General features: G+C 30.6%; 3 protein-coding genes across 5 annotated transcripts in view; 1 reads left to right on the forward strand and 2 right to left on the reverse strand.

Moving 5' to 3' along the window:
- Positions 1 to 2,416: 2,416 nt before the first annotated feature.
- On the reverse strand, positions 2,417 to 35,743 carry LOC134687679 (sperm flagellar protein 2-like). 3 transcript variants are annotated; one of them, XM_063548147.1, is made up of 41 exons: positions 35,542 to 35,743; positions 33,732 to 33,834; positions 32,657 to 32,909; positions 31,421 to 31,638; positions 30,824 to 30,917; positions 30,109 to 30,176; positions 29,191 to 29,398; positions 28,547 to 28,735; positions 28,064 to 28,251; positions 27,675 to 27,840; positions 27,062 to 27,178; positions 25,361 to 25,463; positions 24,169 to 24,251; positions 23,489 to 23,525; positions 21,879 to 22,021; positions 21,470 to 21,487; positions 18,473 to 18,576; positions 17,987 to 18,240; positions 17,616 to 17,751; positions 16,401 to 16,542; positions 15,728 to 15,799; positions 15,306 to 15,378; positions 14,862 to 15,005; positions 14,209 to 14,354; positions 13,554 to 13,681; positions 13,240 to 13,306; positions 12,664 to 12,990; positions 11,642 to 11,904; positions 11,148 to 11,349; positions 10,713 to 10,908; positions 10,194 to 10,283; positions 8,641 to 8,779; positions 7,310 to 7,409; positions 6,783 to 6,890; positions 6,319 to 6,447; positions 5,737 to 5,919; positions 5,325 to 5,453; positions 4,760 to 4,884; positions 4,196 to 4,376; positions 3,469 to 3,594; positions 2,417 to 2,746 (listed from the first exon to the last, which is right to left on the reverse strand). In XM_063548147.1, exons 1-41 carry the CDS (start codon positions 35,597 to 35,599, stop codon positions 2,678 to 2,680), a joined length of 5,679 nt encoding a protein of 1,892 aa, XP_063404217.1. In that variant the 5' UTR covers positions 35,600 to 35,743; the 3' UTR covers positions 2,417 to 2,677. The 3 variants fall into 3 exon arrangements, with proteins under 3 accessions (XP_063404217.1, XP_063404210.1, XP_063404225.1); XM_063548140.1 differs by having other exon boundaries at positions 21,470 to 21,490; XM_063548155.1 differs by lacking the exon at positions 21,470 to 21,487.
- A 58-nt stretch (positions 35,744 to 35,801) lies between these two features.
- Positions 35,802 to 58,447, forward strand: LOC134687704 (eukaryotic translation initiation factor 2D-like). The gene is made up of 14 exons (XM_063548164.1): positions 35,802 to 36,013; positions 44,750 to 45,024; positions 45,570 to 45,672; positions 46,861 to 46,968; positions 47,397 to 47,716; positions 48,030 to 48,147; positions 48,636 to 48,681; positions 51,110 to 51,207; positions 51,602 to 51,748; positions 52,670 to 52,759; positions 54,427 to 54,519; positions 55,406 to 55,526; positions 56,445 to 56,619; positions 58,161 to 58,447. The coding sequence occupies exons 1-14, from the start codon at positions 35,958 to 35,960 to the stop codon at positions 58,220 to 58,222; spliced, it is 1,812 nt and encodes a 603-aa protein (XP_063404234.1). The 5' UTR covers positions 35,802 to 35,957; the 3' UTR covers positions 58,223 to 58,447.
- A 2,257-nt stretch (positions 58,448 to 60,704) lies between these two features.
- Positions 60,705 to 72,089, reverse strand: part of LOC134687714 (zinc transporter 7-like) — a 16,515-nt gene continuing 5,130 nt past the window's right edge. The window contains exons 2-11 of the mRNA XM_063548174.1: positions 72,071 to 72,089; positions 71,582 to 71,695; positions 71,195 to 71,282; positions 70,054 to 70,186; positions 69,586 to 69,630; positions 69,080 to 69,202; positions 68,411 to 68,546; positions 65,238 to 65,328; positions 64,441 to 64,590; positions 60,705 to 64,157 (exon numbers count right to left, since the gene is read on the reverse strand). The exon at positions 72,071 to 72,089 is cut by the window's right edge and continues 83 nt beyond it. Of these exons, the coding sequence (XP_063404244.1) occupies positions 64,110 to 64,157; positions 64,441 to 64,590; positions 65,238 to 65,328; positions 68,411 to 68,546; positions 69,080 to 69,202; positions 69,586 to 69,630; positions 70,054 to 70,186; positions 71,195 to 71,282; positions 71,582 to 71,695; positions 72,071 to 72,089 (947 nt within the window). The 3' untranslated portion in view covers positions 60,705 to 64,109. The remainder of the gene's footprint in view (positions 64,158 to 64,440; positions 64,591 to 65,237; positions 65,329 to 68,410; positions 68,547 to 69,079; positions 69,203 to 69,585; positions 69,631 to 70,053; positions 70,187 to 71,194; positions 71,283 to 71,581; positions 71,696 to 72,070) is intronic.

The raw sequence follows: 72,089 nt of genomic DNA on the forward strand, positions 1-72,089 counted from the left end.
CTATCCACAAAAGACCAAAATGACACAGATAATTCCTTTTCTCTACGTGTGATGGATCGAAAAGTCTACGAAAAGTACTAAGGTGTTGTTAAGTTGCATGACTGTAAAAATCTTGTTCCATGTTGATTTTTCAATGACTCCATGATTGGTTGAAGAGTGTTAGTTCCAAGATGAAATGTTATCTGAGTGTTAAAGTTGCTCTCCGGCATCACTAAAAGTAAGCATGAATAAGTGTTGTTCTGATCTGGTAGTGTAAGTTCGTTTCTATATCTCCTGTATATGTTTCCAACAATTGTTTTCCATCTGCACATGCAATATCAAGTAGCTCGTTGATGTGTAGTAAAGGTATATCTGTTAGATTGCTTTGGTAATATGTATGACTGATAGTAGACACTGTTGATCCTGTGTCAAGTAAAGTTTTCAATGTTTTTCATTAAGTACAACTTCAGTTTCTGTTGGCTTTCCATACAATCCCGGTGGTAAACTATTAGGACTGGTTCTGTTCTTGATGTACATAAGTCTTTTGATGGTTCTGCTTCATAGACTTCTTGACGTTTAAAGGTTTTCCGGCTCTCAATACATCCCAACTTTAAGTGACCTGGTTTTCCACCTCTAAAACATCTTCGTTCATCCTGAGTGGCTGATGAAGATTGTGGTTTATATCGGTCTTGCCATCTTTGTTGTTGTCTGTTATATCTAGACTGTTGGTATTCTGACCTCTAAAGTTATTATAGCCTCTGCCTCGTCGTCTATAATCGGTCTTCATTCTATCAAACCTTGGGGTGAGTTGTTGAATAAGTCCTTTAACTTCTTCTTCTTCATCAAATCATCATATGCTTAGGCTAGGAACATTAGATCCACGACCTCCCAGTGTTTCAGAAAGGTAATGTTATATATTTTGCAATAAAAGATGTGTAATGTGTATTTCCAATAAAACAACTTTGTAGAAAAATAATAATCTAATCTAACTAACATCATGAATTTAAGCAATAAGAAGAAATGGAGGTTTTCTAAACTTGATGTTGATTTCCAGTTTTATTCAATACCTAGTTTTATATGAATAATTTCATAAAATAGAAGAGTTTAAAGTTGGGCTTTTAACTGTAATATAGGGTACATGTATTTTATATATATAAAAAAAAAGCATGTTTCAGAATTTCATTTTTTCATTTATGGTGGATTTTTTTTTCTGAAGTAATACTCTTTTTTTTCATGTATTAAAATTCTTAAACAGTTTTTTCAGAATAGCACAAAAAAAAACAAGTTTTGCTGCAACACTCAACTTTCCTGAATGAAATCAATATGGTAGTGGAGGAGCTGCCATAAGAGAGAAAGAAGGGTTGTTTCCTAAATCAGCAAGTTAGTTTTAGCCATGTCATAACTACTGGGTCCATTTTTTATTACTGTATTATCAAGTAGAAGTTTTACATGCAGCAACTTGAATATAATTGAGCTAAAATGATTTTTTGTATCTTATTTCTTTGTGTGAATCCTTCTTTCAACATAAAATTATTCCACTGGATCAAGATTAAAATGTGATGGATCAAACAAACTAGTTCGACCATGCCACATCTTAATATATTTTTAGGCCAATACTTGTCTGTTCTCAGCTTTTATAACTTTTTTTACAACTTCTGATTTTGGTCGTGGAGGCAGATAATTATAACCTGTTGAAATCTTTTTATTTACTTCTATTCTAGACTGGGGGAATGCAGCACTTAAAGAAATGATGACGATGTATTGTATCGGTTTTTAATATCCTATGGCAAATGAAAAATGCATTTCAGGAAGATAGCATGTTACTGTGAGATGAATATGAATCCTACTTTGTACTAGTTTAACACCCTGATTCAGATGATTTTTAAATGTTTAATCCTGCAGGGAGACATGTCACCATACCTTGACACATTATTCTGACCCAGGAGCAAAAATCAATGACTGGCCAGATATAAGTGCACCTTGCTTAGTGCAGAAATGCAAATAATAATTTCAAGTTTTTGGTTTGACCCAGCAATAGATTAAACTAACTAGCTCCGATATTCAGGGAAAGCATACCACAACACCATTGAGACAGCTGTTATGGAAATGATATCTTCACTTTAAGATAATACGTTGAATTCTAGACAAATGCTAGATGTCTTTTTTAATAATATTATATTATTTGGCAACTGTTTCATTGATACATTTCCCACATTTCGTATATTTATTTTTACAATAATTTAAGATAATTAATTTACACCACTTTTGGATATATCTGGGCAGACATGTGCTCTTACATTTCAATAATTGTCAAATTGTCTGTGTTCTAGTTTAAGACCAGACTCTCTTGGTCAATATTAAAATGCCTCTTATAAATAACATGCCATGTAAACTGTTAATGATTCTGTTTTACTTTGGGTTAAATAATATAAAACAATCAGTTCCAAATAATTTAATTAAAACATAAAATAAATATTCCGTAAAAAACAAATTGCTTTGATAAAAATTATAATATATTGTATAAAAGTCCACAGCATATTCTTTTGATACTTATACAGATAGTTTGGTAAAAAATATCATAGGACGGAATGTTTACAAAATAATGTTAACACAAAAATATCACAGTTATTTTTTTAAAGGAATTATTGAAATCAGATCTGTAAATGCAGTTGTGTCCATTTAAGAATCTATTTATAAATTAGTCAAGTGTCTTTGTACTGTGTAAATCCATTTCTGCATTTGGACTGTTCAATATTGCTTTCACATCCTGCAAACAGAAAAAAACACCATATATAAATAATTAAAATATTGAATGTTCAATATATTGATATTAATTGTAAACTTTTTAAGATCAAATTCAGGGAACCAAAAAATGTGTTTATTTTCAAGTTTTTAACAGTTAAAAGTCACATTATTTTGAAACAACAATCAACAAATTATCAAAATTGAAATTGTTCTGGTCTTTTTTTAATAAAACATTGCATAATAAAGGGAGAATGTGTTCATGGTACACAGATAATGCTGCACTTGCATATAACGTTAAAAAGGACATAACTCAAGAACAGTGAAACGCCACTCAAAGTTCAATCCATATATTATGGAATAAGCATTGTGTATAAGTTTCATAACATTTGGTTAATAATCTGATGAAAAAAGCAAACTATGGATAAAAAAAAATGTGTTCTGAAGGTCATACTTTGTTCACATCTTTTTCCTATAGTCTAAACAGATAGCTGTCTCATTGGCAACCATGTAACATCTCCTTTTTTCTATATTGGATAGATGAATGAAACATTGAACAATGGTATACCATAATATGACTGTGTATGAAATGTATACCTTCTTTTCAAATTGAAAACATCTAATATACACATATGTTATGTGAAAAAGGATTATACAAAATAGCATTACGAGTAAATGACTTGATCATCAGAAAGTTTACTTCTGTGCTAATAGAATTCATACTTATCAAAAATGCATGTTACTTACAACTGATTTAAATGTATGGCATGCTTGTACAATATCCTGAATCAATGGATGTTCTACTAGTATTTTCCAAGGAAGTGATTCTGTTTCTTCACTACCAAGTTCTTGATATACTCCTGCGAGTTTCTCCTAAAATAGTACAAAGTTGTATTACAAATGTATTGGAAGCACACATTACAAGTTTTTTTTATTACAAAATGTATGTTTTTCTTTGTGTAAATCTGTTTCATTGACTGACAATAATGAGACTGACTAACAAATGGAATGTTCTTAAAAAAGATACTTGAGAGTAAAAATCCTATTTCAATAATATTGATGGATTGTACACTTTTTATTTAATCAAACAAAATTAACTATACCAATCTGGAAAAAAATAGACCTCACTCACCTTTTGATGTTAAAATGAGCAATATGAGGAGATAGCCAGGTCATAGATTAATCTAATACAATTTTAGTGAATATTTACACAATAAATCATTGTTGAAAACAGAGAACATCCAAGTAAACATTTATATCTGGGAATGGTAGATACTCTTATCAACCCTGTAAATGTTTTTTTCAGGTAAGCAGAAGCTTCTTTCTTTTTCTTATATTATGTATACTCCTGTTTTATGAATTGATTTCCTTTTCCATCATTTTATCAAACATCATGTGCAATAACATGACAATGTACTTTTTGGTAAAGGGAGATAATCGTATTTTTGTAATTTTGTAACAAATATTTATCTACCCTTGATGTAGCATCTTCTGGATCTGCAGACACACTAAATCTATGACTGTCTCCCTTAGCACTTTCGCCATGATGTAGAACTCTGTACAGGGAATCCAGTGGAACCTGGGCATCAACTGCATCTACTGGTATGTCGTCTGCTGCTGGAGGTGGTGAGGGGTCATCTAAACTGTCTAAATTACTGTAAACAAATAGGTAAAAACATTTTTATATGAATTATATCTCATAAGTAGATTAAGTAACACCAAGTTACTGAAACTGAGGGTTAGGGAGGATAACAAAAATATTATTCTTTTAAATGATTCATCTATTTTAAAATACTAACACTGATTAACTATAAGAGTACACAATACGATAAACAGGAGATAATATGATTATAACAAAAGAATTACTTTTTTTTTAAATGTTATTCATTACCTTATATTTAAAAATATATTTATTGCAAGGAATTTCCTGATAATCCACTTTATAAATGAATATAAGGCATTTAATGAGAACGTTACAATTTTTAGATCTACTTGGATTTTATTTCAAAATTGTATAAAAAATATTATACAACATTACCTTTCTGAAACACTGGGAGGTCTTGGATCTAATTTTCCAAGCCTAGGCATATGGTGACCACAGGATACTGACAAAGCTCTTAAGAAACCTTCATGTGAATATGAATGTGCACTAAAGTACATCAGCTGAAAAAAAATGGGAAAATGCAATTAACTATATAAGAAACATTAACTATGATTGGTTTGAAAATATCTATAATTAACATAAGTTTTCTTTCTTTTGATCACAAGTTTTCCTATATCTATGGATAAGAAAAGATTTTAAGCCACTTATGACAGTACATTATATTATTGTTATATGAATAGCTGACATGCAAAAAACATAGGTATTAATATACAGTAAAACCTGTATAAAGCGACCGGCTACCGGACTATGAAAAAGGGCCCGTTTGGACAGTGAGCCTATTTATTCAGGTTTATAAAGAAAAAAGATCAGCTTTCTATCCTTTTCAGCTAACTATGTTATTCAAAAGTGATTTCGACCAAATATTGTATACATATTTCAATCAGAATCAGAATCAATATTAAAATCTAAATCATCTACTGTAGTCAAAAGCTTTACTTACCATACTAATGTAATCCATAACAACTGGAGTTTTGGTATGGTCAGCAAAGAAATCAAATAATTCAGCTTTCAAATGAACCAGTCTATTAAATCCTGTTCCATCAGCCATAGAGCCAAACCAAAGATCCATCTATTCAAAATAAATATACATTGTACCAAAATAAGGAAAAATCAGGGATTCACAAAAATTATCTCCCTTAAATAATTTAGTACAAGGGGAAAGATATACCTTTGCACTAATTTTTACGTATTTTCATTTTTACTTGAAATTACAAAATTATAATATTATTCAGCAAAATAGGCAGTAGACAACTATCTTAAATAACAATTAAAATGTTCTAAGAAGCATTATTGAGCATAGACTTGATGGCAGCACAACAGCCCTTGAATAATGATATTATTTTAAAACTTACCCTATCATACTGTTCCCTGGTAACAAATCCTGTAGACTTTTGGTCCATTTCTTTAAATTTCTGTAGAGTAGCCAGTAAATCAGATTGTGTAGGTATTGGTATTGGAAGTGAGATAGATAACAAACATCTTCTCCAATCTACATACTCTCCATCTGATGATAAAGCATTGGCCAATTCTTGTACCTGTAATTAGACAATAATATTAAAATACACGATTGATTGCTTGTTGGTGTTTAATTCCACTTTCAGCACTCTTTCTTATATCACAGCTGGCGTGTTTTTTTAAATTTCCATTGCAGATTACAAAAACACTATGAAAGTATATTCTCGAAAATCACTATCAGCTAAGTCAGATAACTTTCATTTTAAATGTATAAGGTTACTGAAAATATAAATAAGATTTATTTAGTATCAGGGTAAGCACATGCAGGTTTTAATTTTTTCAAAATCTATCCACTCTATTTTTAGTCATAATGAAAACAATGAATTAATTTTAACATTAACAGTACTTGATTATGTATTTGCAAACAGTGCAATTACAGGTATACAATAATATTTATATTGCATTACTGCATTTCTTACCTGTACTGGATTTATATTCATCCAATGATCAGGAAGTTGTTCCATTCCAAAGGCCACACCCACCATGGTCTCAAATGTTTCAATAAATGACTGTTTAGATAACACTCCAGTTGGGGCTGTTTCTTGGAACTGAAAACATAATTGAAAAGAACTGAACATTTATATTTCATACCAAAGGTGAAGGGTCAATATTTTAATAAGTGTAAAAAATAAGGGTGACCCTTATACCTCAGCATGTATATTAGTGTGAAGGTATTTCAATTCAAATTTCTGTATTTTATCTTTAAATACAATTAATCTCTCAATTTTTTTATACTGAGTACAATCTAATGAGTTCTATGTCATGTTAAAGTTACCATCAAGTTTATGAAATACCTTTTTTTTAAAGCTGATTGATGATGGGTGTTTTTACTTGTTGAAAATTAACTTAAAAAATTCATTTAAGTTAATCCTTTCTGATTTACCTGCTTAAATAGTTGATAAAGTTGTTTGACTGTAAACATGTCAGCTTTTGGTTCCTCCTCAAGTGGGGGCGGAGTTGCTGGACATGGGGTCTTCAAAACCTTCAAATCCTAAAAATCAGAGTGGAAAAAATGTTAGTAATGTGTTAATATTTTATAAAAATTGTTTAAAGAAAATTTAAGATATAGGCAAACAGACAGACAGACACTGGTATACCACAATACATCCTGTACAAGAATATCAAAACTTGAAAAAGACTTGAAATTTATAGCCTAATTTTCAGTTTCTTTTAATATGAAAAGTAGTATTGGGAATCTAAACAAACCACAGAAAAGTTGAATATGAATGATTGCATTCCTGTAACAAAAATAGAATACAAAAATGCAACATTAACGTAAAAAATCATATTATGAAAATATAATCAAGGTATAATTTAAATTTTGAAAGGGAGACAACCATGAATTAATAAATCATCTGAAAAGGTATGAAGTTTATCATTAGTGTTTATTATTTATAAAATGTTACTTACATCATTAAGTAAGAAGTCTTCTTGTTTTATCACTAATTCTTGTTTCAATGGTTTCTTTTCTTCAACAGCATTCCTCATAACTTCTGACATATGGTCAACACTGTTAAAATTAGAACAAGTTTAATATAAAATATCATTGAAATTGATATGTTAGTCTATTTCTTTTTTAAATACTTACTATATGTGCCTTATAATTAGATGTATCATTTGTAATCTTCAAATGAATCAGAAATGTAAATTCATTGTAACTGGATTGTAAGTCATTCGATAAAAAAGTATAAATTTAATACCATTAAACTATAACAGTCTCTCTTGCACTTCACTGGAAAAAAAATGTCAACAGTTTGCTAGTTTGAAGACTTAAAACTAAATATCATTTCCACATAAAAATGATATAGGAACAGAAACACTATTGAATAGATTAAGAAATAAAAAAGTATTTGAATCAAACTATTTGGTGAGACAACATAGGCGCATTTATACTTTTTAATACATATAGTGTTGTATTTAACAAGTCCATGGTGTATTGAGGTGACTAAAGTATACATTTACAAAACGTGAATGTAGAACCAACATTTGTGATTAACATACCATGCTTAACACAATATATATCAATTCTCATTCTATTAATGAGTATACACAATAATAAACTTACGGTCTTTGTGAAAAAATAAAAACATAAGGTATATGGTTAAAGAAATCTTGCGCTAGACTTAAGGATAGAAAAGGTAGATCATATAATCCTATATCATTTAATAAACAAATTTTGGTTTTCAGTAAATAAATATTTCATAAGGTATCAGATACTCTTTGATTTGTTTACTCTGCTTTACATAATTCTACAGTAAACAAAAAATTGAAAATGTTGTCGTTCTCATCTTTTCATTATTTAAAATATTGACACAGGTAATCGGTGTCTGATAGATCTGAAAAAGAGCTCACACATTGCAAGTCATAACTATCAATATGCTGACTAAGTATGGAGTCATTCTGTTCAGTAACATGAGTAATGCTGGACAAATATATGACAAATATTATCTAAAAGTACCTTTTTACATAACTAAACAGGAAATAGGAGTCCAACAGTCCTCAAAGGATATAAACATTAATATTAAGCAACTGACCAAATATGAAGTCATTATTTTCAGTAGTACCCAAGGAAAGTGTGATGAAAATATCAATTGGGCTACAAAACGATGACAGACAAGGTAAAAGCAGTATGAGTCCTCTACTAGAGTGGTGATATAATTTGTCAGTAACTTTCCATGAAATGTATTTAATTTGTACCGGTACTCATGTTATCTGATGTGGAATCCCTAACAAGATCTTACCTTTCATTTTCTTTAAGGAATCTAGCACCTAACCAATCATTCATATCTTTATAAGCATTGTCTGCTTTGTTCTTTAAGTCTTGTAATACACCACAGGCATGAAGTTTAATCAACTCTAGTCTTGTCTTACAGGCAGTTTCTAATAAAATAAACATTTATAAGTATAAATAAAAGTATTAAAGCAGGTTTTTTTTTAAAACAACTTTAGTTATTGGCTGGCACCACAATGTTTATCAACAGGACTGATAAGTGGTTATATAAGGTTACATCTGACTAATGTCAGTCTGTGAAAATGCAATGTAGGGCCCTTTTAGTTAATTGAGAGTTTTAAAACTAAGGGAGTTAATACACTTGTCTGTATTAAATCATCTGGATACTGTTAAGCAACTGATTAAATGATAAAAAAGTTGTGCCTTAGATGAAAATGATTAATATCTTTAAGGTTCATGTGGACCCTATGGCTAAAATGTCCGTACTTTCACCTCAAAATTTACTCAGAGTACAGACAAACCTGCGCATCTGTTCAAAATTTCAGGTATAGCATGCCCTAGATTAATAAATTTTAAATATGTTTTATGATTTAGAAAAATAAAAACTTACCAGGATTTTGCAGTGCACTTTTTTTCATTCTTTCAGAAGGTGCCAAAATAAATTAAGTTGGGAAACAGGTTTGAGAACTTCCCCACAGGTAATAATTGAAGTGAGCGATTTTGATTGACATGGACAATAGATGGACAATAAATACCTGACAATAATTGGTGTACCTGAGTGGACCAAATCAAGAGAAACTCAAACTGTTTGTAAATTTTATCATCTTCTGCAGGAACGAAAAAAAGTGCACAGCAAGATCCAGTTAAGTTATGAACTTTCTAAATCATACAATGCATTTGAAATCTATTTATCTAGGGCATGCTATGGCATAAAACATTTCCAGATGCACAAGTTTGTCTGTACTCAGAGTAAATTTTGAGGTGAAAATACGTCCATTTTAGCTGTAGGGTCCACATGAACCTTAATATGAGAGTGAAAATTTATCCGCTTGTATTTGCAGAAGATTTTTTTTTTTAAATGGCTGCACAAAAAAGTCCGAGCAAATTTGAAAACCTGTTATTTACTGCCATTTTCATATACTGTAAATTCAGAAATTATAGCGATGTTTTAATTATTGTGATATTAAAATGCGACAGGGTCATAATGGCAAAAATTTAAACACGCAATTTGAAATTTTGTATATGAATTAAACATTAGTTTTTTCAATATCGCAAAAATTAAATTTGCATTTTGTTTAAAATGACAAAAACGCAATAATAAATCCTCACAATAATTTCTAATTTTACAGTACAGCTTTTCTACAATTAAAAAAGATATACAAACAAACTGCTGTTTCCAAGAAATTTATAATTTATTTCAATATTTATCCACTCTTCCCATTACGAAACACTTTTTAAACTTTTTAAAACTGTTTGAAGAAAGTTTCAGATGACAACAATATTATTACAGGTATCACCCATTTATTATCTTTTTGGTAAAAAATACAGGAAATCTTCTATTACCTTCTTCTTGTATGGCAAAGTAATACTCTTCTTTCATTCTATTTTTCTTCTCTTTCTTTTCTCTATCTTCTTCACTTTCTGATTCTGACACTAAAAAAGAAAGATAAAATTGAGTTTGAAAACATCATTGTAATACAAACAAATAATTTTGCTTATTGAATAACTTCTTACAATGTAGACACTAAGAGGTTCAATAGAGCCTGCATCATTCACCTAGAGGTCTAAGGGCATCTTCATCAATAGACACTCTATAACATTTTAGACATTTTTATTTATGATTAAAATCTCTTTGTTGAACCTGTTCATTTGTTCTGTATATTTTCTCTCTATGGTCTATTGTAATTGCCCCAAAACACAAATAAAGAGTGTAAAAATAGAAATTTAAGGGCTTAAACTGACGACTTTAGCCATGTACATTTACTTGTACATCTTGTCTTGCTGGTCATTGTGAATTTTATATCTCTATGTTTTTATAGTTAAAAGGCAAAAATGAAAAAAAAAGATAAAATTGGCCATTACCTGGTGTTGGAGTAGCTTCCCCTTCTTTCTTCTTCTTTGGAGATGGACTTCTACTTTTCCCCTTTTTCCCCTTGTCTGCTTTACCACCTTTTTTGGTTGCTGCAGCAGTAGCTGCTGCCTTTTCTCTTTCTCTCTCTTCTTCTCTTTTTCTCTCTGCCTCTTCTTCTTGCTCTCTAGCAGCTTGCTCATTTTGTAACTGGATGTTAAAAAAAATATGAAATTATGTTTTCTTTTGAAACTCAAAGTGTAACACTATAATTAAGTTATGACATGTAACATTTCCAAAACGGGACCTGCTGGCAGATCAAAAATGGCTGATGAGATAGATAGTGATTAAAAATTCTGAATTAAAAAAAGTTTTGTCTAAAAATCAATACATATAACATCATTCCTACTGTGTTTATTTGATAGAAATGATACCCTTAATGTACTCACAATGCTACTAAGTGTGCCAGTGGCAGTCTGAAAAGCATCAAATATCAATCTCTCATCTGGATCCATTGGAGGTTGAGGACTCTCGGCTGCGCCAGCATCATCCTTCTTTCCACCTTTTTTGTCCTTTTTACTGGCAGCAGCTGCAGCACCAGCCTTAGCATCAGCATCAGGAGAGACTGGTCGACGAGGAACCAGTGGAATTCTGCAATGTATGTAAAGTATGGAATACTAAAAGAGTAATTAATAATTGAAATCTATGTATTGGAATTTCCTTTTGTTTCATCAATTTAAAAAGGGAGATAACTTGAATTAAAAAAATATTATAATTGTGCTACTAAAATTATTGTGCACTTTATAACTAGCTACCATTAGCAAAAAAGAAAAGAAAAAAAGAAAAATTGGAATTAAGCAGGGGTTGAAGAAACAATGGTTTTGTATTTCCTCAAATGCATTCATAAAAATCATTAGATAGAACAGGCTTCTTTCTTTTTTACCTTTTCTTATCTCCTTCTTCAGCTATAGGCTGTTCCTCCACAGGTTTCTTTTCTTTACTCTTATCCCTCTTTTTAGCAGATGGTGTCCTAGATTTTCTTTCTTTAGGTGACTGTGACCTCTTTTTAGCAGATGATGACCTACTTCCTTTTGGAGATTTAGGAGATTGTGACCTACTGCTTTCTCCAGATTTTGGTCTTGAGGGAGGAGCAGATCCAGTTTCACTAGCTGGTATTTCTGGTGGTGGTGGTCTTTCCACAGGAAGCTGTAATGTAAAATCTTGGTAATATAATGTCATTTATATTTGTGTAAAATACTTTAATATCATTATATGGGTATGATTACTATTGGGTGATTTTAAGTTTATTTTGTGTATAAATTGGTTACTGTAAATTCAGAAATTATTGCGAGGTTTTTATTTTTGCCAAAAATGCGACCAGATTATATATAATCGCAATAATTAAAACTCGTATTTTGAAATTTTTTGTATGAACTTTACAGGATTTTTCTGAACATCGCAAAAATTAAAATCACATTTTAGTTTATAATGACAAAATCGCAATAATAAATGCACACAAAAATTTCTGAATTTACAGTATAATGTTATGGGTACTATGCAAATATATTTTGGTGATATAACTTCTAAACATTTGAAAGACTATGAGTTTAATGAAAATATTATATTTGGGTAAAACAGCACTGAATGAACTAAAAAATATCCCAGAGCCAATGAAGTTTGGCTGCAATATTAAAATAAAAATGGTCAAATACGTTTACCAAGTTTTGAATTATCTCCCCCTGGAAGTATTATTTTGTAGACCATTTCTGCTTCACTAGTCTCCAAAAAAAAAAAAAAATTCCATATTAAAAATACAAACATCAGTTGAAAGAAAATAGTTGGCCTGAGTGAGTTTTCTCATTATTATGATATTCTATAATGCATAAATGAATGTTTGTACTATACATAAGACAGCATGCATTAAAAAAAAAAAAAGATTGAAGTTAGATGTATTTCATAATATACCTCAATTAGTGGTAATCTTGCATAAGTAGCATTAAGTTCATCAGGTATCTGACCATCCATGCCTCTGTAATAATCCTTCATTAAACGGACTGTGTCCTGGTATCTATCTACTTCAGCCTGCATTGTTGTGATATAGAAGTTACTAAGAACACCAAGTCTATCGTCTAACCAGCCATCATTGACTATATTCTGTCTTTCATTCTCTGCTTGAACTTTCCTTTCGTCTGATATACTCCACAGAGCCTCCGTTAAATCATCCACACGTTGATGTAGTTCTGCCTTTGTTTCTTCATCTTCTCTCATGTCATCTGGTATCTCATTGTACTCCTAAATGAATATTTCAATGATTAAATAGCATTTATTACAAATTTGAAATTTAATTCAGTTATTTTTGAGAGCATTTTATGAGTTTTTCAAGCAACAAAAGAAATCATTTGTAATGACATTGCTATTTTTGAAACTATTTGTTAAAACTTGATCATAACAATACTTTTTTAAAAGCTGATGTGCTTTTGAGCAAGGTATCACATTTAATATGATCATATACTTCTGAAAATTATCTAGCTAATGCCATACCTTTTGCCACTGGGATATGTAGACTTGTTTGTTATCTGGTCTTCTAAGATATGCCATGTAATCTTTCCTGAAAACATTTCAACACATGATAATTAGCATTTTCAAATCTTTAGATGATTGTAATTCATAAACTATTTTCATATCTGAATTTCAAAATATAGCTTCCGATCTTTTCTACCACTAATAAAATTAACCTGTGGAAATTTATTTTTAAAAGCTTTTTGAGGTAAAAGTTCTTTATGAACAAATGAACTGAAGACAATTCTTATATCAAAACTTTTTTTAAACAATAAAAAAATTATACAATTTCTTACCTGATTTGATAAAAGTATCTATAAATATTTTCTCTCTCATCTCGTACTTTTCTAAATACATATTTACTGTTAGTCACATATTCTTTTTCAATATCTTCCCAATACTTTGAAAGTATTTCTGCCAGTGTCTGAAAATTAAATGAATACTTACTACTGATTTGCTTCAAAGGGAGCAAACAAATGTCAAATATGGTAGATAAAACTAAAACTCATCGAACTCGCAATAGAATACACTTTGTAATAATATGATTAAATTATCTCCCCTTAAAAGGTCTAAAATAAATGAGAGGTTCATTGTGTAATAAATCACAGAATGTTATTCTTAGTTTCATATTAATAGCACTGACAACTTTTAACCATAAAATATAAGCCTTTAATAGATCAATATATTAAATTATCTCCCCTTAAAAGGTCTAAAATAAAGGAAAGGTTCATTGTGTAACGTATCACAGAATATTATTCTTAGTTTGATATTAATAGCACTGACAACTTTGAACAATAAAATATTCTTTAATAGAACGATATTTAATATCATTGATTTAAAAATCTATAATGTAAAACTTTTTAGCTGAAGTTTATTATTTTTTATTCTTCAAAAGGATTCAATTACACATATTTCAAAGGTTATTCAAAGCAGAAAAGAACTGGTACACACCTCTTGCAAAGGTAGATCAACAAAACTCCATTCTTCTGAACCTGGTTCTGGTGGAGGTGGTCCTGTGGGTTCTTGTGGTTCAGGTTCTGGCTCAGGTTCAGGAGTCTTCTTCTTACCAGATCCTTTCTTGCCTTTCGGTGAACCCACTGTAAAATACAATATGTTTCATGAACTTTTAAATTTTCATAGTTTAAATTGTAGACTGAAGTTTTGGTATCCTGAAAGAGGATTTCAAATATATACAATAGAATCAACATGATTTTTTTTTATATAATCGAGATTGGATTTTTTTACTGATAATAACGATTTCAGAGTGCAGAGTAAAATCTACACTGAATGTGATATCAATTTACTAGTCACTTTAAAATGACTCCATTCAGTATAATAGGTTGATCAAAAGCCAATGTTGGTCCTAAAATATGATATGATGAGTCAGTCTGTAGCTGTATCACATTAAGTCCTTCAAAACAGAATCTCGACCTGAGATTCATCATTATACACTAATTAAACAAAAATCACCTCAAATCGGCAGGCATTATAGAGAAAAGAGTGCAGACAAGTACAACTTAAATGATATATAAATTCTGCAGTCAAAGGGCCTAGTCTTTTCACCAGCGACAAACTAGACAAAACTTTATTATGTAAGTACTCACTCCTACTACTTTTTTTGGCACTTCCTGTATCAGATTTCTTTCCACTTCCTCGTTTAGGGGAACCAGATTTGTCTCTTTTCTTGTCCTTATCCTTTGGTGATTTACTTCGAGAGGATCCTGGCCTTGACCCTTTCTTTCCAGAACCTAATAAAAACAAGAATACATAAAAAGAAAAGATATATTGTGTGGATTCATATATCATACACATCCAAGCAATAACTTTTCTTTAATAATTTTTTTTAAATTATTCATAATTGTATTTTCTCTGAAAATCTAGAGCTTTATATCTTGAGTGACAATATGTCTATGTTTCATATGCAATGCTTATTCTATATGTACTTTTACTATGAATTTATCAATTGAAAAAAAGAAACCATTTTTGTTTGTTTGTCAATTGATAGTATCTCAATTAATGAAAGACTTGAGAAAATTTGCCATCTTTACCTTTTCTTGAACCTGATGGTGATCTCGACTTGACTTCAGGTTCTTCTTTTGGGGTTTCTGGTTCAGGTGGTGGCTAAAACAGATAAGAAGTTATAACAAATGTTTACCATTTAACTGAAGACAATTATTTGTAAAAGGAAATATCACTAGTACAGGCTATCATTTCTATTTTCAAGGCAGTTTTGTTGTGCTTTATCTTTTATCTGTTTCAGAGTGTTTAAGGTGCCGTGTTTGCAGCCATAGTTTTGCATTATAAATCATCATTGATAAAACTATCAATAGCTGTAAATATTGTTTACAATTATTGACCCATCTGAAAATTTACTGTCCTAGTTTGTAATGAATAAATATATTCCAATAACTACAACTTCCTTAAACATTTTGTTTGAATGTATAAATGTATATAAATACAAAATACTAACAACTTCTTTCTTTTCTTCCACTGGTGGAATATCAGCCGTTTCTGAAATTTCTGGTTGATTTCTACCTAGAAGCTACAAAAAAAGAAGAAAATACAGGATTTTATTTTACAAATTTATAATAAAACTGAAATAAGAAATTCACTTATGAATAAAAAAACAATAAGTTTTGAAGTGGATTTTCACATATTTTTATCATGAACTAATATTTAAGATCCTAGAACTATTGTCTTAAAGTATAAAAAAATATCATAATGTCCGGGCAAAATAATAATTTACTCATTTTTTCAAAATCTTTTGCCAAAAAATAGTGAGTAAAAAATCCAGGTAACCACTTAGGAGTTGGGATTATCAAATACTTAAGGTGGTACCCAACACTTTCACTAAAATTTATTTGGCTTGTTTAATTTTCATAAAATTTTGTCAAAGTATTTACTTTGACCCTTGAACAAAAATATAAAAATTTGAAAATTTTGAACCAACTGGTTTGTCAGAAAAATTACCCTGGTTATAAAGCAGTTTGACAAACACCAATTTTCATCATTGAGAAGCTTTATATTCATTTTTCAACCCAGTGTAATTAAAACATTAAGCTGACTTTACAGAGTTATCTCCCTGTAGTGTTAGGTATAACCTTAAAAAAGGTTAATTTCTACAAAACTAAATTATTCCTTACCTTATCAAGTGTATCCTCAAGAACTCTATCAACTTCCAGGTATACAGTCTTTTCTTCTTGTGTTGCATCAACCACTTTGAGTGTACCAAACTTAGCATACCATTTTTCTAATTTTGGCCATGCATCTAAAAATCCTGTTATTCTGAAACAAGTAATTCATTTCATGTTGAATACAAATCGATTTTGAATAAATTTGTCACATGCAAATATGCAAGTTTCAAGGCGAGGTTTTGTCGCCAATATTCTTCTCTCTATATGTGAATGACTGTGAAATGTCCTTTTTAATCGATGGATGTATTTCGCTTGAGATGCGAGATTTAAGTCTTTTTCTTCTAATGTATGCTGATGATATGGTGCTATTTTCGGAAACTGTTCAAGGTCTGCAGTCAATGCTGGATTCTTTAAAACTATATACCGTGAAAAACGATTCAACAGTTAACATTGACAAAACTAAGGTAGTTGTGTTTCAAAAAGGAGGTGTTATTAAGGATGATGAGAGATGGTTCTATAATAATGAGAGTTTAGAGACGGTCAATGACTTCTGTTACTTAGGATTTAATTTAAAATTCAATGGAAAATTTCTATTTACGCAGAAGAAGTTGGCAGAACAAGGTCGAAAATCAATGTTTGCCATGTTATCCACGTTAAGGAATGACCATTTAAATACTCAAACTATACTGTCTCTATTTGATGTGTACGTAGGTAGTGTAATTTCTTATGCATGCGAATTCTGGGGATTTTATAAAGGTGATGATGTCGAAAAAGTCCATTTGCATTTTTGCAAAAGACAACTTGGTGTTAAACAGTCTACAAATTCTGCAATGATATACATGGAACTAGGAAGACTTCCAATGATCGTTAAAAGGAAACTACAAATTTTTAAATATTGGTTCAAAATTATGTCAACAAATAACTGTATTTTAAGCTCCGTATACAAAGAAATGTGTATCGATATTGACAGAAAAAGTTCAAAATTTGTAAATTGGGCAAAGTTAATCAGAGATGAATTTGTATTTACACCGATGAACTGTAAAGTTCAAGGTAATAAAGAATTTGATGTAAGTGATATATTTACAATTGTTCATAGAATAAAGCGGCATCTGTATTACTGTATTACCGTCCTCATACTTTTCACTTTTGGTTTGGGATTCCTACATGCTTTGCACAGCAGAATAAGATAACTATAACAAATAATGTGTCAACAGTTATACTAACCTATGTTGAATCTGTTCTTGGTCATGAGCCTGGTCAGCAACAGGTATAACTTGTTCCTGTTTGCCTACACCTGTAGCACTGCCATCTGGTGGAGGCTTAAATTCCTGATGAAATTCTTCATCCCCTTGTACAGTGTCTAGAATGCATAAAAGTATAGTTTATAGAATTTAGTTTATAACCACAACATGAGTATCTTGCATACAAAAATTGAAAAACAAAGATAAGTGTTATATTTCATCTGAAAAGTGTAAACATGACTTCAGCTTAATACATTAAGACATTCACTTTGTTTTTGAAAACTTGAATTAAAAAAAAAACAACAAAAAAGTGTTTACAATTCTTAGAGATAAAAGAATCGAGATGAGACTTACGGTAACGTCCTGCAGCTCTTTTGAGACAGAGTTCATCACTAATTTCAAACTTAATGACAACATCTATTCCACTGGCTGGGTCTGCAGGTGGTGGTGCTGGTCTGGGGTCAGGGACTAAATTAGATTTCTTTGATTTTTGTTTGTCCTTGCTGTCTGCAGCACCAAATCCTGTAAGAGCTTTCTCCAATACTTTAGCTTGGTTATAATTAGATGGGAAACCATCTAAAATCCAACCTGTTCCCTCTGGTATATTTCTATAAAACAAGGTTAAATATATCTTATGTCTGCACTAGAAGGTATTGTTTGGTCTTATAAATATTTCAAAACATTACAGAGATTGACATGTTTCATGAAATATATACAGTTTTAGAATTACTTATAAGGCATAAAATGTTAAAACATATTTAATCTGTTTGTTAATTCAAATTCTATTTGTAGAGTCTGAATTATTTTTAAGAAAATAAATAATACTTATATAAGACCTACCTAATAGCCTCAACAATTATATCTACAATAACCTGGTCATCAATTGGGGCACCTCTTTTCAGGTACTTTTGAGCTTTGGCACCTAGCTTGGCTTTAGGGGTTGGCTGAAATGGCAAATACAATCATTAATACCAAAAGTACACAGAATGACAAATATAATTCTTAAACTTCTGGATTTGAATATGTAACCTACTACATGTACTAAAACTGGGAAATTCTGGTAAATGACAACATAAGTTTATCATAGAGGGGATAAGAGGTTATAACTTTCATTTTAATAAAAAGTCAATGCATGTTTATACTATTTTTTCTTTAAAACAAAGCAACTACTAGAATTCTATGTTAAATATTCCAAAAATATTTGAATTTTTGATTGAAAATAAATTATCTGTATTAGAAGAAAAATAATTTCATCACAAATAACAATTTCATAAATCTGTAACCTATATTGTCATCCATAAAATCTGAATAAATTTTGCCAATTCTGAATATAACATAAAATGTGGTCAACTTATATGTATGTATTGCTTTCTTACAGCAAATCTGAAATCAAATAAATATGATGAGTTGTATCATTAGACAAGAAAAGTGTATGTTAAAAAAACTGTCAAATATTCCTAACAATAGCTTATACATTGTAAAATCAAATAACACACAAGGTCTTCATCATACACTTAGCAACGACATACAAAACATCACTAAAACAATCTTAACATAAATTTAAACAATTGTTGGTTCTATCAACACTGCCAGAAATACAATATCTATGTTTGTAATATCCAACATTTGAGACAAAAATCCTTGATGCAGTAGAATTTCTTAATATAAGCATTAACTAGTTAATAAACCTGGATGAAACTTTATAAGTAAGCCATTAAATAAAAGCTCCATTCTGTATAGATATTTGACATGACTACAATAATAATTCAAATTTAAGCAGATCATCCATATAAATAATAGAGAAACCCAATAGCCCAAAGCTATGTCTTTTGTACCAAAAATAACTAATTCAACACTTACTGAAAATTATTACTAATCTATTGCTTAAATTTCAAAATTAAGTTACCAGTAAACCTGAACTAGTAGGTCATAAAAAAAAGTCTTTTAAGAACCCAAAACATTTAATAACCTATTACCTTCAGTCAATTTTCATACATTTTTATATATATGTCTTATTTTTGTTTCACACAAGTGTCCAACCACTCTTTGTTCCTTTTTGAGTTTTTGACAGAGAAGTTTACTAAATGACTTCTCAGAAAATAATTGCACATTTTTCCAACAAAATTATGCATATTGCAATACCTCAATTAATTATCATGATTGCAATACGAGAATGATCATCTTCATGTGAAACCTTACTTAAAATTCATTGTAAGAAAGAAATTAGAAAATAATAAATTTCATCTGAATAAAAGTAATGTGTTTGTCACATGTATTACTTCATGACATTTACCACAAACTTTTATGGAATGACAGTAATAATGTACAAATCATCCAACTTAAACAACTAGCTTGTATGGTTGACAATGGGAATTAAGTTATCAAATAATTTTGCAAAATAAAGCTGTCAAATATTTCTTCTTAAACATACAAACCAACTTTTAACTAATAAGGATTTCTAGAAAATGAACTAATATACTGGTAACACCCTTAAAACTTAGTACAATGTATTTAAAGTAAAGCTAGTGTAATGCAAAATTTCACATGTTTTATTAAATGAAAGTAAATGCTATTTTATGAATTACATGATATAGGTGTTAATTTGATTAGAATAATTTGGGTAAATATGGAAATATCTTTTAGGTGGTAATTTATACATGATAATGATGTGTAAAACACACATACAGTAAACCACTACATTAGAAATGTGTAGCCACAAACAAGACGAAACATACACAAACGTTATCTTCATCGTCACTGCCGGTAATGCTCTACAATAATCAGGGATTATATATCATATAGAAGTAACATCTTTAAACAAAACAATATACATGTATCATTTTATTATTGTAATTCTTCAGGGTGTTTTTTAATGCATTTAAAATCAACTTCTTTGTTGTCATATCTTTTTATTCTAGGTCTTATATCTATATTGGTGGATTTATTAAGGTTTCATAATTTAAAATATCCTGTCAGAAGAAAATACCAAAAGTACTCTACAAATTTATATTCACGTGAAAAATTTAAAAAACTGGCGACCATTTTCACAGTCTTCATTTTCATTTTTATTTCCAAAGTTATCTCCCTTAGAAAATAAACCAGCTATTTTATATACAAGTGTAGAAGAGTAAAAATAAAAAAGCAGCATAATAAATTAATGATCTGTAGATTAACTGAACAAAAATATGTTATAGATGCTTTTAAGCTCTCAGTTTGAGATTAAGTTATAAAAGTTTATTATAAATAAATAATCAACTTTCCAATGCTTTAAAAATTCAGGTATACTGAAAGTGGTGTTTTGATTAAACATTTTTAGCCCCTTATGATCAACAAATTTGTACACTGGTATAGACTAATTGAGGAATTATAGTTGGGATTAAAAGAATAACTCTTCAATGACCTTGCACATGAAACAAACATTTTAGCACTACAAGGAAAATAACTTTTTTTTTATGAAATGAAATTATATTTTCATCCAAAATTGGAAATGTGCAAAAATTTTGGATTTACTTTTGATAATTGTTAGTTGGAAATGCATGCAATTGTTTTGATTTATATATTAATTATAAACCTATATCAGGATTTAGGAATATACAAGATTAAATCTAAAAAAAATATGTGCAAAATGGAATTATCATAATTTTGTGCATCTGAACTATAAAACTGTGTTGTTAGCAATAACATAGCTTTTAACAATAAAAATATCTTTTTACAAATAATTGAATTAAAACATGTCTCTTTTGTCATCATTTCAATCGTTAACACTCTATGGAGGAAGAAATTAAGATATAAAAGGAAGGAATAAAACTGCAAATCAATCCTCAGAAAATTATATACCTCTGGTTCAGAATCTTTCTGCTGTAAATAAATGACATATTAGATAAAGTCTGTTAAAAATTACAACACATTTTTAGGGAAATTCAAAAAAGTCAAAATCAAGTGTTACTAAGCAAAGCATACTAGTAGACTAGGACAATTTTATTTTACTTAAAATAATATAAGTTAAAAGCAGGCTATTCTCAAGACTATCAGCTGTAAAAAATAGAATATATGATTTGTATGTTAAAGAAATGACATTGAAGTGAGCTTTTTCCAAGTGCATGTATTCTCATCACTATGTTCCTTGTGCATGGAATGGAATTAGCAATGGTATAGGATGATAATGTTTAACTACTTAGACAATGAAATCAAACTTGGGTTAATGAGCTGCACAATCTCTGTGTATGTATCAAACTATACGACTTACAGCTGGTTTGGATGGATCTTTTCCTTTCTTTGTCTTCTTTGTCTCCTGTTTTTGTTCTCCCTCTTCTGTAGTAGCGACAGGAGCTGTCTCTGGAGCAGGAACAGGATCTGTGGTGGTTACTGTTGTATCATCAACTGTTTCAACTAAACACAGTTATACAGCAATTAGTCAAGTAAATTTGTTCGTTTATATTTTTGTATCCCTATCTGAATTAACATAGGTATGAAAAATATGAATGTATGGTTAACCCACTGAAACAAAATAATTTGGAAGAACTTGTATATAAAAAGGATATCTAATAAATGTTAATTTAGTTTCAAAATTAATTATCCTAAAATTCAAAATGTTTAAGATCGTAGTAATACATAAAGGGAATAAAAAGCTACTTTGCTTCATATATGCAGATGAATAAGCTTATTGTATTATAGAATAATGATAAAGGTCAATTTTTCTGAAAAATTATATGAAAGCATCTTTTCATCCAAAATTCCTTTACTGCTTCAAATCAAAATGTCTAACCACTCTCAAGAGTTTAAAATAGAGATAATATGCCAATAGTCTGTCCAGCAAACAAACAAAAATGATAGTAAAATGCAATTCTTCTGATAAGACAAGAAAAACTGAGAATATAGAACCAAGCATAGAATATTTTATATGATAAATGCATACCAGATTTCTAAAATTTAGAATAAATCCAAAAAAAAAAAGAAGAGAAATACAATATAAATGCATATATTTTATAACTAAAAGATGTAATGCAAAATTTAGTTTAAAACATTCCTGCAACATTCAAGATGAAAGCTACCTGAAAATGACTACAACTAATACAGAGATATATATCTGATTAAGTATGAAAATCTAACAACATTGATGCACTCTTCGTTGCTGATATACCTGAGGAAAGAAAGTCAGTGCTTTCCCCTGTTGGAGCTCTCACTTCTATTGTAATGCCTATAGAAAATGTTCTAAGTAATGAATACAATGTGTACAGTTTTGTTTTGCAGTTTTACTTAGCAATAAGTCATAAATATTGGTCTTAAATATTTGACCTAAATTTGCGAATGTCTATTATATCTTACATAAAACAAAATTTCTTTGTAGATACAAAATTTTCAGTATAAAGTATATTAACTTAGAAAATGCAAAAGGTCTGATGGTGACTGATCAGAATGATTTAACCTTTTCCTCCATAATGACGCCACCCCCTTTACTCCATAATGACGCCTTTCGACACCCGTATAGTACCTGAGTGGAAACACTTTGACTAGGAAATGTCTGCATCGGACTTAATAAGATTTGTATCCAATATGAAAAGGACATTTATAAGAAAATCTGACTTAAATCATTTTATGAAATATTTGTTATTCGCAATGAATTTAAAATACTTCAAAGCATATTTTCAGCATTTTATTGAAAATATTGTGAATCAAGTGTGCAAAAAAAAAATTGCCTTTGAGGAAAGGGTTTTAAATTTGATATACAGGTAACAGTAATTGTTAATTTTTTCTTCTTTTGGTAATAACCCATACAAATAAATGTCTCTACTTCTCCATTAATTATGCAGTATTGTCAAGTAAAAAAAGATCATTATCTGTGGTTATCCTACTTACCAGCTGGAACTGGTTCTATTGTTGCTTCTGGCTCAATCTAAAATCAAAAGTTAGCAATGCCATATCATTTTATTTCTATAATTCAAAACTTTTTATCAATTTACTATATTTCGTCTATTCACAAAACAAGGACACATATATGGTCTTTTTTTCTCAAAAAAAATATGACTGATCAATGCTAATTAACCCTGTTGAGTCAGTGATTGTTGATGTTCTTTTTGTTTTTTGAAGGCAAAGTATTTCAAATTTGAGTCAGATATACAATCATCACTTTATAAATTTATTCACAAATAATCCAGATTTGAGACAATCTAGAGCTTGTTGTACATTGCGGGTTATTGTCCATTGTTGAAAGTATTGTGACCTCAAGATGTATTTATTAAATACCTTGTATAACACATACATAAAACACAAGTGTACTACATATTTGAGGACAAAATGTTTATTGTATTCCAAATTCCACAAAAATGTTATTTTTCTTGATTTAACCAACTAACAAGAAGTAAACATTGGTTTTGGTCAATCGTCAACACATTATTATTCCCTTTCAAGTCATATGAAAATCAGATCAAAATATTTTAATATCAAAAAGCTAAGACAAACCAGCTTTAGACCAATTGATATTTAACAAACTCTTATCATGATTTAGAATATTTCTATTCACCAGTACTGATTTATACCTGTGGCATTGTTTCTCCATTTTTGTGTGCTTCTAACGCACCATTTACTAAATCATCCACACATAAAATTTCAACTCTTCTTTCTGAAAAACAATACAATAAAATTAAAGGTGTATATATGTTTAAATCTATTTTTACCGATAAGGTAAATGCTTGTCCATAAAATGTCTACCTGTATATTATTAGTTTCTCACATAAATTAAAATACAAGAGAATAACAAGAGGCTGTCACAACGACAGCAAACCGGATTTATTAACATTTATTTGTGTCCTGGCAATATCACAAGAACCAGTATTGATGAATGGAGAAAGTGAAAATCATCAATATCAAATTTGACCTCCATTTTGTAGTCAGTATCAACATATTAAAATTTGAAAAAGCTTAGATTGAATGGTTCATGAGTAAATGCAACAACATGAATGGAAACAGCATTTTATGATCTTTCAAGAACCATAACTCCTAAACATTAAAAGTCAAAATCGTCATTATTTAACTTGACCTTCATTTAGTTGTCAGTAACAACATATTAAAATTTTAAAAGCTTTGGTTTAACGGTTCATGAGTTAATGCACAGACACGACTGGAAACTCCATTTTTCAATCTTTCAAGAACCATAACTCCTGAACGGTAAAAGTCAAAATCGCCATTATTGAACTTGACCTTCATTTAGTTGTCAGTAACAACATATTTAAATTTTAAAAGCTTTGGTTGAACGGTTCATGAGTTAATGCACGGACAACATTTGGTTGCCGCCCGCCCGCTGTACATCCCCAAATCAATAACCGACATTTTTGTCACAAAAATCCGGTTAAAAATACCATTCTTTTAAATCTCAATAAAGCTGTACAAACAATTTTAATTTCACTTAAATTTCAAACAATAAAAAAATGCAAGGTTCTTAGCAGAATGCTCTTTTCAATGTTTCAGACAAAATTTTCTGCATTTTCTGCTTGAGGTTGTGTCATTGCCAAATCTTACCAAATCTTTAAAAATAAATAGCGGTTATTCACCCTGACTTTTATTGTACAATATATGTCTTTAAGAAATTATCTTTTAGTCAAAGCATTAATGCAATAAAAGAAAAAAAACTTTGATGGTTATATAGTTATCTTTTGATGGATGTGTTGTTATCTACCTTTTTTAGCACTTTTGTTTCTATATTTACCTATTCAATCAATAAATAAGCTATACCTTGTGTTAATTTCTTGAGTACAGATGACTTTCCACTAAATACCTTGCCCAATATACATGCTCTGATTGGGAAGGGAGGGAACTCTGGCGGTGGTGGAGGAGGCTGTAAATATAATACATAACATGTATAACTGTAATTACCTGAAATATTGAACAACACAACACCCCACACTTAACACCAACATCTGACTCCACCAAGAAAACAGATGAATGGGTAAAGTACTTTCAATGGTGATTTTTTTTATTTTGTTAATATTAATTTTATAATGACAATGAAATTTTAAAAAAGAGCCAACATAAACTGAACTCAGAGTACAACATATAACTTTCTTCATTTTCACCAACTGGACACACATGCTTAATTTGATCAATGAAAAAGAAACATTTCAATTAAACTTTTACATGATAAAGACAGCAAATTAAGTCAGTGGGAAAGAATGTTCTTCTGTGGGTAGGGATAAGATAGATAATATTCAGTAAAACAGCTTACATAATACACCAAGGAACCATATGAAGAGGTACAAATACCATATCTTTGTATGAATAACAAGATATAGGCAATCACAAATTACACAAAAAACAAGCAAAAAGACACAAAAAGACTTCGTTTACATGAAAAAAAGATAAAGAGCAAGGGCAAACAGATATGACACACAAAACAAACCAAATGTTTAAAGTACATGTTCTAGTTTTGTTTAGAAATAGTTTCTCTGAAAAGTAGGAATTATGATAATTATTTCATTATGATATAAAGAAAGAAATTATGTAATATAAGATATAAAGTGGGACTTATACAAAAAGAAAAGGTCATTAGCTCAAGAATATCTGGCATAAATTTTTGTACATACAAAGAGAATTGTTCTGAAAAGCTGGAAAAAATATCACACCCAAGTGTAGATTTTAAACAATAAAAAGATAATTATATTTTTCACAATGCACAACTTTAAGGTGATTTCTACTATATACCTAATTTATCAAGAAATTAAATTTTAAGTACCGGTATATATATATAATTTTCATTTTTTTTAATAATCTGAATATGCTTTTGGTTTTGTAAAGTGTGTTAAATGATTTTGTGTCATGAATTAATAAACAACTTCCCCTCTTTTATTTTGCTTATTTTGTTATATAAATATAATGCATGCTTTTGGTTTGCTTGTATTGTTCGTTTGCTGACTTGCTAATGTAAACACTATATTTCCTTTTATTCATAAAATCCTCTTTACAATTCAAGGGTAATGATCCGGTCCCCTACTCTTCACCTTGCAGATAAAGTCGGAACTTGATTGAATTCTATTGATCACAGTTGAAATTTTCTGCATCCAATCATCTCATGTGATCTCATGTAAAAGTCGTAAATGTTAATAACTAATTATCATGTGTCGATTTTGAAACAAGTTTTTACCCCAAAATTATAAGACAATATTCAGTGTTTCATCATAAGTTCTTAATCAACTAATTGAAATTCTTGGTAATGTTTCTCATGAAAATGATGGAATGTTAACGTATATTTGCAGTTCCTGCTTCAGGAAATTTGTAAACATTAGAAACTTTTTTTACATGTCAACAATAAAGAGAGTTCAGAATGATGTTGTCAAATTGTGTCTTCATCTCCAAGGGTGAAAAGTAGGCACTGGATCTTTACATCTGCTGGCAAAATGTAAAAAAATGGGTCAACATTTATGAGTATGATAAACTTACTGTTGGTGGGTGAACCATGTTGAACAGCCTCTGTATAATGTGTCCTACAATAGGATTATCTCTGGGAGGTTTGCTGATTTCTCCTCCTTCTGGAGGCTGCCATTCTCCAACCATATTCTGTAATGGAGTTGATTTAAATAAAAATGTGAGGTTAGTTTTTGGAGCCTTAACTCAAAATATTTTCTGTTCGCAAATATGAAGTAAATTAACTATCTGTTTTAATTATTATCCAATCAATATAACTTTGTTAATCTTAAGCAATGTTCCATTTAAATTTTTGGTATTTTTTTTCTCTTCAACTCTTTCACAGAAATTGAATATCACTCAACAGGAAAAACACCACCATCAATGGTGCATCTATTACCATACATCTGGAAATTTATTGTTTCTAATTATATTAATGATTTTTTTAAAGTGAAAATGACCCTATGCAAATATTTGAATACCTTTAAAATGCTATAAATGCAATCTAGGAACAGCAATGATTTAACTGCCAAGCCTAAGACCCAAATCGCAAACCAAATCAACACTATAATGTCTCAATTCAGATTGCACTTTCCACATTTTAATTTCTTTGTTTTTACTTTATGAAGACATTTTTACTTAAACAAACCTTATATTCCATAAAATCTGTTTCATCGAGTAAGTTCTGTCTTTCTTGTTCTAAGATTTGTTCTGGTGTAGGTTCTGTACTCTCAATAGGTTGTGGTGGTTCAAATAAGGGTTTACCTTCAGTAAACAGAACTTTCCAATCTCTCATCAACTTTGGAGGCAATAATCTGTAACACATATGTAATGTCATTTTTAAACTTCTTATTTAAATAATTTTACATTTTTTTTAAAGTTCAAATTCTCAAATTTTACTTCATAAACTTTATTTTAAAAATTGAAAAAACAAACAATTGTTGTAATCATTCATTTTTGCCCATTCTTGATTGGATAATTATTTTCTTTTAAAAAACACTTTTTTTTTAAGATAAAAAAAAATTTACTGTGACTTACTGATTAGTAAGTTCTCTGTATTCTGCTACTTTACATGAGAAGTCACAGATTTGATTGACAACTTCATCACACATCTCATAGTGTTTATGGTATCTATCTTCAGCCCTCTCGGCTGCAATCTTATCATGTAATTCTTGGTCCTTCTGGGTCTGTTCTGCATATTCCTCTTTAGCTAATCTGGCTAGTTCCTAATGAAAAACAATTGGTATTTATGCCAGTCTTGTGTTAATTATATGTTATATGGGCAGTAAAACAATAAACTTATATATGAAATGCATAAGTCATGGAATATAGTGTATATTTTTTTTGTCAAGACTAATACAGTATAAAGTAAAACTTAAGAGTCACGAGCATTTCAAAATAGAAGTCAAGAGCAGTACAGTATGAGTATGATCCATATTGTAGTGTAATTATTTGTGCAAAGTTCTCCTGGTGGTTTTACTATTGTTGTATATAAATTCACAATTATAAATAACAACTTACAGCCTCTCTGTTTAGTGCATTTTCAAAATCTTTCAGTCTAGCTTGTTCATATTGTAGTTCTCTTGTAATCCTATTCTTCTTGATAACTTCTTTTTCATGCCTTGCCTGCAGTAATTGTACGGCTATTCTTCGTTCTTGTTGTGATTGTCTCATCAGTCTATTAACTAACATCTCCTCTCGTCTAGCGTCCTATAATAATAAAAACAATACAAAGAAAGATTTAGATAACACAAAGTGACATTTGGGAAACATGAGTTATAATAAAAACTTATAGATGTAAGAAGTAAAATATGCATTGCATAAAGAAAACAGTTTTACTCTAGTCATTTTAGGGCCCCTTTATAGCTTACTTTCAGTGTGAGCCAATGTTCTGTGTTGAAGGCTGTACTTATAATGGTTTATTTTTTACAAATTGTGACTAGGACAAAAAGTTGTCTTATTGGCAATCATACCATATCTTGTTATATCTAGGTATAAATTAACAAAAAAATTGTTAGTTCAACATATTTCTTTTTTTTCTGTTATAATTTGTATTGCGATTCATGTTTCAAATAAAAACAATTCATATTCAAATTTTTAACCTTAAACCCTAGTCATATAAAATGTCCATTTGATAAGATAATGTTGGTAGTTTAAGATATTACCTCTTGCCCTGCATGAGCTTTCATCTGATCAACTAACACTTTTCTCCTCCGTTTTTCTCTTTCTGCACGAGCTGATGCATCCTCTTGAAGTCTCTTTCTTATCTTACCAATATAATCATCATTTGAAGCAGGTTTGATTAGTTCTACTTGGTCCATCATATTTTCCTCATCCCCTCTGGACATTATGTACTTCATATCAATGTCATCACTTAAAAAAAATTAATAACAACATCAATATGATGACAGAGTAAGTGAAATGATAGTTACTTTTTAAAGTAAAATTTGCTGTTTCTGGCATAGATCCTTACCTTTTTCACAAAATAATGTAAACAATAACAACAATTTCAATACTAATAACCTTATTTCTGATTGCATGCAAATAAGTTAAAAGATTGAGACAAAGTGATTAACCACCTTGTTATATTATAGTTCATTTCTGTGTGTGTTACATTTTAACTTTCTGTTTCTGTTGTGTCGTTTGTTTCCTCTTATATTTGAGTGTGAATTCACATTACTAGAACATGTGTCAGGGTACTTTTCTATCCCAAATTCATGTATTTAGTTTTGATGTTATATTTGTTATTCTCATTGGATTTTGCATAGTTCATTTCTGTGTGTGCTACTTTTTAATGTTGTATCGTTGTTCTCCTCTCTTATATTTAATGCATTTCCCTCATTTTTAGTTTGTAATCAGGATTTGTTTTTTTCAATCAATTTATGAGTTTCGAACAGCGGTATACTACTGATGCCTTTATTTACTAGATCTTGAGACATAAACAAACAATCACCATTATATAAAGAAAACAGGCTAAGTTGGACAGTCTTTTTAAGTGTTTTCAAATACATACAGTAAAAAATTAACCATTAAAATTTCAAATGACAACATTGTCTCAATAAATGCTTGACTTAAGTAACTACCTGTCTTCTGTTTGCGGTAAAATCATTTTCATTTTATCTTCAAATTGTGAAATTGCATCAACGGTTTCCTAAAAATAAAGAAATGTAATATAACCTATTCATTAGCATTTAAATCTTGTTTACAAAAAAACCTTTCCATTGCAAACAATCAATGGGTTTTATTTGTCAACTAAGTCTACTGCATTCATGACCCTATTTCAAATTAGCTAATTGAATAAATACAAGGTACAGCAATTTCTTCCCTGACAGTTATTGATAGGTTTGTGCAAAGTTTAAACTTAAAGTTATCTGAAGAAATGAGGAATATTATGAAAATTTTAGAGTAGACATAATTCATATATATCAATTTTTTCCCCTTTAGTAAACATTGTGTAAGAGGTGTTATTCAAACAAATGAAATATTGGCAAATTATTTAATTGGTTCTTGTATGCATTCTGTATCCATGGATCCCAAATTTATTTGAAAATAAATCAAAAACAATGTGATTTCAAGAAATGACTAAGAAGTAGGGTTTATATAATTTCATATTTTGTACATTTATTGTAATGTCAGAGACCCATAACCTATTGTCTCTAGTTTTGTTTTTTTAACTTCAACTATAGACATGAATGGAAGTGAAAACAAAAAGAACTTTTAAATGCAGATAATGCAAATTATAGTATACACAAAGATTTAAAATTCTTTTCTGTTGATATATCAGATGTTAATGTTAACCTCTGCCTCTCTCTTTTTCTTGATATCTCTCTTTCTCTGTATGGCTTTTGCTGTAGTCTGTGGTGGTGGTTTTGGTATATGGACAGTTGCAGCTCTGTTAATAAGTTTAAGAAAGAACTTCTCATTAATTAAAAAAATATAAATACTATAAAATCTAATTCTCTATTATAATACTATGTTGGTCTGCATACAGAAAATATATTCTATGGCCAAGACTAAAACAAATATCAAAAGGAGATGTCCTACTTGCTATAACCTTAAACACTTTATTTCTACATAACAAACACAGCATAGTTTAACAATAAAAATCAGAATAACAAGTACAAGTGTATTTTAATTTATGCATGAATAAAAGTCATGTTATAACGGGTGTCGTTCGTCCAAAATATATATAACCACTGATTTAACGTGCATACAAACAGAATTTCACCAAAACAGTCATTTATCATCTGTTTTTTCATTATTGGTAGTCTTCATACAGGCAACATACACACTAATGAGCAATCAAATGTTTACAAATAATAAATTTTTTTTTTCTCATTTTTTTGGTATGTAAAAGACTAAAATATAGATTTTTTTCTTATAAAAAAAACTTACTGTATCTTGGCAACTATTTCACTTTGTTTATCTCTCATGAACTTTGACCTCTCTAGTAATTTCTGTCTATGATCTTGTTGTTGTTCCCTTATCCGCTCTTGTTCCAAAAACCTTTCTTTAAATGCTGTTTTTTCCATTTCAATTTGTTTATCATGAAACCTTGTAATGACCTCATTCAGATTCAAATCTGTCTGCCTAGGTGTAGCATGTTTCAGTCTCTGGAAAGATATAATTCATTAATTGAATATTGCAAAGATAAGTGTCAATGACCTCAAACTTTCTTCTTTTATACTCTAACTGAGTTTTATGTAATTGAATAAATCATATTCTAATTGTCAGGAATTATATGGAGCAAAAAACCTTAAACAGAATAAAGCTTTTCACTAAACTCTGTACATAGAGAATATCATATGGCATTTTCAATATCGCATCCGTATCAACCCGAGACACCAATATAATCCCAAGAGCTCTGCTCGAGGGATTATATTGGTTGAGGGTTGATACGGTGTGTGATATTGAAAAAGCCATATTATATACACTTTATTATATACATATACCAGTAGATGTTTTTTCTGTGACATGACTTCATACAGATAAGGAGGTTTGACATGACGTCATACAGATTAGGGTTTTGATAAAGCCTTTGCAACAGTGACTGTAATTGATGCCGTGAAGTCATACAGATTAAAGGTGTGATTAAGCTTTTGGAACCATGCTGATATTGATATCATCATGGGTGGCTAATACAGCAAGCTTGCCAATGATGGTGCACATTTCAAGCCAGTGATATTGTTTGCCTTAAATTAGTGGAGAATACAGGCTTTTTCCCCTGGAGAAGAATCCCAATTTGTAAAAAAAATGGCTCAAAATTATTCCCAAAAGGACAACTTTTTTCCCAAACATTGCAGTCTCAGGAGTAATTGTGCATGAATACCAACTGAAAAACACTCATTTATGCATTTTTCATGCCTAAAATTACTACATGTATAAGCGCAGATTTATGTATTATTACTAACAAAAAGGGGTCTTATTTCAAAGCAGGGTTTGACTCTTGAAAGAAGGTCAGTAAATTGAAGTTTCAGTCAAATTCATGATTTATTCTAATTTTCCCAATTTGATGAAAATAACGCATATTTTCCCAATAAAAAAGGGTAGAGGTAGTTTTGAAAAAAGTCAACAATATCACTGCAAGCAGGCCATGGTTTATTTCACCTTCATTAAATTGAAGATCTTTACCTCTTTATATATACCACTCTCAACTGCATTCAGTTTAGCAGGAGCAGCTGGTCTCATAGTTTCCATTGCAACACCAGTCAGATTAGCCTTCTTCTTGTTTTGTAAAGCTATATATAGCTGGTACATCAATCTTGTAGCAGTACCATGCTTCTCTGTCATGATATCTCTGGCCACATTTGTATCAAATGGAATACCAAGGAGGTGTAAAACTGGCTCAATTCTTGTAAAATTGTTGAGCTTAGAGTCAGATGTTCTGCAATATGAAAAAATATTTTAAAAGTTTAAAAAAAATAACATTTTTTTTAATACATTTAATTGATGTTTCAAAGCTTTTAGACATATTTGGTCTCAGGTGGATAGTTAATACTTGCCTCATTGTCAATCATACCACAATTCCTCAATATCAAACTAAAAGTAAGTCATATTGCATGTTTGAGATGATCACAAATTTATATTTATATCAGTGAACAATTCAGATAAAAAATTGTAGTACAGAATATTTTAGCATTATTATATATATGTAAAACTGTTTACAGCGAATAGGGAAAGGACTTGAATACATGAACATGTAGAGTCTATCCATTTTCATATGGTCTGATCAGTCAAAACATAAATTCTACTAAATATAAGAATAATCGGAAAATATTATCTGTTTGACTAGTGTAATGTCACAAATAGTAAATTATAAATACATGTTCTTAATGTGTTTTTTAGAAGACTGCTCCATAAACAAATGATAAACCATGTTTAACACCAGTCAAATGCAATAATTGCCTCATCTTTAGAGCGGATTCCATTGAGTGTGTAGCCAAAGGTAATAACTTTGATGAACTTGCTTGTTAGCTGAACAGTGAAGTCATTATTGGTCACGTATACCACTCTCCTTTTGAAGTAGCATAGTCCAACAGACAGATAAATTGGTTTTCTGTCAGAATAGTCTATTCTTAAAATAGGGTAGTTTACCTAACCTAACAATGACTTCACGATTCAGCTTACCTGCAAGCCAACCAAAGATATTACCTTTGGCTACAAACTCAAAGGAATCCATTGTAACTGTAATCAAACTTTAACTTACTTGCTCTGGGAAAACTGATCAAAATCATCCTGTAAACCATTTTTCTGTAATACTTCACCAATTAAGAACCCAGAAGCAAAATCTCGAGAAAATGTTGCTTGCTCTTTAAAAAAAAGATAGATGTTTTTATTATGCAACTTGTAAGTTTAAATCTATAGAAATCAATTTTCCTTGCAGACCTTATAATTTCAAGTAAAGGATACATACAATGTATATATATATATATGTGAATGATAATAGTTTTGGCGATACATGTATTTTAAAGTGGTTTTCACAAATAAAAATAATCATAAACATTATCTTCTATCTGGATCTTTTCCCTGAAAATTTGACACCACAAAGCAATTATCTTCATGTAAAGGTTTTCTGCGTAAATATGGCATTTGATATACAATAGTGTCAATTCACCTCTGCGCATGTTCAACTTTTATGGTGGAAAATAAAAAATAAAAAAAAAATCCCGAAATTTTCATTTTACTAATTAACTCGCAATCGTTAACTTTTGTCAGACTGTTTTAAATCCCCCCATCTGCCCAGAAATCTACTTCCTTTTCCTGTCTTGTTGGCATGAGACTGAATAATATATATATATTTATCAGTTTACTAAAATAAAATATAAAAAATGTTACCTGATAACAGCGTTTCTTTGTTTACATTGAATATGACGTCATAACTAAAATAACATCACAATTAAATCCCTAACAACAGAACCAAAATCGCAAACGTTACAGAATTTCTGTTTCTTTTATTAACATGTTTGATTAAAAAAAAAAAAATCTTACAGACTTCGTCTAGATACATAAACTGGTAATGCCTGCCTCATATTACAATAAACGAAAGGTAGCTTATTTACGCGGAAGTCGGAGGAAATACTGCTAAATTCCTCCAAGAATTCAAGAAGGGATGTCCGAGTTTCCTGTGTCACACCAAGAAAAAAGTTGGTGTTTGGAGTCCTTTCACGAAATCTGTACTGTACCATACAATAGGGCTCTTCACAGTTGGCTATATTGACATTTTTATAATAGAGGTAAAAATAGTGTCAAAAGCCAAACTTATCCTGAAAAGCCCTATTAAAGAGTGATATGGGGACAAAGTCCCATTTTACAGTAGAAAATTCAATAAAAACAAAATTTAAAAAAAAAAAATCAGGGAAAATATCCTGAATTTTTCATTGTACTAATGAACTCAAAATCATTCAAATTTTTTTTGTCGTGTTTTTTAATATTCGGATCGGCGCAGAAAACTACTTCCGTTTCCGGTCTTGTTTACATGAGACTTTGAATAAAATGTATATTTATCAGTTTAAGAACGGGACTGATACTAATTCATTTAAAAAAATGTTTGTTATTAAAAAAAAGTTACCTGATGACAGCGCTTCTTTGTTTACATTGAATATGACGTCATAACTTGAATAACGTCACAACTAAAATCCCTAACAACAGAACCGAAATCGGAAACGTTACGGTATTTCGGTTTCTCTTTTTAACATTGTTGATTTAAAAAAAAAAATCATTCATCCCCCTTCACAGGTAATTCCTGCCTCATATTAGTTCAACCTGGGCAGTTTCTGGGTCAAGCGAGACAGATTTCCAAATACTGAAATAGCGAAGAGTTGTATTATTTATTTAATTGATTGAGTAGAAAAGTGTTAAAATACAATTTTGTTGTATCCACAGATTGTCGAAAACAGTACCTAGACAGGTGCTACCTGATGTATAATGGTTGATGATGATGTGCTCAAGTTGTTGGTGCATGCATGTTTCAGTTGTTTGCCAATTATGGAAAACTTAAAGAATTTTTTGTAACTTACCAACTTTTTGGGATAAAGTAAGCTCATCATTGAGCCATCCGCATAAAATATCTGTCATTTTCGTTTATTTATTATGGAAAGCACTAAAAAGACATTAAAAATTATTCTTTACAAAACAGGCAACCATTTTGACGCACCGTTCTTCACCAAGGTAACCAAGTCAAACTCATTTGAAACATCTCTTCTGATTGGTCTATTAACTTTTAAATTCGTATTGTCGCAAATATCAAGTGAATCATTCGCTGAGGAAAACCAGATTAATTTCTTCAAAATGTGACAAAGATTTAGAAATATTGTTTGAAAAGATTTTTTTTGACACATAAAGTAAATATATAAAAAAAAAAATCTTTTACGACTGCCGAAAGTGAGTATACAGATATTGCCCAATACCAACATCGGGCACTTGTCAAGTAAAAATGTTCCACAAACCGTTTAAAGTCAAAACACAGACAGCAATAAAAGGATCAGAAAGGTATATGTGATCTCAGTGTTTTCGAACTAATGTCTTCTAATAAATTATATGAGATAGGTGCTCCCTGATCAGCCCCTGCAAGTTAAGGTTCATCATAACAAACGGACAAATAAAACACAGCTCTGATTTAAAAAAAAATATCAGCATCCATGTTGATGAAAACATCTCAAAGGCAAGACGAACTATGTATAGCCTGATGGGGGCTGGTCTGCATGGAAAGAATGGGCTAAATCCAATAACATGTCTTCACATTTTCAACGTTTATGTTCTTCCCGTTCTTATCTATGGAATTGACATTCTTCTTCCAGACAATAAACAATTGGAGCCACTAGAAGTATTCTATCGAAATCAATTAAACAGATCTTGTGGCTTCCCAACAACACTGCGGACGCAGCAATTTATACTATAGCAGGAGTTATACCACTCCAAGGCATTATACACAAAGCAGCCTTAAACATATACCAACAAGATTTGTGGTATGGAATCATCCGTTGAAAAAGATCTGGCAGAAAGACAACTCTCAATATCCGGATTTAACTCCAAAAACTGGTTTTCTAAAATACGTTGCTTACTTGCACAATATAACCTACAATCAGCTCATGAACTTATACAGAACCCAGTCAGTAGATACAGATGGAAAGCAATTGTTAAGAAGGCAGTGGACAACGTTTGGTATGAACAACTCAGGACAAAAGTATCATTATTCAGCTCTCTTCGCAATTTATCTGCAAATAATATTCTTTGGCACAATATTCATCCATGTCTGGCAAGTGTTGGTACCTCTGCACAAGATATTAGCCGCCTACAACCAAAATTAAAGCTATTAACAGGAACTTATTACCGGCAAAGCAATAAGGCTGCATTTAACCAGAATTCAATAGATCCAACTTGTATTCTCTGCAACGAAAATTCAGAAACTGTTGAACATTTTATTCTAGATTGTAAAACTCTGAATAATATTCGTATACCATACTTGTATGAATTAGACTGCTTTCTTCGTAGCATTAATAACTTTGATAAATGCTTTAACCTAACCAGCTTAGTAATAAATAAACAGCTTATTTGAGACCCAAGTAGATTATTATGCGCATGTGGCTGTAGATGCAAATGCATGGACAACTGCTTCAAAGTGGAATATATATAAATAGAAAACTGTGCTATGCGTTACATACCAAAAGAAATGAACTTTTGAAAGCTCTACCGTCAAACAAACGAAAGGGCCATTGAATGTAGCCAGCATTCACCCCACGGGCGTAGATTTTTGCTTTTTTGTTTACCGAAGACCCCTGTAAATATAGTCCTGTAAATATATATTGTGAACTTTAAAACCGATTCTGAAAAGAAGTGCTCCTTTGACATGTTTGAAGGAGGGAATTCCTTACACAGATACAGATACAGATACAGATATGGCTGTATTTGTAAGCCAAAAAAGTGTCCCATGAAATTGTGTCCTGTGAAATTTTGTTCATGGGACAGAATATTACATTTGTAAACTATAAAATAGTGTCTCCCTTAGTGAAAAATTGTCCCTAGTACTTGCACATAATTTCATGGATGTTTTATAAAAATATGTCACAAAGGACAATATTTCATAGTGTAGCTATTTTTTTCTGTCCCTAAAGAAGGGAAATAATTTAGAAATCATTGAAATGTTTTAATCAATTAGTTAAATCATAATTGAAATTTAAATAAAGAAAACACAGATGTCAACAAAAATGAAAAGTGATGAATATAAACAGCTGTATGATTATGTGTGTGATGGTTAATACCCTCAAGAATTTGAAAATAATGATAGGATATCATTTAAAAGGAAGGCAAAGCAGTTGCAAATTAAAAACAATGAAATGTATTATATATACATGTTGACAAAAAAACACAAGAGAAAACATTAAAACTTGTAATTCATAAGGACAAATTGAAACAAGACCGAAAGGTATGTGCAAGAAGAAACGGTAATCAATCATTTATGAATATTATTCATGACATTTTTAATCTTGTTAAAAAGGACAATTCAAAGATGTTAAAAAAATTCATAGATTCCTATTGTATTTAAAAACAAATGTCAATTTAGTCTTATTATTTTTTGTTAAATATTTTTTTTGGATTAGATTAGTCTTTTATGCAATATTGACATGATTTCACTATGAAAAAAGTCCAACAAAGAATAGAATCTCTTGTCAAGGGACACTTTTACATAGAAGTGGACAATATTTTATAATAAAATTATGTCCTGGACCAAATTTTATAGGTCTTATCTGTGAAATTTTGTCCATGGGACATCATTTCATGGGGGACACTATTTAATCCTACATATTTACATGCCAAAAATTACTCTGAGTAGAGACTTACCTGTAAAGTAAGAAAAGTTTTAATGTCTAGCACCCACTAGATATAATAAAGTTAAATGCATTTTGTGTTTCAGAAAGATAAAATCTCTTTTGGATTTTGATGGGCATTTTTTTTCCTTTATGCAAAAGGTGTGAAAAATGATTAAAGTTGTGGTACAACTATGAGATGCTCCCTCAGGTAAAAAAACGGTTTGTATTGTTTTCACTGTCCTTAATTGACATGGACACCAGGTATCTTCACAACTACAGGTGAGTTAAAGAGTTTATCTGAGTCAGTGAGTGGACAGTATCAAAGTAATTCAGGTGTTTGTTTATTTTTGCACCCTCTGCAGAAAGGAAAAAAAATGGCCATCAAAAACCAAGAAAGATTTTATCTTTCTTAAACACAAAATGCATTTAACTTTTATATATCTAGTGGATGCTAGGCATTAAAACTTTCCAAACAGCACAGGTAAGTCTGTACACAGAGTAGTTTTTGAGGTGAAAATACGGCCATATTTGTCCATTTGTTATGATGAACCTTAAAGACCTAATAAAAGGGACGAAATATACCAGAGTGGGTCTCATTGGGGTCTAAGCGTGACACAGGATTGCTGACTTTATGTAAGTGTGACACATGAAAGTCAGATTATTGTGTGATGAAAACAGCTAATGAAGTCTAGCGGGACACAGAATTTTACAAAACAAAAATGAGAATAGACGTATTTACACTTGTATGCAAATTTGTCTGCCATTACGTAAAATCACACAGGTTCCCCGTAAACTTTGACATCATAATTTAAATTATTTGAAGTCAAAATTTAAAAGTGATTGTTGCTTGATGTCAAAAGGTGATTCAGAGTAGATCGAAGGTCATTGGGAGGCAAGATTTGGCTAAATACCAAAAGTGTAAATACGTTTATTGCTTACTTACATAGTGTCAGCGGGATATGGGAATCTGACAAAACAGTAAGCGGGATCTGGGATTGGAACACCCCAATGAGACCCCCACAAGAGGGACAGTCATACTCATGAATCGAAAATAAATTGATGAAGTAGAAAATTGGATTTACTTTAAACCAAGTATTTTAGAGAACTGAATTTTATTTTATGAAGGATACTTTTAATACGGTCCTGCTAAAAAGCGCCCGAGAGCGCCTGGGAAAAGAAAAAGCGACTGGGGAAAGGAAAAAGTGCCTGGGGAAGGAAAATTAGCGCCTGTGAGAAAAAAATTAAAATATTTTATAACTATAAAATTTTTCTTTAAAAAAATAAATAATCATTGCTTGTTTTGTCCTTAATATAAATGTGGATATGATGCCTAAAGTTTAATATTTTCGCAACTGCATGATGAACACTTTTTTTTATGCAGATGCTGATATATATATTTATTATATCTTTTTTATGAAACTAAAACTGTTTCAATGGCTTTGCTTATCAGGATTTAATGCTTATTTTTAAATTTAAACCAAACTCCTGCTTTTTATCCCCTTGTTTTAACTACGGTACATGTATAGTACTGCTTTATTTGCTGATGTATTATGTGTAACTCTTTTCAATTTTGATTAAATTAATATTTATCTGTGAAATTTAAGTCTTTTTTTTTAATATTTTTCATTTTGATATCGTTTTTGAAAAACATGCCTTTTGATGTCTTACATTTTATAAATCTTCCTCATAAACTGTGATCCATTATCATCTGTCTTTCGAAATAGTATTCAAAAATTATAACATTGTTAAAATTGAAACATTCATACTTGTTTTATTACATGTATTACAAATGTCTATTATCTGAATTTGAAAATTACTTGTTTAAAAAAAAAATAAAAAAATGGGCATTACTTATTTCATCAACACAAAGTTGTCTCATGCCAATAAAATATCTGTATATTTTTCCCAGGCGCCTTTTCTTTCCCCCAGGTGCTATGTTTTCTTCCCTGGGCGCTTTTTCTTTTCCCTGGGCGCTCCCGCGTGCATTTTAGTAGGACCCCTTTTAATATAACATTTAATTATTTGAATATCACTCACTCTATGTTTATACTTTGTCATATTTTATGGCATTATAGAAGGCCATTTTGTCTTTATGACAGTGGAGATGTCTTATTGACAGATTTTAGGTCAACTAAAAATTAGATATTGACGAGAGTATAGGGGGAGGGTTGAGATCGCATAAACATGTTTAACCCCACCACTTTTTTGCGCTTGTCCCAAGTCAGGAGCCTCTGGCCTTTGTAAGTCTTGATTTTTTTTAAATTTTAGTTTCTTGTGTACAATTTGGAAATTAGTATGGCGTTAATTATCACTGAACTAGTATATATTTGTTTAGGGGCCAGCTGAAAGACGCCTCCGGGGGCAGGAATTTCTCACTACACTAAAGACCTGTTTGTGACCTTCTGCTGTTTTTCTATGGTTGGGTTGTTGTCTCTTTGACACATTCCCCATTTCCATTCTCAATTTTATATGCAATGAGCAATGATGAGATTTAAATAAAATAAAATAATAATATTATAATAAATAACAATCAGTAAGACATATTTTGTTTTAATTAAGTTTCATAAGTAATAAAGATACACTGTAAGTAGAAATTTGATATCACATTAAACCAACTAATCATTATGATAATTTGTTTGCAAATTCATATGACTTACATTTGAAACCTAATATCCAGTTATTTATAATTATTATTTAAATAGTCTAAACTTTTTTGTTATGATTTTTCTGGGTTGACTCTCATCATGCTCATGAAGGAAAGTATTTATTAATGGAGTAAAATCACTGTGTCTAAACCACACCGGCAGAATTTGATCGGACTCGATGGGATCTAACGTCCGGCACAATGACGGAACATCAATAGACAGAAGAAAGATAGGTTTCTCCTTATTTTCTTATTATTTTAATGATATCGAAGAATATATATACATATACAACTATTTTCTATTGTGAGATGCAATATTTTCTACAACCGTTCTATATTAACGGAGAAATAAGTCAAAATGCATGTCAAAAGACGAATTGAGTGAACCTTGCCTCGAAATTGTTTAATTTCTCTTTAAATTGTTCACATTGTACGGAAAAAAAGGTACGGGAAGATAGATACTGACACAGAGATTGCAAAACTAGTCATTATGAGCATCTCAATACTTGTATTTATGTGTATGGAACGAAATAAATGGGTCATGTCAAATAAAAATACACCGGTTTCGTCATTGTTGTTTACTACACAACACCCGGTTTCGTCTATATATATCACCCGGTTTTTTATATTTTTTTAAAATCAACAATTTATGAAAAGCAACGTTAACACGGAACTGAACATTGTCTTTCGAAAGAATTTAAATATATATGTATTATAAAGTGTACTTGGCTGTTTACATTTATTTACAAAGGTAATTATAGTACTACACATTTTCCTAATGAAAGTCGTATCCGTTATTTCACTGATCTTCAAACTAATTTTAAATGGAATATAAATACTCAATAGCAAACACTGATATCTAAATATTTTTTTAACATTAACATTATGATATTTTTTTATATAGGTTTTGAGATACATCGCAGTATGTGACCCCCCTTTTTTTAAAAAGAAAACCTAATTAACGCTTAAAAAACAAAATTTAAAACATCACCTTAAAGTATGCAGAGGTTAAGATTTATATTACTAAGAAGTGTGTAAAGTTTGATGCAATAATGATTAACCATTTTGAGATATGGCGCGACATGTTTAATAAAACACACTCCTGTTTTACTTACAAAGTTCTGTAACTCAAAAAGATTTAACTTGATTTTCACTAAAAGGTTTACAAATCGTTTGACCATTTCAAGAAATAACTTTGTTAAGTTTCATGAAAACTAGATAAGCTGTTCTCAAGTTACGGTGCGACATGTTTACGCTGGACAGAAAGATAGACGGATAGCTAGACGGACGGACGGACGGACGGACCGAATGACTGATAGATGAAGGAACGGACGGATGGAAGGACGGATGGACAGACGGGTGTATACAATAATACGTCCTGTCAAAATTTGGATGGGCGTGTAAAAACGCAAAGAAATGAAAAAAAAATCGTAATTAAAGGTCAATAAGTTTTATTAGGATATCGGCCAAGTCGATTTATTTGTATATTTGTCTGCCTTATCATTTTCCTATATAACTTTTATATATATTTGAGAAAAATGTATAGAAATCGATAAAAAGAACTTGATATTTGGCAGTATTATAATAAACATAATCCAACTAACATAATCCGATTTCCCGGGTGTCCCTGTTTTCTCATTTCTTACAATATTTTGATTCGTTATACACTTTATAAGAAAAGTGGCGAATCTAGATGACGTATAGGTTGCACGCCCCGACCCCACCTTCGGTTGCCAAAACTATATTGATTCCTGTATTTAACGATTTTATAAAGCAAAAAATAATCAAAATATTGTTCGACTCGCTACTGTCTGCGGTATGTACAAGTTGTTCGAAACACGCCCACTTTGAAATAAACTGAATCCGTCTGTCCGTATATATTGTCAAAATATACTGACCAACGTCAGTGTACGATCATCATAACACAATGGGGACAGTACAGACTCGGTTTTTTTTTAATAATGTTAACAAAATAATTATTATTGAATTTTATCGATGACCTGAGACTATTATACTAATTTGTACATAGCAGTATAGTTACAATTAGTGATAAATAAATTTTATTTTAATGCATGGTAGTTGTAATCCTACATTCTATGTCTATACATTTGTCTTATCATCAACGTTTATCCTTAAGAAGATTTATTTTTAACGATGGTAGAAAAGATTACATACATGGAATGATTATATTACTTATAAAGGTGTCCATTCTTTTGTGCGAGAAAATCACATATCAATTGTGTGTTTCGATTTTTAAGACCGTAAACTTTAATTTCAAGTTTAAACATGTTCAACATATTTTCCCATAACTCATATAGAAAACGCATATTTAAAGAGCTTTAATCTCAATATGCTGTTAAAAAAGTTCGGAATGCAAAGTAAAATTAAAATATTTGAGTTCTATAAGAGTAGGAATTTGAATCTGAGACTCATATAAATAATAAGCCGCTGTCCGGTGAACGAACTTGTTTTCGAACGACCCACAAAACTCCTTTTGAACTCTGAAATTAAATAATCAATTATAATGTAATGCGATTATGATTTTTTTTATTTGACCAAACCGGGTTATGCATTTTGAAATCTATGACGAAACCGGGTTGTATACATTGACGAAACCGGCCAGTTCAATTTTGACATGACCCATTTCTTTCGTTCCATATACAGAGTTACAATTATTGAGATGCTCATAATAACTAAATTTGCAATCTCCGTGTCAATATCTATCTTCTCGTACCTTTCTTTCCGTACAATGTGAACAATTTAAAGAGAAATTAAACAATTTCGAGGCAAGGTTCACTCAATTCGTCATTTTGACATGCATTTTGACTTATTTCTCCGTTAATATAGAACGGTTGTAGAAAATATTGCATCTCACAATAGAAAATAGTTGTATATGTATATATATTCTTCGATATCATAAAAAAAATTAAGAAAATAAGGAGAAACCTATCTTTCTTCTGTCTATTGATGTTCCGTCATCGTGCCGGACGTTAGATACCATCGAGTCCGATCAATTTCTGCCGGTGTGGTTTAGACACAGTGAAAATGGAGTAAATGATGAGAGAACCAATCATTTGAACCATTTTATAGCTAATCTGAGTTAAATATAAAGTCATTGATGATAATATTTTGGTTAAGTTATACATGTAGTCATGTTAGTCATGCAAATAGGTAACTCTTGACTTCTCGAAATAAATAATAATAATAATAAATTCTTTATTTAAAGAGGGTAAGCTCAGTTAGTTACAATAAACTTATCTTCCCTGAGGCCCTCACATAGAAATAACAATAAAATCAAAACAGATATTTACACATAGTTAATTTACAGTCATGTAGTTCAATGTTTTGTTATTAACATAAGATATAATGCTGTTTAAGAAGTATACATGTAGTCAAAAAATCAAATGAAAATAAAAAATATACAAATACATTGTAGCAAACATTTCTTATTGGGTTGTGTTAGGTACTTCTTGATACTTTGCTTAAAAGTAAAAGTGTTTTGAGCTTTACGCATTTTGTGTGGTAGTCCATTCCATATACTGATCCAGAATAATCAAAGGATTTCTTAAATAGTTCAGCTTTTGGCTTAGGAACTATCAGATTACTTTAAGTTACACCTCTTAAGGAGTAAGAATTATTATTGATTTTGATTGAAAATAGATAAATTATGAATTATTGTAACTTAATATTTTCATAGACTAATATTACATTTGTTTATGCTGTATACATAATGGCTTCATAACTTAACCATGATAACTGATTATTCAATTCTAGGAAAAGAGTTAGAAATGACATTGAAAAGTTATTCCCTAATCTGCAACCAGCAGACTTGCTTCAGATTATTCCAGCCAAAGATGAGATGACAGTGGCCAAAATCTATACCCACTCTGGGGAAAGTTTGGTGATCTATTGTGTTCAGAAGAATCCTGTGTTTATAGAAGTATTTAAAGAATTAATACCCACTATTTATACCATGTGGAAGTTCCCAGAGTTGTTACCTGTGTTCAGGACCTATCCTCCTGTATTCTCTAAATTAAAGAGCGGGGCAGGTAAAGAAAATATTTAAAAGCAATGGTTGATTAGTTAATCTTAAATTGAAATAATAATTTGAGCTGTCTGTAATAAATATTAAATCATGGTGAAACATTTATAGCTGTGTCAGTTCCATTTACTGTTTCTGAAGCCTCATAAAATGTTGTTTTTTATTTAGAAAACTGTAAAGACAAACCTCTTTGATAGAATCTTACAATTTTTCTGTCCCATTAACAATTATTTAACAAAAAAAATAATAATATAATGTATAAAAGAAAATGTTACACCTGAAAGATGCATGCAACAAACTGATTGATAGGTAAAGCCTTGAACTTAACTTGAGTACAGTATTTAATACCCTGAGTTTGACATGAGTGTAATAAAACAATTGAATTATTAATAGCATCTAGACACAAGCTGTTAATTTATATTAGTCTGTTTTCTCATACAAATAGAAACATTTTGAAAAATTTTAAGAATGGAAAATAAATGTTGGAATATCCATATGTTCCTGAGATAACAAAGAAAAACAGAGTTTTGAGATTCCTATTTTTCATTTCAGACTTGATGTTGCCTGGAGTTATTGTTGAAGGGGAAGTAACTCCATATACATTTAGAAATATCAAAAAAGGAGACCTATGCAGCGTATGTCTTCTAGGAAATAAGTAAGTTTTAATGATGACCGAATGTTTGCTTCAGTAATTTTTTTGAATTTTAATCAGATTACTACAATCATGGCATGTAACAGGGTAGTAATGCCCTTTACCGTCAGGCGTCAAACTGCAATAACACAAGTAAATCATGAAAAAAACTTTTATGACGGTATGGTCACATGACGAAATTGTGTCTATGATATGATAAACTAAATAACATCAGCCAATAAGATGATGTGTTACATCCAAAATTAAATTATTGTCTTATACTCAGATTTTAATTTATACACCAGAAGTTCCTGGCTGTCAATTAGAAGTAATTAACTGCCATCTGGTGATCAGTTATTGATTTGATTTCTCCAGTTCTTGAAACAACACTGAAAATTGTTCTTCTGTTACATCAAATGTACATCTGAGTGCCTTAGGGTAGACCACATGATTAAAAATAACGTCTATTGTCAACAAAATTTTACCTCCAGTGAACAATTATGAGAAACTAAAAAAGACTAGAACTCTTTTTATATATTTTATAACATCCTTGTCAGATTATATACATTTGTCTTATTGGCAATCATACCCCATTTCAAATATCTATGTGATAACTATGGCTCAAGTATATTTTCACAGTTTTTAAGAAATCTGTACAATGCAAATCAATACTTTTACAAAAGATATCACAATTTAATTCGCCAGTAAATTATAATCTACTAAATATAGATATATGTAAAGCAATAATAAGTAGGGTATGCTTATGAATGAGACAACTATCCAACAGAACCAAATAACATGGTTATAAACAACTACAGGTCCTGCTGTAGCCTTCAAGAAGGAGAAAGACCTGATACTGTGTAGTACACAATAAAATGCCCTGACACAACCATATAAGACAAGTTTTATGTACTGTGATGTATAATACAGAAAATAAATCTACCAGCTGGTCAAGGCTGACCTGTGTTAAGAGAGAGCCATATCTCTTGCACGTTAAAGACACCCTTGTAGATTTCGAAAAAGAGTAGGCTAATGCCGCTACAAGGCAGCACTCGCACCCGCAAAGTGGAGAGGGATTAATATAAGTTGCAAAACACTCTAAATAAATATGTTTAAAAAAAGTTAGATCTGTGCATTACCTCTTTAATTACTTTGACATGACCTTTTTATAAAGTTTTTGTAGTAATCTCAAAATACATTATAATTTTGTAGAGCCCCAGTTGCTGTAGGGAGAGCTGCTTTGTCGGGCAGTGACATGTTTGATTCAGCTATGCGTGGTAAAGGTGTACAGATAGTACATTTATTTGGAGACGACCTGTGGTATGGTTAATTTATTGTTTATGTCCTTTTTCGTTTCATTGTACGATCTTACAATAATTTCATGAAGTAATTATAAAAAAGATATTGGAATCTAAGAACTGAAATGAAATTCCCATTTAATCGACCAAAATTCTAAGCTTAACAAAATTGAAAAAGAAAATAAAAAGAAAGTTACTCACCAGTACCCATAGGGGTCTACTAAAAAAGACATTGGGAGCTTATTATTTATTATAAATATTATATATGAACATTATGTTTATTATATTTTCTAACACAGAAAAATTTTAAGGCATAATTCTGGTTTATGCCTTATTCGGTTTAGACTGATTACATTGTAGATTTAGCAATTTTCTTACTCTCTTTACATATTTACTTGGACAGGCTTGTTTTCTTTCTGTTCACTGTCCTGATCTTATGATAATCTGTAGGTCATTTGGAGATAAATCTCCTATACCAGTCATACCTGATGGCATGTTAATGATGAATGAAGACAGTGATTCAGATGAGAATGAACAGTCAAGTAGTGCTAAGATGGATCAGCAAAATGGTGATTTAAAAGTGACAGATGATTCAGGAATTGACAGTCGGTTAAATGAACATCAACCATATAACTCTGGGGATGCTACCGGAAACCAGAGTGACAATGGTGTGCTTGATCAAGCCATAAATAAATGTAGTGGAAGTTTACACAAATTAGATATGAAAAATGATTCAAACAACACCGAAGAGGAAGTGATGGACTTATTAGGTATATTATTACAAAGGAGAAATAAATTACTCACATCAAATTTTTTAAGATAGATATGTATTTATGTTATGTGTTTTGAAATTATCAGTAAATGGACCTGCAGGAAGGATTTGATATAATTCTTTTAAATAGCTAATACAAGTATATGAATAAATTACTTGTACCACTATTTGTACAAAATTTAAAGTTTTTATTGGGTTTATCTGTCTGCAAGTAGACACTCAGATCTGTTATTATCCTTTCTGGCTTACAGCATATACTTATTTGTTTAAATCCCCCTTTTAATACTTTATTATTCCTTTATCTTTTGTAGATAATATGGATGAGTTGTTAGATGTTTGTTTTAAGTGTGCAATAAAGTCATCAGTAAAGAAATCCGATTTACCATTACTCACTAGTGCTTTCTTTAAAAACCATATGATTAAATTTTGGTAAGTTGGTTTTAGTTTGAGTAAACAAAGTTAACATTACCAATTACAACTATGCATGTGTCTACCGCCATTTCCCATATATAATTAGCATACTACGATATAATTAAGTATGTAACTCACAGAGACTGATCACAACATAACATTGAGATCATATAGCATGATCCCCTCTATGAAATTTGAAGCAAAAAGTCAGTTATAAAGTAAAAAAAAGACATAAAATATTGGGCAAATTGTATTCCACACCAATGAAAGTAAGGGAACACATTGTGTTGAGGTATGTGCATTTGTCCATCCTGTATAAGGTTAAACTTTTGGTTAATATGAAGTCATTGCCTGTCACCTTGAAATTTAGTAGATATGTCCATTATGATTTTAATTTAGACCCCCAAGTACCTTAAATATACCTTTGAAAAGAAAAGAACAATGAAACATGCATTAAATATAATTTATGAATTTCATATAAAAAGAAAGATTTTACTGTGTTTCAGTCCACCAGGAAAATTGTTAGATGTCAAGAAGTCAAGTTATAAAAAGGTAATCATTTGGTGTAATTAAAGAACAAAACTGAGGTTTGTGCTTTTTTATGACAATACAGATTGTTTTATAATTTGAAGATAAGAAATAAATTGTTGTGTGTGGTATATTTGTTTTACTAAATCATCAAGATTTGTATGCTAAGGTGTATATCAAATTTCTGGCTGTTTTATATATAATGTGTAATTTTTAGTCAGTCAGTTTCATTGCCAACCAAACTAAGGCAAGTGTCTGACAAACTCTCTCACATGCTTTTTAATAGAGCAACTGCACCTTGCCATTTCTACATCTATACTGAAACAAACACCACAATGTTGAAATGCTATTACATGTTTTTTATCTGAATGTTGAACTTACTTTTAAGTAAATATATGTAAAGACGTCATGTTGATGCAGGTATCATAGATAGATTAATTTGTTGTTTTGTTATAGCCCAGTGGCAAATATTTCTGATGTTATCAGTTAAATTAACTCTCATTAAGTTCAGGGGAAATATTGCAGATATGACATTGTAATTAAACAAGAGGCTCTCAAGAGCCTGAATCGCTCACCTTAATTTTTTTGGTTAAATCTTTCATCAATGATTATTTTGGCTTTTCAATTTATTTAAATGTTCTTTGAATCGTTCTCTTTTCTTCAAAAGCAAAAAAAAAATCATTTTCTCCTATGTTCTATTTTAGCCATAGGAGCTATGTTTCTTGACATACAAGGAAATGAAATATAAAATTTATACTAGATACTCTGAAACTCATTTAGCCTAAGTTTGGCTGAAATTGATACAGCAGTTTCACTTTGATCTTACTTTGCTTAACATTTTTGCTATTAACAGTTTATCTGTATCTATAATAATATTCAAGATAATAACCAAAAACTGCAAAATGTCTTTAAAATCATCAATTCAGGGGCATTATACCTGAAAAACCAGTTACCCAATTTGGCTGAAAATTTCAGGACAGGTAGACCTTGACCTAATAAATACTTTAACTTCTTGTCTTACTTGCTCTAAATGCTGGAGTTTTTGAGATACAAGCCAAAAACTGCATTTTACCCTGTGTTCTATCTTTAGCCATGACGGCCATGTTTTTTGACGAAATAAAAAATAAAGCACAAACTTTATTTTATACACCCTACTGATCATTCAGTTGAAGTTTGGTTGGATTTGGTTGAGTAGTTTTAGAGGAGAAGATTTTTAAAGTTAGCAAATATGATGAACAAATTGTGAAAAATTGTCATTAAAGGACAATAACCCCTTAAGGGGTCAATTGACAATTTTGGTCATATTATCTTATCTGTAGATCTTACTTTGCTGATCATTTTTGCTGTTTACAGTTTATCTTTATCTATAATAATATTCAAGATAATGACCAAAAACTGCAAAATTTCCTTAAAATTACCAATTAAGTGGCAGCAACCCAACAATGGGTTGTTTGATTCATCTGAAAATTTGAGGGTTGATAGATCTTGACCTAATGAACATTTTTACCCCATGTCAGATTTGCTCTAAATGCTTTCGTTTTTGAGATATAAGCCAAAAACTGCATTTGACCCCTATGTTCTATTTTCAGTAACGGCGGCCATGTTTTTTGACGGATCAAAAATCGAAGCACACACTTTGTGCAGGATAATCTAAGGAACAATCATGCTAAGTTTCATTCAAATCCATTCAGTACTTTCAGAGGAGAAGATTTTTAAAAGTTAGCAAATATGATGAACAAATTGTGAAAAATTGTCATTAAAGGACAATAACCCCTTAAGGGGTCAATTGACAATTTTGGTCATTTAACTTATTTGTAGATCTTACTTTGCTGATCATTTTTGCTGTTTACAGTTTATCTTTATCTATAATAATATTCAAGATAATGACCAAAAACTGCAAAATTTCCTTAAAATTACCAATTAAGTGGCAGCAACCCAACAATGATTTGTTTGATTCATCTGAAAATTTGAGGGTTGATAGATCTTGACCTAATGAACATTTTTACCCCATGTCAGATTTGCTCTAGAAATGCTTTCGTTTTTGAGATATAAGCCAAAAACTGCATTTGACCCCTATATTCTATTTTCAATTGACGGATCAAAAATCGAAGCACACACTTTGTGCAGGATAATCTAAGGAACAATCATGCTAAGTTTCATTCAAATCCATTCAGTAGTTTCAGAGGAGAAGATGTTTGAAAAATTGTAAACGACGACAGACGACGACGACGGACGCCAAGTGATGAGAAAAGCTCACATGGCCTGTTAGGCCAGGTGAGCTAAAAAAGGGATATGGTATCCTCACTATTTCTAAATAGGCAAATAGGCAAATTTCAAAATTAACTTATTATTGAAATGATAGATTTTTGTCCATATAGAAATCTATGTAAGTATGCAAAAGCTTATAAGAAATGAAAGTTGAACATGAATAAAGATATAATTTTCTTTTCAGTTATCCAAATTTTTACAAAAGATGCAGAAGGATGGTTATATAAAAGTTAAAGAGTTATCTAAGGGTGCTGACAGTATAGTGGAAGTAGATAAATCTCAGTATGTTAAACAAATATTATATTCATTACATTTTTGTCTTATGGTTGACCCTCATCAGTTTGACATGATATGGAGTTCCTATATTCATCTTAATCTAAGTTTTTGATGTCTTCTATACCAAAACTGAACTTTTTTCTTCTTACACCATTCACAGCTTTTGAAATTAGCTTGGTTTATTGGATGCACTTTTACAGAATTTTGTACAGTTAATAAAGTTGTGCATCTCCAATTTAACTTTTTGATCTGAAAGATTTATTCAGGTTTTCATATGGAAACATTTACTTAACCATGTTTATACCTATATTTTACAGAAATGGCAATTGATATATGTCTGTCTTGGAGGAAAATTCACACATTTAATTAAATTAAAATCTTGTACACCTTATATTTACAGATTGCGTGATTTTGAGCTACCAATTGAGATAGATTCTGATCCTGTACAGCCTCTAACCTCTGAAGCAGAATTTGCACTTCCTAAACTGACAGAGATGTATTCAGTTACTTCTGCTGTATTGCCTTTGTTTAAACCTAATGGTCTGAGGTACAAACATATTTAAACGTCTGCATATAGGATCAACACAAAAAGCCCTATTGCAGAAGCCCTTTTTGGCCTGCAATTTAAAGTTGAATAAAAAAGATGTTGGATGTACACCAATGAGATAGCAACCTAGTGACAAAAATAATCAAGAGATATCTAAGACCATCTACAAAAATGGATAAATAGTCTAGATTCAGAAATTTTGTAGGTGCTAAGAATTTCGGGAAAAATATACCCATCTACTAGTCATTTCACAACAATCAGTCTTTCTAATTTTACAAAAATACACCAACTTTAGGTTTATAGTTATTCCTGAAGTTTATATGCCAATATTTTGCTTGAAAAATGGAGATTGTTTAAGTAGGTTTAAGGTGGTACCTAACACTACAGGGAGATAACTCTGTAAAGTCAGCTAAACGTTTTGATAACGTTGTGTTGTAAAAGGAATATCAAGCTTCTCAATGATCAAAATTGATGTTTGTCAAACTGCTATATAACCAGTGTAATTTTTCTGACAAAATGGTTGGTTCAAAAGTTTAGAAATTTTTATATTTTTTTCAAAGGGTCTAAGTAAATACTTTGACAAAATTTTATGAAAATTAAACGAGCCAAATTAATTTTAGTGAAAGTGTTGGGTACCACCTTAACTGTGTTACTCTTATATGGTATAAACTAGAAGATAAATAACCATAAATCAATAGCATTGTAAACAGAGATGCTGAAAACTAGTTTCTTCCTATCATTCATATGTATGCGTGACATGAATGTACATTTTATCAGGTTTTGCCATGATCTGTCATGCATTTCTAAATCTATGCAGACAATGGGTTTTGTACACTCCTTGATTTGCCATGTTGGTTTAAAAGTAGCCCCATAAGACTTGTTGTTTGTTCATACTGAGATGACATTAGTAATTATTTTCAGGAAAGGAAGTGCTGTAGCAATGACTGATATCAGAAGTTACATAGATGAGTATGTTAGAAGTAACAACATGCAAAGTGATAGCAAAAAAAGGTATGTGTTGCATAAGATCCTTTGTGTACTTGAACTCATTTGCCCTCAAAGAAAATCTGGTCTGCTTAGAAAATTACAATCTCAGTCTATTTTTATGCCCCCGCTATAATGGAGGGGGCATTAAGTTTAAACGTTGTCCTTCTGTACATATGTACGTACATCCCAAATATAAAAAAGAAGATGTGGTATGATTACCAATGAGACAACTATCCACAAAAGACCAAAATGACACAAATGTTAACAATTATAGGTCACCGTACGTTCTTCAACAATGAGCAAAGCCCATACCGCATATAGTCAGCTATAAAAGGCCCCGATAAGACTATGTAAAACAATTCAAGCGAGAAAACCAAAGGCCTTATTTATGTAAAAAAAAATGAACGAAAAACAATTATGTAACACATAAACAAACGACAACCACTGAATTACAGGCTCCTGACTTGGGACAGGCACATACATAAATAAAGTGGTGGGGTTAAACATGTTAGTGGGATCCCAACCCTCCCCCTAACCTGGGACAGTGGTATAACAGTACAACATAAGATCGAACTATAAAAATCAGTTGAAAAAGGCTTAACTCATCAGATAGACAAACAATAAAAGTGGACGTGGCCGGGTACTTATACATCCCGACACAAAAAGACACAATGAACAGATCTGAGAGTACTCGCAGTTATCTGACAGCTAGTTCAAAGCCATTAACAACTAATAAAAAAATCATGCCTCTAAGACTAAGCAATCAATCCGTACACATCCAACATACAATGGATTTAGTGTAAAGACGTCATAAACAGCCAGAGAAAAACATGACCTTGTGCAATGCCAAGTTATAGGTATCGACAGATTGTAGATCCATGAAAATGTATATGTATATAACATACTAGTAATATTTAGTTAGCTTTTAATCTACTTATAACAAAGTCAATATTTATACCAATAAAAACAATATTCAATGATCTTATCACAGTGTTGAATAGGTAACCTTTAAGAATAAGTTTATTTAAAGGAGCAACAAGTTTACATGGATCATTTCTAAATTTCCAAAGTTGGTTTCCATTCTCTAACTTTAGTTTGCCTCAACCAAGTGTTATGAAACTGATACACAATTCTTATTACCACAAAATACAGATCAAGTATGAATTTTAAGGGTGTCACTTTTATTGTTCTAGAGTTATGCCCCTTTACGATTTGCTGTTCTCTAACTTAAATTTGCCTCAACCAAATGTTATGAAACTTGAACACAATACTTATTACCACAAAACTCAGATCTAGTATAAATTTGGGTAGGGTTAATTTACCATTCTTCAGTTATGTCCCTTTATAACTTTATATGATATGCAATTAGTGGCATCATCTGTGTCCTATTGACACGTTCCTCATTTATTTCTATATTAGGGTAGTATGAAATTGAAATATTATGACATGAATGCTGATAACAAGGAAATAAGTCTCCAATTTGGTTAATTCTTATACCATTGATATTTTTTTGCTGTTTTCTACCAACAAAAATTATTAGTTTTATAAAAACAGACAAATTACTCTAAAAATTTGGGATGGTGATATGGAAAATCATCTAATCACTTATCTGACAATACAAGGCATTTAATACCAACATAGGTACCATTTAATGAAGCAGCTGTGATCTACTTCAGATTTTATGTTTTCAGTCAAGTACAGTTAGATCCTATTATAGCAGATATAGTGCTCACCAAAGGAGAAAATAATGTTACTCATTTGTCATGGGAAGAATTGTTTAAAAGGTAAATATTTTTGGAATATTACTGCCGGAATGATATAACTGTTCATTTAGTTCATGGTTAGAAAAAAGAGAATTGAAATTGTGCAACAATTTTCAGACATTTTGTATTTTAAAATTTGTAGTGCCAATTACACCTTCTAGAGTGAAAACAATTTACATGTTTTTCTTTCGCTGTTACATATATGAAAGGTGATTTGGGTTATATATTAGTGAGACAAAAAAAAACAGTAAAGTTCTGTACAGGTACCATAGTTAATTTATCATAAAGGAGTAGGTCCGGTAAGGACCGATTTTGGCCTCAAATTTCAGTTTCATCTGACGAAAGATTTTGACCACTTTTTAAACACTTAAGTGTCTATTTCATATGATTCAATTAATTAATGTGCAAGATTTTAACTTATTAAGTCATTAAAAACGATCCGATTCAAGCTCAAATATGAAAAAACTACCAAATATCCGAAAAAATGTCACTTTTCAGATGGTTTCTGTCAAAAACGAAAGTCAAAAATCCGTGTTCATCCTCAATCTTTACATATGTTATGTATTATCATCAAATACAACTTCCATTTCAATATTTTGGATGAACACGAATGCGGCCACTTTCGTTTTACCCGGAAACCGTCTAAAATTTAACTAAAATGCTGGAATTGTGAAGATTTTAGTAATTAAGCACGACTTCATGGTGCTATTACCCAATATATGTGCATTGTATTGTCAAAAACAGCCCATATTTATGTAGCAGAACCATTCTACTATTCAATAACTAAGTAAAAGTTTACATTTTAACAATTTTGTAAAACCGCTATATTTTGGGGCCAAAAAGAGGTCTTACTGGACCTACTCCTTTCAATTCAACAATTAACATGTAAAACTCCTTTTTGTTTCAGGATATTAAGTAAAATGCAACCAGTTTTATGTATTGAACATGCTGGTCAGACTCCTACGTATCAGAAAGGAAAAGTTGAAGGAATTAAGCTTGATATACAACAGAGAGCTAGCAACAAAAAGGTGAAATATTTTCATGATTATATATAGTGGTACCATGAAAATTACAAGAATGTTACTTTTAAAAGCATGCAGCATTTTATGGCCAAAAAAAGTTTGAACCAAGTTTTGTAAAAATTAAAATAAAATGATTTCTAAAGGCAAAGTTAATATAATTGGACAGTATATAGGCAGTATATAGGCAGAATAAAGATTTGACTGATTTTTTTGTCTGGATATATGAATATCATTTTCCTTTATTCATATGCAGTTCAACCAGTTTAAAACACAAAATTCTAGCATTGAAGAAGAACATATATGAATCTACATTGTAAAGGTTAACCTCTAGATGTCTTTAGTTTTTTGTGTTGTTTAGTTTAGTCTGATTGACATTAAATCCAAGTATCCTTTTATCAGCTTATTAAAGATAAAATCGAGAATGGGAATAGAGAATATGTCAGAGACAACAACCTGACCAAATAGCTGAAAACAGCTGAAGGCCACCAATTGGTCTTCAACACAACAAGAAAATCTCGCACCTGGAGGCATGCTTCTGCTGGTCCCTAAATATTAATGTGAACTGGTTCAGTAATAGTGGATGTCATACTAATTCCTAAATATATAAATGAAGTAGAATTAAAAATCATACATGACTATCAAAGGCCAGAATCCAATTTCATGGTATGTGAAAAAAAAAGATTTGTTTTTCCATAGAATAATCAAGCTTTTCTTTAACAAAAATTATCAAGGGTTGTTACATGTATATACAAAATAACATTGCAGAGATGTTGTGTAAAAAACTTGATGACTCTATTTATTCTATATGCGTTCAAATAACAAGGAATTGACAGGCAGATAGATGCCTATTGATATGTAATATTATCACACTGCTTATAGCAGGCATAATAGAAAATTATTATAAATGTTGTCCTGGTTTTGTAGGTAACCCTCATAGAAAATATAGAAACCTTTGGAATAGACCCAAAAGAATTAGCCCATACAGTACAGGTTGGAATGGCATGTAGTGCTACAATAGCACAGCTACCACAGAAGAATAAAGGAGTACAGATAGTTATACAAGGCAATCAAATCAGTTACATAGCTGATTTGTTATTAAGTATGTACTGCATAATTATATGATTCTATTTAAGTGGAAATTGGTCATATTGACTCCTATTGGACCAGATTCAGTTAGACATTTCTTGTATATTTTTTGGAATGTTCAGATAGGATCTAAATAACCAACTTTTAACATCAAAGTGCCATTTTTTGTTGTATGTAAAAAAAATAGTGATACTTTAAAGAAGTACTATAAGCAAAAGATTCTAATAACCAATGGCAAAGGTAATACAACTTATTTCTACTTGTCCGTATTACTGGACATTACAGTTGTTCCCATATAATTTTTATGTCACAAGAGAAAACATCTGATGCCAAAAAAAAAAATTGTATGAGGTCAATATTTAAAGTTTAGAAAATCTAGGGTCAAGAGTGTCAAGTTTCCAAAAGTGAAGCGGGGCATTGGTGTGCATACCAGACATTTAAAACAAACTTGAACTGATTTATGTACAGATAGTGTCGAGATAAACAGGTTCTGTTGAACTGATTAATGTACAGATAGTGTCGAGATAAACAGGTTCTGTTGAACTGATTTATGTACAGATAGTGTCGAGATAAACAGGTTCTGTCTCTCCTATAAAAAATGTTTTATTGAATATTTTTGAGAATCTTTGATTTCTAGGTCTTGTCTTAATTATATTGAAGTGAGACAGAACAGACAAATAGAGTGACATGGAAGATCAATATGTATATAATGTTTTTTTCAAACCCATGTCTCATAAAATGAACATATAAGGTCTCACTGATAAGGTATTTGCGTTGGAACTAAACACATTTATTCTAAAAACAGTTGTTGGCATGACACGGGTTATGTTCTTCTCATATATGTTATGATGGTATGATACTAAACCCCTAACGGGAAGGATTGTGCCTGATGTTCATATGATGAAATCATAACCTTTCAGTCAGTTTAATTGGCATGTCAGTTAACTGCTAGTAGTCTGTTGTTATTTATGTATTATTCTCATTTTGTTTATTTTCTTTGGTTACATCTTCTGTCATCAGACTCGGACTTCTCTTGAACTGAATTTTAATGTGCATATTGTTATGCGTTTACTTTTCTACATTGGTTAGAGGTATAGGGGGAGGGTTGAGATCTCACAAACATGTTTAACCCCGCCACATTTTTGCGCCTGTCCCAAGTCAGGAGCCTCTGGCCTTTGTTAGTCTTGTATTATTTTAATTTTAGTTTCTTGTGTTCAATTTGGAAATTAGTATGGCGTTCATTATCACTGAACTAGTATATATTTGTTTAGGGGCCAGCTGAAGGACGCCTCCGGGTGCGGGAATTTCTCGCTACATTGAAGACCTGTTGGTGACCTGCTGTTGTTTTTTTATTTGGTCGGGTTGTTGTCTCTTTGACACATTCCCCATTTCTATTCTCAATTTTTTTTATAGTTCTTGACAAATATTGATGATGGTTGAATTATTCATTCAAAACTTTTAATTCAATTTTAATGGTTTATGATAAACATCAGAACACATTCACAACTAATAGAGCTTGGTTATTCATTGTTTTTGTTTACTTTTTATTTTCAGATAAATATAAAGTACCAAGGAAATACATTAACGGAATGGAAAAAGCACCGAAAAGAAGATAAAATGAGACATTATAGATTTTATTTATATATGTTATTGATAAAGAATCAATACTTTATTTGAGTCATGTTTCTTATGATCTGTCTGCTTTGCGTTTATGGAATTACATCAAAATTAATCAATGTATAATTGGCTTTTCAATGAGGTATTTAAGGTTCCCACTGAATAAACTCCACAAACAATATGATCTATTGTATTAAGTTATTCAATAAACGTATTTACACTTGTATGCTCATTTGTCTGCCATAACTGTGCCGCATAACATCAAATCACACTAGGTCCCTTACACTTTCACATCACTCTTTTGCAAATTTGGAGTCACAATTAAAAAGTGATTGTTGCTTGATATCAAAAGGTAATTAGAGCAAATGTAAGGTCATAAGAAGACAAAATTCAGCTTAATACTAAAAGTTTAAATACATGTATTGGACAGGTCAACATGCAAAATATTATAGTCTAACAAAGACCACAAATTATGTGAAAAGATATTCTTTTGCAATAATGCATATGACTAACCTCTTTCTCACTGTATATTTACTTTATATTGATTTATGTGTTTTGGATCTTATTAAGCTAAAACAAGAATATGTGTGCATAGAACATTATGCCCCACTAGTTCTACATGTATCACATGTCCTTGTTAGTCCCCTCCACTCCTTCCATCTGTCAGTTTGTCTGTCAGTCCAGCAAATCAGTTATCTACACATTTTTCTTCATGCTTGATGATATTGATTTGATAATTGGTAGTTTTATCTTGAAAAGTTACAGATCAACTTCAAATTTTGTTCCTGTCTGATAATTTTGTGCAGAGTTATGGTCCTTTGACTTGAAAAATTAACTCAGTAGTCAGTTGTCTGCACTTTATATTGTTATGCTTAAAGATATTGATTTGATAATTGGCATGTAGTTTGATCATGACAAGGTACAGATCAAATTATAATTTTGTTTTGGTCTAATGTTTTTTTGCAGAGTTTATAGTCCTTGAACTCAGAAAATTCACTCAAACAGTCAGTTTTCCACATTTTTTCCCACATGCTTGAAGATATTGATTTGTTAATTAATATATAGTTTTATCATAAAAAGTTACAGATCAAGTTTATATTTTGTTCCCGTCTGATGATTTTGTGCAGAGTTATGGTCAGAGGTTCAAACTCACTTAAATAATCAGCTTTTTTAAGACTTTTTTGTCATGCTTGCAGATATTGACTTGATATTTGATATACCCCATGACAAATTATAGATCAAATTAGATTTTGTTCCAATATAATGAATTTTTAACCAGTAGGGGAGTATGTATTGCCAAGCACAATACTCTTAAATGCTTGTTCACGTAATCATTGATTGAGTAGAATGTCAATATTATCAGCAAGGCAAGATCTACAGATACAACTATATGATAGAAATTGTGAGTAGTATCATAATTTTTGCCCTTTAATGACAATTTTATCTTTTTTGCTTTATCTTAAAATTATAATAGATAAAACCTTCAAACATCAAGCTTTTTAGAAACTATAAACAACAGGTTGGCTATATTTGGTGTATTGATTGATTGTAAGGTAAACATGTATTTGTCGGTAAAAAAGGCAAATTATTTCAGACATGTACAATCCTTCCATACACCAAATATACTAGACCTATTGCTTATAGTATCTGAGATGTTTAAAAAAAAACAGACTTAGCCAAGAAACCTTAACATTGACCAATTAACCAATGAAAATGAAGTCAAGGTCAGATATACCATATCAGGCAGACATGTACAGCTTACAATCCTTCCATACAACAAATACACTTGACCTATTGCTTATAGTTTAAGAAAACAGATAAAAACAAATAAACTTAACACTTGCATTGAACAGTTAAAATGAGATCAATGTCAAATAAAATCTGGAAGACCGATGTCGACATAAAATATTTCCATACACCAAATATAGTTCACCTATTGCACAAAAAGAAAATATTGATTTTAATGTTGCAAAGGAGTTAATTCAGTAAGGACCATATTTGGCGAGATTATTAAGTTCAATGTATCATGACAAAAAAGATTTTAGGTTGATGAAAAGACAAGCAAGACAGTTAAAATAACTATGTTAAATTCTTATTCTTAGTATTGTTGTTACAGTCGCTATAGGTGATTTTTTTGATTTTTTTGGCAAAATTTGACCGAATCATTAAGGTCAAGAAACAGCACAGGCATCAACTAACTAAACATTCAAGTCACATACCTAAAATGTCAAAAAACATCATGCTAAAAGATCTTTTTTGTCAACATGTGTGCTCTATGTTTGTTGTCTGAAAAGTCTTTACTTGTTTTCATTGAAAATGAGTGCTATTTGTAAATTTTCAACAAAAAGACTAATCTCCTATTTAGTCATCGTATTAGTTATGGTTCAATTTTATATTTGTTAATAAGTCCTATTATTGAAATTTCTCTAAAGGCCATTTTAGGATCTGAAGGAACCCACTCCTTTAATAAATGATAACACATTTGCACATTTCATAACATTTTTATTTTTTCACAGCTCTAACCAGCACCTTGATTTCCTAAACACCTGCTATAATCCACAGGAGCAGCAGACATATTTTTCAGTCTGCACATTGTAAACAATGCCCCAATATTATTTTTTTCACATTTACATAAGCATTTGTCTTTGGATTGAGACAATTAAAATCTTTTGAATATGTATAATACACCATTAACATGCTACAATTATTAATACAGTTCATGTTTTTCTTTAAAGAAAAATGTTTACATAATATCATTCTACAACTTATTTTACTATCCGGCTAGAAAAATATATTTAAGTACATATTGTGTAAACAGGGTTCAGCCCTTGATACCTTTCTTTACAAGGGTATGTGTCTTAGCTTAACATTTTATATTTTTAGAGACACGAATAAGCCCAACATACATATAGAAGTTGTAAAAAATGCTATCAACTAAATACTATAAGACATGAATGCAGAAAATGATTTCAGAAAATGCCTTGTCAAGTAAAAAAAAATGCAAAATTTTTTTTTTTATCTTTTCTGCCTACCTAAAAATTGTCTTTCTCTCTGAGTGTAAAAATCTTGATTTGGATCAAAACAAAAAATTCCAATGATGAGTATTGGATTTCAGTCAAGAGAAAATTACTAGAATGTTCTTATTTATTTATTGATAATCTCTATTGAGCCATAATTCATAAATAAAGATTACGTTTACTACCAGATAAACATATAGTATGATTGTTTACAGTAAACATGGCAACCACATTCCATATACAAATTTCGTTTATCAAGGCTTTTTGATATTCAAAATAAATACATTCTTGAACAACATTTAAAAAAAACAAACATGTCTGAATCTACAAATAAACAATATCATTTACATAAATAAAATCATAGTTAAGTCATAAATACACTAATAGATTGTTTGCCTTCAAAACATGTATTTTCTATGACTAGAATACAACAATGAAGGAGCACATTTTTTTTAACACAGATTGAATCTGTGTGTTCATGCACCAACATTTAAATTTATTATCACATGATTATTCATAGAATGTACATTAGCAGATACATACTGATGCAAAGATTTTAAGGGAGATAATTCATTTTTTAAAGTAGATTTAAAAAATATCACAACTGGAGGAAATATGTAAAATATTCTTGTTGTAATACATATTTATAGTTATGAAATATGAAAAAGAAAAATGAGATCAGATCAACGAGTGAAAAGTTCTATGTACTGAAAATGACTATTAACAAACATACATTTTGGTTATTCAAAGATATATGAAGCTATTAAAACGATAACTTTACAACAGTGAAATTTTTCACATAAGCCTTTCACTTTTTTATGAATAATGTTACTCAACAGTTGAGTGTTTTAATCTTGCTGATAAAGATTTGAGTAGAAACAATGTAAAAAAAAAATGAGAAACGACCATTACCATTCAAAGTATGTACAAATCCTACAGTAAGCACCCTAGACAAATATTTAAATTTTGTCATATAGAGTTATCCATGTTTAAGTCATAATAATATATTTCTAGATTCTGGACATCTTTTTTATAAACTTGATTTTTTTTACTAGAATGCTGTTTCTTGTAGAGAAATTGACAAAATTGATATTCAATAAAAACAACACCTTTTTTCACTTTTCAATGGTCATAAACTACTGTAAATACAATTATACTACTGTTCTAGCTATTTCTGCAATTTTAGAACAAAAAATCTGTAAAGGCTTACCATATCTAATTGTGAAAAAGATTTTTTAATACAGCTGGCAGTAAATGCTAGAGGGTGAAACGAGAATCTAGGAAAATTTTATTTAGACTTTGCTGAATAAGTGAAATACATTTATTCAATGATCTCTAATATGAATCATAAGCATATACGGTTGATAGTGGAATGTTAAGTCAAAATTGCGTAAACATGTATAAGATATATTGCATAAAAATTATTCATATACATGTAAAATAAACAGGATTGGATGCAGGCTAACCAATAATTCTTATAAATACCTGTATAGACTTTCACTTAAAAGAGTAACCCCAAGTTTATAGTTCAGGGTACCAGTAGCTTATTATGGTCAATTTTTGTTGTATATATTTTCTGAAGAGAGTTGCTGTTTAAACTTTTTATTAAATGGTTTTAAAAATCAACTTGTATTAACATTTTTTCGTGTACAGTAAGAAATTATTCACAACATCCCACATAATGTGAAACAAGATTATTTAGAGATTTCAAAGAAGCATTTAAAACAACAGATAGTTCATTAAATCAAAATTAGACAGCTCACTCAAAAAGGAAAGGCAAAATGTAAAAAATAGGTACCTGGGATACAAGTGTTCTCATTTTAAATGGCAATATAAATAAATAAAAGGTGAAAGAACTTCATATAAGAATATATATTTGATGTGAAGAAATATCAGGTGGTCTGATTAAAAGATTGAGCAATTTCAAGAGAAGAACTTATGTAAACTTCAATGTAGTATGTTGCATGTATTTCATTAAAAGAAAGAAAAGAAAAAATCAGTGTTTGAGAAAGAAAAGAAGTGTTCGCTTCAGAATAATTTTTAAAACATACTGAATCATAGAAAATATAATATTCAAGTTTTCAGCAAAACTTCTATAAAGCTGGAATTCCCTTTTTTAGTATTACAAATTTTATTTTTAACGTATACATAATTCTAACAACAACATCCTCCTTACATCATACCCAATCATTCACTACTCTTATACATGTAGTGTCATGTGATCTAAAGAAATGAAATCTAAATAACTATCACATTATCTGGTCCATAAACTTGGAGAAAAGGCACATTATAACAGTTAACAGTAGTGCACTTTTCTCAGTTAGTAAGGACACAGAATTGAACTTATCTTTCATCCATCTTTTTTTTTTTAATGGGATTGCAATGTGTGCTATTTGATGGTATATCAGAAATTTTGAGATTTTATATTCTTACGTAACATATAGTGAATTAAAGTTAGATTTTAAAGTAAAAATTATATAAACATTGACTTTAGTACTGTAGAAATTAAGGAAGAGTAAAACACATTTAAATTGTTTTTGTTTCAGTTTATACGATAAGAAATACAATGTTATCATCAAATGGTTATTACAATACTAAAGTAAGCCAAAACGGCAGCTATTACAATATTTGGAGGCATCTGTCATTTAATGACCTCATATAAAACAAAAATGTTCAAGCTTTTTTGGCTGAATGTGTTATTAATACTTTGACCGCAGTTCAAAATTTTCATAATTTTAAAACTCATGAATACAACAACACCTGTTATAGAAACAATATATTATTAATTTGAACACAATGGCAGATCTCTAATCGTCTCTGGCCATTGGGCAAGGACTTGATCTTATGAGTTTTGATGACATGGCTAGTCTCACATGGCAGCATAGTCTATTTGAACGTAAAGCTGTTTCACTCCAATCTAAAAAAAAAACAATCAAAACAAAATCATTTAGTTGTTTGTACATAAAAAAAAAATAATATTTTAATATTTTGTCACATATTCTTGTTTTTCGTGACGTCACAACAAGATTCGATAAAGCTGAACACAATTGATGGAGAATGTATACAAATGGAATTAATTAATTAATAATGTCAAGGAAATGAAAATTCAAAAATAAATAGGAACATCATATCCAAGAAAAATATCTAATGAAATGAACTCTATACATTGATATATGTATATATCAGCAGAAATAATTTACCTGCGCAAATATGCTATGAGTAGCACTTTGAATGTATCTTGTATCAGCTTTGGCTTCTACTTCCACTTTTATTGTTCCTACATATACTTCACTACATAAAGTCCAGAAATGTGGATCTTGTACACTATATACTCCATCTATCTGTGATACCTACAAGTAAAAAAATATGTTAGGATCCTGAAAGATCTACTGATAATTATTCACAAGACTTATTCTATATCTGTATGTGTTGACCACCACTAAAGAACAAGAATATCAATAAAGTATAAAAAAAGATGTGTCCATAGTACACAGATACCCAAATCACACTGTTTAGTGAAACAGTGACATTTGGATCAGATTTGCTTACAATTAGAAAGATCATATCATAAGGAACATGTATACTAAGTTTCAAGTTGATTGGACTTTAACTTCATAAAAAAAAACTACCTCGACTAAAAACTTCCACCTGAAGCGGGACAGACGGACGAACAAACAGACAAATGAACGCACAGACCAGAAAACATAATGCCCATAAATGGGGCATACAAAGAAGATATTGTATGATTTCCAATGAGACAACTCTCCACAAGAGACCTAAATGACACAGAAATAAACAATTATAGGTCACTGTAAGGCCTTCAACAATGAACAAAGCCCACATCACATAGTCAGCTATTATAAATCCTGAAATGACAAATGCTTTACAATTTAAATAAGAAAACCAACAGCCATATTTAAATATGTACAATATAATAAAGTGCCTGTTTAAAATAACAGTATTCCTTCATAGGGAAGAATTACATTGACATACTTACTTTTGTATAACAACCTGGTAATAAATGTTCTATTTGTCGTGGAGTTCTCTGCATCAATATACCAACAGAATCTCGTAATAATGGTAAAACACTGAAATTAATGTAAATTTATTTAAAATACCTAATTTTTTTAATAACTCGCTTGTTTGCATACATGTATTAGCATAATATGGTCACTTTAAAAAATAAATTTCACTATCTCAAAAAAAAAATTATCCAAAACAAAAACAAAATATTTCTGAAATCATCTCATGACAAATCCTAACAAACTTTTAACCACTGATTTGGTAATTATTTTTCGTAAAATATTAAATTTTGAAGAGATCCACATGTTACTTGTACTACTCATATCTTCACAAACAATAAACTAGAGGCTCTAAAGAGCCTGTGTCGCTCACCTTGGTCTATGTGCATATTAAACAAAGGACACAAATGGATTCATGACAAAATTGTATTTTGGTGATGGTGATGTGTTTGAAGTTCTTACTTTACTGAACGATTTTGCTTCTTACAATTATATCTATCATGAACTTTGCCCATTAGTAACAGAGAACTATATTTGGTAAAAATTTACATAAATTTACCAAATTAATGAAAATTGTTAAAAATTGACTATAAAGGGCAATAACTCCTTAAGGGGTCAATTGACCATTTAGGTCATGTTGACTTATTTGTAGATCTTACTTTGCTGAACATTATTGCTGTTTACAGTTTATCGCTATCTATAATAGTATTCAAGATAACCAAAAACGGCAATTTTTTTTTAAAAATTACCAATTGGAGGGCAGCAACCCAACAACCAGTTGTCCAATTCATCTGAAAAATTCAGGGCAGATAGATATTGACTTGATTAACAATTTAACTTCTTGTCAGATTTGCTCTAGATGCTTTGGTTTCATAGTTATAAGCAAAAAACTGCATTTTACCCCTATGTTCTATTTTTAGCCGTGGCGACCATCTTGGTTGAATGGCCAGGTCATAGGACACATTTTTCAAACTAGATACCCCAAAGATGATTGTGGCCTAGTAGTTTCAGTGGAGATTTTGTAAAAGATTACTTAAATTTATGAAAAATGGTTAAAGATTGACTATAAAGGGCAATAACTCCTAAAGGGGTCAACTGACCATTTTGGTCATGTTGACTTATTTGTAGATCTTACTTTGCTGAACATTATTGCTGTTTACAATTTATCTCTATCTATAATAATATTCAAGATAATAACCAAAAACAGCAAAATTTCCTCAAAATTACCAATTCAGGGGCAGCAACCCAACAACCGATTGACCGATTCATCTGAAAATTTTAGGGCAGATAGTTCTTGACCTGATAAACATTTTTATCCCATGTCAGATTTCCTCAAAATGCTTTGGTTTTTGAGTTATAAGCCAAAAACTGCATTTTACCCCTATGTTCTATTTTTAGCGGTGGCGGCCATCTTGGTTGGTTGACCAGGTCACGCCACACATTTTTTAAACTAGATACCCCAAAGATGATTGTGGCCAAGTTTGGATTAATTTGGCCAAGTAGTTTCAGAGGAGAAGATTTTTGTAAAAGATTACTTTAATTAACGAAAAATGGTTAAAAATTGACTATAAAGGGCAATAACTCCTAAACGGGTCAACTGACCATTTTGGTCATGTTGACTTATTTGTAGATCTTACTTTGCTGAACATTATTGCTGTTTACAGTTTATCTCTAACTATAATAATATTCAAGATAATAACCAAAAACAGCAAAATTTCTTCAAAATTACCAATTCAGGGGCAGCAACCCAACAACGGATTGACTGATTCATCTGAAAATTTCAGGGCAGATAGATCTTGACCTGATAAACATTTTTACCCCATGTCAGATTTGCTCTAAATGCTTTGGTTTTTGAGTTATAAGCCAAAAACTGCATTTTACCCCCATGTTCTATTTTTAGCCGTGGCGGCCATCTTGGTTGGTTGACCGGGTCACGCCACACATTTTTTAAACTAGATACCCCAATGATGATTGTGGCCAAGTTTGGTTTGATTTGGCCCAGTAGTTTCAGAGGAGAAGATTTTTGTAAAAGTTAACGACGACGGACGACGGACGCCAAGTGATGAGAAAAGCTCACTTGGCCCTTCGGGCCAGGTGAGCTAACAAAAGGCTCTCAAGAGACTGAATCGCTCACCTGAATTTTTTTGGTTTAATCTCTCTTCAATGATTATTTTGGCTTTTCAATTTATTTAAATGTTCTTTGAATTGTCCTATTTTCTTCAAAAGCAAAAAAAAAATCATTTTCTCCTATGTTCTATTTTAGCCATAGGAGCTATGTTTCTTGACATACAAGGAAATGAAATATAAAATTTATACTAGATACTCTGAAACTCATTTAGCCTAAGTTTGGCTGAAATTGATACAGCAGTTTCAAAGGAGAAGATTTTTTAAAGTTAGCAAATATGATGAACAAATTGTGAAAAATTGTCATTAAAGGACAATAACCCCTTAAGGGATCAGTTGACAATTTTGGTCATATTATCTTATTTGTAGATCTTACTTTGCTGATCATTTTTGCTGTGTACAGTTTATCTTTATCTATAATAATATTCAAGATAATGATCAAAAACTTAAAAAATTCCTTAAAATTACCAATTAAGTGACAGCAACCCAACAATGGAATGTTTGATTCATCTGAAAATTTTAGAGCTGATAGATATTGACCCAATAAACATTTTAACCCCATGTCAGATTTGCTCTAAATGCTTTGGTTTTTGAGATATAAGCCAAAAACTGCATTTGACCCCTATGTTCTATTTTAATTAACGGCGGCCATGTTTTTTGACGGATCAAAAATCGAAGCACACACTTTGTGCAGGATACTCTAAGGAACAATCATGCTAAGTTTCATTCAAATCCATTCAGTAGTTTCAGAGGAGAAGATGTTTGAAAAATTGTTAACGACGACGACGACGGACGCCAAGTGATCAGAAAAGCTTACATGGCCTTTTAGGCCAGGTGAGCTAAAAAGCATTAATTTGGGTACAATTCTTCAAAATGACTCAATGATTAGCAAGAAAATTATCTTATTATTTTTTTTATGAGATCATGAATTTTAATATCCTATAACAGATTTGATATTCCTCTAAAAACTTTACAACAAAAACTCAATCTAGATTAAAAAGTAATATAAATAATTTATACAAACCTGACAGAAATTAATGCTGCTATAAATAAAGAACATATAGGATCTGCAGACATCCAGCCATACTGATGAATTAGAGCTGATGATATAATAACTCCTACACTACCTAATGTATCAGCCATTATATGTAAAAATACACCTGAAAAAATACATTGTGTTGATTATACCCTACACTACCTAATGTATCAGCCATTATATGTAAAAATACACCTGAAAAGAAATACATTGTGTTGATTATACCCTACACTACCTAATGTATCAGCCATTATATGTAAAAATACACCTGAAAAAATACATTGTGTTGATTATACCCTACACTACCTAATGTATCAGCCATTATATGTAAAAATACACCTGAAAAGAAAAACAGTGTGTTGATTATCCACTATAAAAAATGTTACGATCTAAATTTGTTCATAAATGGGCTCATTTATTTTCATGGGTAGAAAGAACTGGTTTGAAAAAAACTTTAATATAATGATGTTATCTGTAGATGTTCCACTAGATGAAAGAACTGAGTCACTGACATATTTGACAAAAAAACATGCCTGTCTGAAAAGAGGGATGGAAACTTTTGATTCCAGTGTTGAGGAATGGGTTTAAAAAAAACTATTGATTTTATTTGTTAAAACATTTTGGAGACCAAAACTGATTTCTTAATTGAGAAGTTACCTTGCATGATTTGTTTTTGCGAAGCATTTGCTGGATTATGTGCATGAGCATGACCTCCATGTGAATGTCCATGACTACTACTTTCATGTGAATGGCCATGACCTTCGTCTTTCTTTTCTAAACCTGAAAATGAAATCATCAATTAAAAACTTAATTCTAACATAAATAAAATTTGAGCAGGACACTCTTCAGTTTATTTTGATAAATGAAATTACTTTTATAGCAAGACATATATCAACATTGTTCTTCTAAACATGCACTACTTGCTTTAAATACACAATAGTTTTGTAAAAGGCCAAAACACGAAAAAAAGAATCAGTTACAAGAATAATGATATATCGAAAGACTTTTACAGTTGTGGTTACTTAAATACCAAATTTGTTGTCAAACCTTCTGAATTTGTTCCATAAAAATCTACAGTGCATTTTCTCACAAGTTTTAAGCACTGTCTGTCTGTCACTTAACCTCATTGAATGAATAAAATGATAAATGTGTAAAACACTTACCTAATCCATGACTGTGTCCATGTCCTCCATGAGAATGTCCATGATCTATAACGTAAAGCATTCATGAATCCTATAGCATTGTAGATAATTTAAATATATACTGAATTCAATTTTTATAAATATTGCCATGTTATGCCAAATTAATTTGAGCGCAACCAATACTGTGGACATTCTGGTCAATTTTGAAATAGGACTAGTAAAATCAATCCTACATTCAACAGAAAACAAAGTTCTAAAGTTTATTGCCCTGACTATTTTCCTTTTGTTTTCTAAGACAAAAACTATGCCATTTTTGTGTGTTTTTGAATAAGTTGCAGTAACCTTCTCATTGCGAAGAGTTGCATAATTGACATGATCTCATTAGGCCATACATGTGTGTAATTTGAATAATGTTCTCATAATTCCATCTTCTTAGTCTTTTAGGGTACTAGTTACAATATATTAATGAATGATTATGAAGTGTCTTACCATCCCCTCCTCCCCCATGAGAGTGACCATGTCCATGTTGGAAGGCAAAGATTCCAACCAGATTTACAAGGAATCCAGCAACAGATACAATAAACAATCGATCATGTTTTACTTCTGGAGGCTCTGCTAAACGCTGAAAGAAAACCAAATTGATTGTCATTTTTGCCATCTATAACATCATTTAACAAATAAAATCCCACATCTCTGCTTGACTATTAGAACTGCATGATTCATGAACCAAAAATTTCCAAATACTAGCAATAAGTTTCTTCATATCCCTATACAAATTCAAATATCCATATACTTTAATTTTTAATCCATGCACCTATATATATATTTAAGAAATAATTCATGGGGGCTTGAATATATCGTGATTTTACCACGGGTTGGCCCTTTATGACAAACATATTACCCTGAGCGATAGGGAGGGGTAAAATATTGGCATTAAGGGACAACCCGTGGTAAAATCTAGATATACAATTATTCAAGCCCCCATGAATTATTTCGATTCTAATAGGACAAGTACGGCAATTTTTTGGGATTGAAGCGCTCTATGTGGAGGCAAATATTTGCCGTTCCCATAAATTAACGCACTTTTAGATTGGCGTAAACAACGGAGCAAACAGAATAAGTGACATGCTCAAACTATTTACAATAACGTATTAAGATGAATTTTAATTATAATTTACTCATATGTCTTCTATGAATAAAAAATTAGGCTTATACCACATTTGAGCATCGTTTGTTTATGTTTCCTTGTTGTGATGATTTTCGGTATCAGAAGCGTGTATTTTCCCATAAAATGCTTAAATTATAATGTCATCATTCTATGACATCGGGTACTTCGTTCATAAAAAAACATATGACGTGGGAGTACGATCGGAAAAGCCAAATGCAATATATTCATATTTTACCAAGGGTGTGTACTCGAAGCGTTTTAAGGACGTCATGTTAGAATCCCATATATACTTATATAACAATCTCTTAAATTAGTCATTTTCCTTCTTTTTGGAAGAAATGTATTCACATGCAATACACTTGATGCTGTGCTTTTTTTCAAACATGAAGTTTTTAAAATCTTCTTAGGCAACTAATAAAAAGAAAATAGTTTACACGAAAAACCTAAATACATTCAACTTACCTCAACTGCCTCTGAGAAAATAAAGAACCCAATAAACAAGAGAAACAATCCATTAACAAATCCTGCCATTACTTCTGCTCTCACGTAACTACAAAGATACAATCAAAGAGTGCTTATGCTGGACAAAGCATTTGACTTATATCTTATAGAAAAATTCAAAATCTATATCATTTCTTTTCAACTGTTTCCATAGGAAACACCAGGCATTGTTAACCAGTCCTGTTATGCTAGATGATATATATAAATACCACTACTAATGTTGTGTGTCAGGTAAAAATAACAAGAATAAACAAAGAAATTATAAAGATTAGTGTACAAGGGAGAACAGTAAAGTTATACATGTATCTATAACTTATCTATTGTTAATAAAAAAAAAGTTTTCCATACCCATATGAGTAATTTTCTGTTGCTCGCCATCTTGAAATTACAGATGCTGCAAGACCTGCTAATAAAGCTGTGCAGTCGAAAAACATGTGAAAGGAATCAGATATGAGTCCCAAACTGGAATAGAAAAATTAGCATTATAAAAAATGCATTTACAATTTGTTGTACAAATCAAATCAATGTAATTACGATAAATTATAATAAATCTACAAACTACTCAAGTTAGTTATTCTATTAGTGAAAATAAGACACTGAAATCATGTTTTTCCTTTAAAAGCAAAAAAGTATTACAAATGTCTCCATCAAACATACAAACTGACATGCATTACCCTCCCTATTAATTCTATATGTGACTGTCTCAATCCAGGAACCTCGTAGTACAGTGATTGTTGATGGTTGATGTCTAATAACATGTTTTCATTCTATGTTGGATAGTTATTCATTAGCCATCACCTTAACACATCTCCCTATTTTTATATATATATGGCTTACCTGTTTGTCCAGATACCAT

The sequence above is a fragment of the Mytilus trossulus genome, chromosome 1 (genome assembly GCF_036588685.1).
Source record: "Mytilus trossulus isolate FHL-02 chromosome 1, PNRI_Mtr1.1.1.hap1, whole genome shotgun sequence".
NCBI classification, from domain to species: domain Eukaryota; kingdom Metazoa; phylum Mollusca; class Bivalvia; order Mytilida; family Mytilidae; genus Mytilus; species Mytilus trossulus.

Coding starts and splice junctions, on each gene's coding strand:
- LOC134687679 (XM_063548140.1), bottom strand. CDS start 35,599: ATGACAGATATTTTATGCGGATGGCTCAATGATGAGCTTACTTTATCC. Junction 31,639..32,656: donor AGAGTGGTATATATAAAGAG/GTAAAGATCTTC, acceptor ATATCTTTCCAG/AGACTGAAACATGCTACACC. Junction 10,909..11,147: donor CTGGCACACTTAGTAGCATT/GTGAGTACATTA, acceptor TTTAACATCCAG/TTACAAAATGAGCAAGCTGC.
- LOC134687704 (XM_063548164.1), top strand. CDS start 35,958: ATGTTCCACAAACCGTTTAAAGTCAAAACACAGACAGCAATAAAAGGA. Junction 45,025..45,569: donor TAAATTAAAGAGCGGGGCAG/GTAAAGAAAATA, acceptor TTTTCATTTCAG/ACTTGATGTTGCCTGGAGTT. Junction 51,208..51,601: donor GTGGAAGTAGATAAATCTCA/GTATGTTAAACA, acceptor TTATATTTACAG/ATTGCGTGATTTTGAGCTAC.